General features: G+C 47.7%; 1 protein-coding gene across 1 annotated transcript; it reads left to right on the top strand.

Annotated features, from left to right (window-relative positions):
* The first annotated feature begins 27623 nt into the window (after positions 1-27623).
* LOC142656079 (guanylate-binding protein 3-like) lies at positions 27624-53892 on the top strand. Its single transcript, XM_075830948.1, has 11 exons — positions 27624-27689; positions 31724-31926; positions 32100-32227; positions 32628-32737; positions 33413-33600; positions 33733-33981; positions 48331-48611; positions 50448-50660; positions 50865-50967; positions 51232-51425; positions 53270-53892. The coding sequence occupies exons 2-11, from the start codon at positions 31749-31751 to the stop codon at positions 53477-53479; spliced, it is 1854 nt and encodes a 617-aa protein (XP_075687063.1). The 5' UTR covers positions 27624-27689; positions 31724-31748; the 3' UTR covers positions 53480-53892.
* Positions 53893-72089: the final 18197 nt, after the last annotated feature.

The raw sequence follows: 72089 nt of genomic DNA, 5'->3' as shown, positions 1-72089 counted from the left end.
GGCACTATCTACAAGGGGGCTGTGTGTGGCACACATGGGAGTGGGAGGGAGGCCCAGTCAAAAGTTTGCTATGGGGCCCAGTCTGTCCTAGTTATGCCCCTGCATCCACTACTTCCGTCACAAACCTCTCCAGTTGAACGCCTGGAAGATCAGCTCTTCTGGCGATAGTCTTTCCAGCATCAACATCAGAGACCGAAGCCATCCACGCCTCCGATCTCCAGTGCAGCAAGCTGGATCAGCAGCTCTCCACGCCAGTCCGTCAGCAAGACATGGCAGCGCTGGACCGTACACACGGCACGCCAGGGACACCGGTAAGAAGCCAGTTCACCGGTCTCCACACTGGCTAGTCGACAAGAAAATAAAAAATAGTCTAGAGAGTCGGCACTTCAGGGAGCCGGAGTTGATCAGCGTGACCACGTGTTTGACGCATAAGGAATACGAGTGGTGAGCAGCGGCATGTCACCTCTGCCACACGCGCTGAATACTCGAGGGCACCGGTAGGATCAGTACAGGACGAATAATGTCATGTAGTTTAAGTGGATATAAACTGTGAACCAGTCTTCAGAGACAAGCAGACAGTTAACCTGTTAGTGACCGCCATAGGTGTTTTTACGGTGGCCACAAATGGCCTTTATTCCGATGCAGTAGCCTTTTTACAGAATAAATCTGAGCCATTGGGAGCAGATAAATCTGCCTGAGAGCAGACCTGCTTGAACGGACGGGATCGAAATCAGTATCGATCCCACCCGTTTAACCCCTCAGATGCGGCACTCAATATCGACCACCGCATCTGAGTGGTTTTAGAGGGAGGGGGCTCCCTCTCTCACCCCACTAGCACACCCGCAATGTGATCGCGGGGTGCCGATGGCTTCTATGGCAGCCGGGGTCCTAATAAAGGCCCCCAGGTCTGCCTGTAGTCAATGCCTGTTAGGCTATGCCGGAGGCATGGACTAACAGATGCCTGTCAGTTTTACACTGACAGGCCTAATACACTGCAATACAGAAGTATTAAAGTATATTATAAAAGCGATCAAATGATCGCATAGTAAAGTCCCCTGGTGGGACTAATAAAAAAGTTAAAAAAGAGTTTAATAAAGTTAATAATAAATAAATAAATAAATAAAAACCCCAAGTAAAAACAAAATTAAATACCCACTTTTCCCCTTACAAAATGCTTTACTATAATAAAAAAAAATGACACATATTTGGTATCGCCGCGTCCGTAACGACCCCAACTATAAAGATATTACATTATTTAATATAACCAAATATATAGTAATGATCACATACCAAAGCAACATCAACTAGTAACGCTATAGTTATTTCTATGGAGTGATCAGGAGACAAAAATATATAAATTGCCCGCATCATACTAAGATATAAACCCAAAAAGGGAAAGATGCCGGAAGAAGCTGCGAAGTATCAGAAGTTTAAGAAAACTTTATTGTCAAATATTAAATACATAAACGATGGTCCACGGACACACCAAAAAGTGGACAACCTAATCTGGATGTAGATGGTTCTTGTCCGTTTTCTTTACTCCATTATATATATTCATGTCTCGTGTCACTTTCTTTCACTTTATATCTTTTCGTGCTTCTGTTTTCTATATCTGCATTTTTCTATACACCATTGTTACACCTTGTGTGTTAGAATTCTTTGTCACACATTTTTTTGCTACACATTCTTTACATCTTTACTTTTTATTTTCTGCTATTTCTTTTTTGATAACCATTGTGTAATGGCAGGAAGGAGGTGAAGGGAAAGTGAGCCCTAATCTACCCACCGCCCTGTCCCTGCCTACTTGCAACGACTCGCCCTAGGCGACGAGGTACAACTGGGCGGCGGTCCCTACGCTGGCTAAGTGCACAGGAAGACAAACAGGGGACACGCAAGGGAAGGGGCAGTAGCCACGGAACGCCACGAGGAAACGGGGCGGCGAACGAACAGTCAGGACCAGGACGAAGTGAGTACACCCGAGCGGGCACGGAGACAGAAGCAAGCCAGGGGCAAAGCAAAGCAGGTCAAGCAGAACTGCAGCAAGGCAGAAGCACGGCAGAAGCAGGCTGGAGCAAGCAGCAGTGGGGCCAGGAATCCAAAAGAATTACAAGCACTGAGGGAGAGCACAGGGCAGGTAATAAAGGGCAGGGGGCGGAGCTAACTCCGACAGACCAGGCCGCGATAGGCTCTCCCACTCCTGAGCCTGCCACCCTGGTTGGTGGGAGATGGTGTCAGTCGAACAGGTCTGGCCTCAGGTGTGGATTGATTAATCCCAGGAGAATAGCTAGATGAAGTACCTGGCAGATCCCTAACAGTACTCCCCCTTTTATGAGGGGCCACCGGACCCTTACTAAGGGGACCCGGTTTAGTGGGGAAGAGGAGGTGGAACCTCCTGATCAATACCCCAGCGTGAACATCACGGGCAGGTACCCAAGTCCTCTCCTCCGGCCCGTATCCTCTCCAATGGACCAGGTACTGGAGGGAGCCCTGGACCATCCTACTGTCCATAATCTTGGCCACCTCGAATTCCACCCCCTCAGGGGTGAGAACGGGAACAGGAGGTTTCCTCGAGGGGGACCAGGACGGGGAGCAGCGTTTAAGGAGGGAGGCATGGAAGACGTCATGTATGCGAAAGGATGGGGGGAGCTCCAGACGGAAGGATACAGGGTTGAGGACTTCAATGATCTTATAAGGTCCAATAAATCGGGGAGCAAACTTCCTGGACGGGACCTTAAGGCGCAAGTTCCTGGACGACAACCAGACCAAATCCCCGACGACAAACCGGGGGTTAGCAGAACGTCTACTATCCGCCTGAATCTTTTGTGCGCTCTGGGACGCCTCTAGGTTCTTCTGAACCTGGGCCCAGACAGTGCACAGTTCCCGATGAACCTCCTCTACCTCAGGATTATTGGAACAACCAGGGGAGACGGAGGAGAACCTTGGGTTAAACCCGAAATTACAGAAAAACGGGGAGACCCCTGACGAGTTACTGACCCGGTTATTCAGGGAAAATTCAGCAAGGGGAAGGAATGAGACCCAATCGAATTGACAGTCAGAGATGAAACACCTTAAATATTGTTCCAGGGATTGGTTGGTCCTTTCCGTTTGCCCATTAGTTTCGGGATGGAAGGCGGAGGAGAAGGACAGATCAATCTCCAACTTTTTACAAAAAGCTCTCCAAAATAAGGAAACAAATTGTACCCCTCTGTCAGAAACGATATTGACTGGGGCCCCATGGAGACGCAGGATGTGTTTCACAAACAAAGAAGCTAACGTCTTGGCGTTAGGTAGCTTCTTAAGGGGCACAAAGTGGCACATCTTGCTGAAGCGGTCGACTACCACCCACACCACCGACTTGCCCTGAGATGGAGGCAAATCGGTGATAAAATCCATGGAGATATGGGTCCAAGGTCTCTGGGGAATGGGCAAGGAACGTAGTAGGCCCGCAGGTCGGGACCTAGGGGTTTTGGACCTAGCGCAAACCTCACAAGCGGCGACGTAAGCCCTAACATCTTTAGGCAACCCAGGCCACCAATAGTTTCTGGTAATGAGGTGTTTGGTGCCCAAGATGCCAGGATGACCAGATAGAGCGGAGTCATGGTTTTCCCTGAGTACCCTCAGCCGGTATTGCAGGGGAACAAACAGTTTGTCCCCAGGGACGTTCCCGGGAGCTGCACCCTGATCAGCCGCGATATCAGAAGCTAAATCAGAATCCGTGGCAGAGACGATTATACCAGGGGGTAAAATACAAGCAGGATCCTTCTCGGAAGGAGGATTGGCCATGAAACTACGTGACAGAGCGTCAGCCTTAATATTCTTGGACCCAGCCCTATAGGTAACCAAGAAATTAAATCTGGTAAAGAATAGTGCCCACCGAGCTTGTCTAGGATTAAGCCTCCGGGCCGATTCTAGGAAAACCAGATTCTTGTGATCCGTAAGGACCGTTACCTGGTGTCTGGCCCCCTCCAGGAAGTGCCGCCACTCCTCAAAAGCCCATTTAATGGCTAGAAGTTCGCGGTTGCCAATATCATAGTTACTCTCCGTGGGCGAAAACTTCCTAGAGAAGTAAGCACAGGGGCGGAGATGGGTGAGGGAGCTGGTACCCTGGGACAAGACGGCCCCCACTCCCACCTCGGAAGCGTCAACCTCCACAATAAATGGCTCCTCTTGGTTGGGCTGAATCAGCACGGGGGCCGAGATAAAGCACTTCTTGAGAGTCTCAAAGGCCTGGACGGCCTCAGGGGACCAATGGAGGACATCGGCACCCTTGCGGGTAAGGTCCGTAAGAGGCTTAGCGACGACCGAGAAGTTGGCAATAAATCTCCTGTAATAGTTGGCGAACCCTAAAAAACACTGTAACGCCTTAAGGGAGGCAGGTTGGACCCATTCCGCCACAGCTTGAACCTTGGCAGGGTCCATGCGGAATTCATGAGGAGTGAGGATTTGCCCTAAAAATGGTATCTCCTGTACCCCAAAGACACATTTTTCAGTCTTAGCAAACAGATTATTCTCCCGAAGGACCTGGAGCACCTTCCTGACATGCTCCACGTGGGAGGACCAGTCCTTGGAAAACACCAGTATGTCATCAAGGTACACAACAAGAAAATTACCCAGGTACTCTCTCAGGATTTCATTAATAAAATTCTGGAAGACAGCAGGGGCATTACACAACCCAAAGGGCATGACCAGGTATTCGAAATGACCCTCGGGTGTGTTGAACGCAGTTTTCCACTCATCCCCCTCTTTGATGCGGATAAGGTTATATGCCCCCCGTAGATCGAACTTAGAAAACCATTGGGCTCCCTGAACCTGATTAAAAAGATCCGGAATCAAAGGAAGTGGGTACTGGTTCCTTACGGTGACCTTATTCAGGTTACGATAATCAATGCACGGCCTAAGACCACCATCCTTCTTCCCCACGAAGAAGAAGCCAGCACCTACAGGAGAAGTCGAGGGGCGAATGAAACCCTTGGCCAGGCATTCTTGGATATACACCCTCATCGCTTCACGTTCAGGACATGAAAGATTAAATATCCTACCCTTAGGAAGCTTGGCACCAGGCACCAAATCGATAGCGCAATCGTAATCTCTATGGGGGGGCAACACCTCGGAGGCCTCCTTAGAAAACACATCGGCGAAGTCCTGAACAAACTCAGGAAGCGTGTTTACCTCCTCCCGGGGAGAAATAGAGTTAACAGAAAGACATGACATAAGACATTCATTACCCCATTTGGTGAGATCCCCAGTATTCCAATCAAACGTGGGATTATGCAACTGCAACCAGGGAAGACCTAATACCAGATCAGACGATAATCCCTGCATCACCAGTACAGAGCACTGCTCCAAATGCATGGAGCCAACCAGGAGTTCAAAAACAGGAGTATGCTGAGTAAAATAACCATTAGCAAGGGGGGTTGAGTCGATTCCTACTACAGGGATAGGATAAGGTAAATCAATACAAGGCATCTTTAGAGACATAGCAAATTCCACAGACATGATATTAGCAGATGAGCCAGAATCCACGAAAGCACTGCCCGTGGCAGACCGGCCAGCAAACAAGACCTGAAAGGGAAGCAAAATTTTATTGCGTTTCACATTAACGGGAAATACCTGTGCGCCCAAGTGACCTCCCCGATGATCACTTAGGCGCGGAAGTTTTCCGGCTTCTTATTCTTGCGCCTGGGACAGGTGTTCAGTAGATGCTTGTCGTCCCCACAGTAGAAGCAGAGACCATTCATTCTGCGAAACTCCCTACGTTGTCGAGGGGACATGGAGGCCCCGAGTTGCATAGGTACCTCCGAGTCCTCCGTGGAGGGGCGAGGAGACGGGACCTCGGGGGGGATCGCAGAAAAGTCAGAGGGGAGCACACTGAAGCGTTCTAGCTGACGTTCCCTGAGACGTCGGTCAAGTCGTACTGCTAGGGCCATAACCTGGTCAAGGGAGTCAGGCGAGGGGTAGCTAACCAGCAGATCCTTCAGGGCGTCAGATAATCCTAACCTAAACTGGCACCTTAGGGCCGGATCGTTCCACTGAGAAGCTATGCACCACTTCCTAAAATCAGAACAGTATTCCTCAACCGGTCTCCTACCCTGACGTAAGGTCACCAGCTGACTCTCGGCTAAAGCAGTCCTGTCAGTCTCGTCGTAAATGAGTCCGAGGGCAGAGAAAAAACGATCAACAGAGGAAAGTTCAGGGGCGTCAGGAGCCAAGGAGAAGGCCCACTCTTGGGGCCCTTCCTGGAGTCGGGATATGATGATACCCACCCGCTGGTTCTCGGAACCTGAGGAGTGGGGCTTTAGGCGGAAATACAGTCTGCAACTCTCCCGGAAGGAGAGAAACGTCTTACGGTCCCCTGAAAACCGGTCTGGTAGCTTGAGGTCGGGTTCTAGAGGTGAGGTGAGGGGTACTACTAAAGCAGCGTCACCCTGATTGACCCTTTGGGCCAGGGCCTGGACCTGTAGGGAGAGGCCCTGCATCTGCTGGGTCAGGGTCTCAAGGGGGTCCATGATAGCGTCAGCGTAGGAGAAATGGTAGACTAGGTAAGGGCTTGTAATTATGTAATGGCAGGAAGGAGGTGAAGGGAAAGTGAGCCCTAATCTACCCACCGCCCTGTCCCTGCCTACTTGCAACGACTCGCCCTAGGCGACGAGGTACAACTGGGCGGCGGTCCCTACGCTGGCTAAGTGCACAGGAAGACAAACAGGGGACACGCAAGGGAAGGGGCAGTAGCCACGGAACGCCACGAGGAAACGGGGCGGCGAACGAACAGTCAGGACCAGGACGAAGTGAGTACACCCGAGCGGGCACGGAGACAGAAGCAAGCCAGGGGCAAAGCAAAGCAGGTCAAGCAGAACTGCAGCAAGGCAGAAGCACGGCAGAAGCAGGCTGGAGCAAGCAGCAGTGGGGCCAGGAATCCAAAAGAATTACAAGCACTGAGGGAGAGCACAGGGCAGGTAATAAAGGGCAGGGGGCGGAGCTAACTCCGACAGACCAGGCCGCGATAGGCTCTCCCACTCCTGAGCCTGCCACCCTGGTTGGTGGGAGATGGTGTCAGTCGAACAGGTCTGGCCTCAGGTGTGGATTGATTAATCCCAGGAGAATAGCTAGATGAAGTACCTGGCAGATCCCTAACACATTGGCTATAGTCTTATATACATTTTACATATTGTTCACTATGGATTGCATGTCTATATAGTTATACCTATGTAGAGCTATACAATAATTCACAGTGTACATATATATATGTGATAAGTACGACGCTGTCACCTCATCTTCATTCCTTCCTTTCTTGCATTCTCCCCTCTTTTCTCAAATCGTTCTGGCTTTTACTTTTACTATATTCATAATTTAGCACCTAAAACGGTTTTGTATGTTTTGAATCTATCCATTATTGAGACGCTAAAATGTATTCTACCTCTTTCTTTATACTCTGCATTACATGTGTTGGCCTCTAAGTGTCATATATCTCTTGATACGAATGCGCCTCCGTCGAGTGTTTAGTGCCTTCTCCGCCTCTGGGTCTCAGCCTACGTCGCACCATGGTGATGGCGCACGTGACCGTGTCATCAGGCGCTCGCGTGCCCCACACACATGTTGCGCTGGATGTGCGACTTTCGGTAGGCGGGTCGACACACCACTGCATCCATGCGCCCAGTAGCATAACGCCATATTTATTATCATTCACCCGGCCTATCCGTTCCATTATTGGCTACTTCACCTTTAAAAGGTAATACGCTCCAGTTTAGCATCACCCCCAGGCGAAGGCAAGTGCACCGAAACGCATGTCGGGTGGACGCCAATCTGTGTATGTTCCCTGTATTGTTGCATTATGGGTCAGTATTGGCATCGGCGATCATTCTCTGATTGTCCTACAGTTATTTATCTTCACTTCCATGTAATGATCGTCCTTCGTGTATTTTCATGTTTACAATCTTTATTGGGCTTATTCTCTGTACCCATTTTTACCGTAAAACATCCAGATTAGGTTGTCCACTTTTTGGTGTGTCCGTGGACCATCATTTATGTATTTAATATTTGTCAATAAAGTTTTAAACTTCTGATACTTCACAGCTTCTTCTGGCATCTTTCCCTTTTTGGGTTTATAGCTTAGTATGATGCGGGCAATTTATATATTTTTGTCTCCTGATCCATAAAAATAACTATCGTTTTTGTTTTTTTATTCATATCTATTACATTATTTAAGCCTCACGGTGAACGCCAGAAAACATAAAATCACCATTGTCCTAGCCTTATCTAACCATGATGGTGGCCTCAATACCCCATCTATTCTTCACTATCACAGAGCTGTGATTCTGGATCCAATGAGATCGCCGTGGGTGAGAGATAACACCAAGCTCTGGGCAGAGATCCAACTCCAGTTTTGAAATCATTTCTCTTTAAAACTTCACCGAAATATCTTCTCCATTTTCAACACAAATTCTTCTTCTCTCTCTCGTCTTCAGCAATGTCTCACGTGTGGAAGTCAAAGTCACCACATCCAGATCTTTACAAAACGGACTTCTCCTCGGAGCCTCTGGAGGGACCGGAGTTGGCGGTTCCGGGGTTGCGTCTTACCCTTTGGAATAGTTTGAATATTATTAAGCAGGTCCATTATAGCCGGACGGACAATTAGTTTCTTTCCAACACCTAAACACAACTTACAAGATGCCGCACACGGAAATGTCTACATTTTCACAGATCAGACATTTATTGTACGGTTTACCCCATCACCCACATCGGATGCCCCAAGTTTATTTCGTGCATAGTTATCAGCGACACAACCTGCTCAGAAAGGTATTTCCAGATGCTTCCAATGAATAAAACTGGGGGATGTTCATCCACTCTCTCAATAGAAAAGCATATAGACAAGCTATAAATATATGAAGTACGTGCCCGCAAATACTTACTAAATTCACCAGAAAAAACACAGGCACTAATCGAATATGAAACCAAAACCTGAAGCCATAGTCCCAAAAATGAAGATATCCATTGAATAACAGGAGGAAAATGACTTTATAATTCCATGTTGGAAAGAGACCGTTCACCACAACTCCAAACATACAACATATACACAAAAGACGTAGAAAATGATGAGAGCAAAGTGTGGTAGAGCCGTGGAGGACACCGCAGGCTACAATATCTACAGAAAGTACAAAGAGACTACAAATGGGAGGCATATCAACAGTATAGTATAAAGGAGTATAATGCAAGTAAACAGTAAATACTGACACTCCACCGGCTCAGTCAGTCATTTGAACAACGGCACCGTACGTATCCATGTAAATACTTCAAACTATATGGAAGGTAAGACCAAACCAAAAACATGACCATGGGATTACAGAGCTCGCCCCATTTCGAACCCTTTTGCTTAACCTTACCATCAATACTGTCCACCCCCTTTCTTGCTTCCAGGCCTTTTTCCCCTCCTCCCATGTCACTCTCCCATCCCCAGTGAGACACACGAGACAGTGGGTTGGAAATTTTCGGCCACAGCAGCCATTTTATTAACAAATTTACATGAACATAAAACATAACTTTATAAATAACATTACTAGGAAAGGGGAAGTCCTTGGAGCTCAAAAACTTTGGCGCCTAACTGCCCCCTGTATAGCTACTTACCCCCAGCCGTCTCCCTACAGGCTCAGAGGCACCTTTCTGCTCCGCAGTTGGCTTGCCAAGTATGTAAAACCACTCCCCGGGACACCACCCAGCAGGAGTCCAAAATACGCCCATCTCCATGAGCAATTATGTATTTGTTAGGGACCATACCTCTGATGAATCCCCCACTTCAAATTACCACCAACTCCAAGGACCCCCCAATCCGCCACACGAGCATACTTAGACCACCTTTAAGTATGCGAGCCCCCACCATTCATCATTGCCCGCTCGATTCCTTCCTGAATCCGCAAGGCCCATAGGTCAATGCCCACCGCATTGAGATGCACTCCATCACCTAGCCAATACTTCCCTTGGCCATCCTCGAAATCGTAGTGCCGCACAAAAAATCCCCCGTTTTTTACCACAAAGCTGGAAACCGCCCGATTGACTTTCACCCGGGCCTTGTTTACACGCTCTACCGAACGCGCATTTCTCCATACACTACGCGGCACTATTTCCGACCAAATCACCTTTACCTTCGGAAAACAGGACCAAAGCCGGAGAAGGTCATACTTCACATCCCGAATTAATTCTCTAAACGGGCGAGTACCTAAGTCGTTTCCCCCTACATGAAGGACCAACAAATCAGGAACCCGATCCAACTGCGCATACCGATGGAAATCCGGCAAAACTCGACTCCACACCATACCGTATCACCACCGCCGACCTTTGGAACCCCAGTTGCCGCCCATCTGGCCGCACATCAGCCCTTAACGCCCCCCAGTGCACATATGAGTGCCCAAGAATCCACACCAGTGCAGGTGTACCATCTGAAATAGAGGAATAACAACGATAACACCAACCAAGACAGCATGCTGATACGATAAAACAAATCACATAAAATGGAGACGCACGTAGGACTTATACCTCCCCGACTCCCAACTCCTAACTACCACATCAGGCCCCAACCCCCATGACGCAGCCTCCGTGGCTGCCCCAATACGAAAGGAGTGTGGTGAATAAATACCCTTATCCAAACCCAACACCTGCAAACATCTACGGAAGACAGCTGTAAACTGGCATCTTGACAAGAAAGCCCCATCCGTATGACATAACAGCGCCCCCCCCCTACACCCTCGCAGCGCGACGTATCGCTCATAGCATTTCACCGGGCACATCCCCGCCCTTGCCACCGTCCCCAGAACCACTCGTTTACCTTTTCCACTTTGATCCGATTTTGACCGCCTTACCCAGAATTCCACTCTCCCCCTCCTCCTGTTACATCTTCCGCTTGCAAACCCCCCGCTCTCTTCTTACTAGGGGAAATTAACTCGCCCACTCTTAAAGCTCCAAAAAACGCCCATGAAAAAGCCAACTGAAACAATGCTACCTCATAGCCCGAGAAACACACCTTCCCCAACACTTGACCTAACTGCTCCAAAAGCGCGAAAGAAACCGGGCGACGGCCATCCGGCCGCCCCGCCCCCTTTTTCCGAAACCCCTTCAATGCCTGGACAATCAAGAAATCTTTCGTCACGTCCCCCAACCCCCTTAGTTTAAAACCAAAGGCCAAAGCTGACATGAAACGATTCACTTTAGACACCGACCAGCCTTCCACTGAGACCCATCCCAAAAACCCCAACAAAGCTACCACTTGTTCCTCCATCGACCCGCACTCGGGCGAACCTGTCAACCACGACATCCAGTCCCTCCACGCCGCGTCGTACGCCAACCATGTACCAGGCGCTAGAGAAGACTTGATCAAACCTTGTGCTGCTCGTAAACCACGTCCCAAAGCCATCCCGGGAATGCAACCCCTTCCAGATCCGCCTACGGTGCCAACCGACGAAACCGCTCCCACTATAGGCGAGAGAGAGAATCTGCGATGTCATTCTGTACCCCCGGAACATGAACCGCAACAATCCACGCATTGAGTTCCAAACAACGCAACACCAGCCGCCGTAACAACCTTACCACTGGGGGTGAAGTAGCCGTTACATTATTGATTGCCAACACCACCCCCATATTATCACAGTGGAACCGCACCTTGCTATTACGGAAACGCTCCCCCCAAATCTCCACCGCCACCACAATTGGGAAGAGTTCCAGAAGTACAAGCTTACGAACCAGTCCCAACGACACCCATTCCTCCGGCCACTGCCCCACGCACCACTGTCCTCTACAATAAATACCGAAACCCGCACTACCTGCAGCATCGGTAAACAATTCCCATTGCACATTATCCACCACCGGCGAGATCAACAACGATTTTCCATTATAAAAATTCAAAAACTCTCTCCATACTGCCAAGTCATCCCGATGCTCCCACGTTAACCGCACAAAATAATGCTTGGCTCTAACCCCCGCCGTCGCTGACGCCAACCTCCTGCAAAAAACTCTGCCCATGGGCATTATCCGGCAAGCAAAATTAAGTTTTCCTAACAACGACTGCAAATCCCGCAGCTGAATCTTATGAAGCCGACCCGTCCTGCTCACTTCCAAACGCAACGCTTCCAACTTGTCCTTAGGAAGTCGACACTCCAATGCCACCGAATCCAGGGTACTGCCAAGAAAAACTATACAAGTACTGGGACCCACAGTCTTCTCTGGAGATAACGGAACCCCAAACCGCTGAGCGACCCACTGTATTGCCCCCAGCAAATTGGCGCACACCTCCGACCCCGCTGGGCCCACACACAGGAAGTCATCTAGATAATGTATGACCGACTCTAACCCTGCCACTTCCCGGATTACCCACTCTAGGAACGAACTAAACACCTCGCAAGATACTGAACAACCCATCGGGAGACACCGATCCATATAATAAGCCCCCTCCCAGTAACACCCTAACAGCCGCTGGCTGTCCGGATGAACCGGGAGAAGCCGGAAAGCCGATTCCACATCGGTCTTTGCCATAAGGGCCCCCGCCCCGTATCGCCGCACCCACTCAACTGCCGCGTCAAACGATGTATATACCACCGAACATAGCTCCGGCGCAATGCCATCATTTACAGACAACCCCGCGGATGCGACAAATGATGGATAAGCCGGAATTTATTTGGCTCCTTTTTTGGAACAACCCCTAACGGTGACACAACCATGTCCTCAACGGGCCGCACCGGGAACGGTCCCGCCATGCGCCCTAACCCCACTTCTTTACGCAACTTGTCTGACACTACCTCCGGATACTCCATTGCCGACTTTAAATTCCGTAGGGAAAGGGGGCCCGCATGAACCGGGGAAGGGATCACAAAACCAAACTGAAAACCACGCAACAACAACTCGCCTTTCTCCCTGTCCGGGAACCTATTTAGGTACGGCTCCATCTCTTCCCACCTCACCGGCGTCAGCCCCCTGACCCCCACCACTTCCCCCTTTTCCCTTCCCTTTTTTGAAACACTTGGCGGACCCGTGCGAAGTCCCGCCGCAAGAGGAGCAAGAGTGCTTAAACTTACATCCCGCCCCAAACTTGCATTGACCGTCGTTAAACTGCCAGCACAAGCCCGCCCTTCCTCCTGTTCCTCCCCCCGCTTGCCCCGATTGTCCTGAGGGGCCGGCAACCCCAGCCCCCCCCCCTTGAAAGGACTGCCCGAACTTAGCCGGGGCCATTACTTTTAACCAAAGCCCAATGTCTTTATTATCCCATCTAATGTTGGGACGAACCGCTTTCCTCTGACGAAACTGTTCGTCATACCGCAGCCAAGTCTGACCCCCATACGAGCGGTGCGCCTCCCCTATCGCATCCATGTACCCGAAAAGGGCGGAGCAATTCTCCGGCGCCTTTTCCCCTATAACACTGGCCAGTATGGCAAACGCCTGCAACCAATTCACAAACGTCTGCGGGATTAAACGATATCGACGCTTCTCTTCCTCCTCCTTTTTACTTTCCCACCTTTTATCCTTGTCTAAATTAAACTTTTCCAGAGGAAGAAGCGAAAAGATTTCTACGTACTCATCCCTCCAAACTTTTTCTTTCACTTCAGTCTTCAAATGCGACCCCAACAACCCCTCAAAACAAACGGACACCTCGCCTTTAGCTTTATCATCTAACCTCACCCTATCCACATCCTTATCTTTATCAGTCTGAACCGCAACCGTCACTCCCCCGACCTCCACCTCGGGTACCGTCCTCGGGGGTTGCACCGATTCACCACCCCACCCCCCGCTACCGGAACCCACGCCTCAACCGGGGATGCAGCCTTCACACAGCCAAGCAACAGCCAAGCAATTCCTGCACATCTCCCCCCCCTCTCCCAACAGACAACAACCCACTATTATCAACATTCCTAACTGCCTCCCCTTGAGAACCCTCCCCAAACCCCGGGGATCTAAATATCGCTGGAAATGTATGTAATGGTGACATCGACTCACCAGACTGCATGGGCGCTGAGTTCCCACCAGCCGGGGCGACGGGACCTCCACGACGATCATCCTCCATTGGCACCCCTCCGTTTTCACCCACCTCCGGACATCTGGGGCCTGAAGCCGCACTGCAGGCTCTGCAGCCGTGCGCACCATCCTGAACCGCATAAGTGTCGCCAGACGTCAGGGGCCGTTCCGGCCTCCGCTCTCTCTCCACCGCTGCCCCCTCCCTCCGTCTCTGCAGCACCACCGATTGTGGCCTGCGTGACCGTCCGGGGACATCTTCCTGCTGACAGGCGGGCCGCCCGACTGGTGCATCGCCAGATCGGCCCGCCGCAAATCCTCGTGGTGCTGACCTGGAGACGGGAGGCTGTCCCACTGGCCTGGGACCCTGCCCTCCACTCTCCGGAGGGCCCGACCGGCGACCGGGATTCCTCCCGGATCGGGACCTCCGCCCCCTAGCGGTGGAAGCGGAAACCCGGCCCGGAGCGTCCCTCGAGGGGCTCCCAAGCCTGCGTCGAGCCCTAGGCAATTCGTCCGGGCTAAGACGTTCTAGCGGCCGCACCCGCCGCGACCGCCGGAGGGGGGATGTCATCACCTCAGGCGCTGCCTGCGTCCCGGCCGCACTCGAACCCGCTGCCTCCTCCAGCCCTGCCGACAACTCCGTCCCCGATGCCACCGGACCCGTCCTCCCGAGCTCCTCCTCAAGCCAGGCCATGTCCCGTTCCGCCACAGCCTGCCGCACTTGCTCCATCAGGGCCTGCATCGTTCTTAAGATCAGTACAAGGCTAACTGCTTTCCTGGGGCCTGAATGGCACGAAACTGTCTCTCACCCTTCCTATATGCCCTCTGTTAACCTCGCCCCCTCCCCTCCCCCTTCCTCCCCCTCCTCCCCTTGAACATTTCAACTCATTCCTTCTCCCCTGCAACCCTGGTCATGTTTGCCTCCACCAATCATTGCATGATGTGTCCGGCTATTTCTTTACTGATGATCCCATATATGCATAATCCCATGTAGGGGGAAGGATGATATTAGTCCCAAATGTATAAGCACGACAATATAAAATACAAGCGCTGCAGATATGAATTGATTATGCCGCAGACAAGCCTCCTGCCGTGTCCTCTCACCGCACCCTCCAACACGCGTTTCGCAATCTTTCTTCAGGACTCCGTTCCAACGGAAAGCTCAGACGGAACGGGACCCTGGCGCAGACGTGAACGAAGCCTTAGAAGTAAAAATGTCTGACGAACAATGGAGATGATCTTTTAGCTACCTCTCGAAAACTTCTAAATGTATTTCACACCTGGAAAACTCTGGGACAATCTTCTACCGCTGGTTCCTCACTCCCCAGAAATGACAGCAAATCTCCCCTAGATGTTCTAGTCTCTGCTGGAAATGTAAATCTGCTGAACATTTCTCCCCCTCTGGTGGGAACGTCCTGCGGTGAATAATTTATGGAACGAGGTGTTTCACCTGTTATCTGGCCTTTGCGAGACACGGCGTCCACCAGATCCGGCCTTGGCATTACTGGGAATAGGTCTTGACATGTTACCAAGTGATCACACCACGATCATCTCTCATGCCTTAATAACCACACGACTACAAATTTCCCATCACTGGGAAGATAATTGTCATCCAAATCTACAAATGGTTATTAGAGGTGTCAATAAGAATTGTTGGCATGAATTGACCTTTCCAGGAGCCGATTGTGGACGCTCTTGACGCTGGGATTGTAGAGTTCGTTCAGTTAGGGACAAGAACCATAGCATATCTTTTCTACCCCCCTTTATAGGCCAAACACCCCAGAATTTACCCATCCCATAAAACACGGACACATTGGTTTGGATAAATCTTGGCCACAGCAGCCATTTTATTAACAAACATAAATAACAATAAACAAATTAGCATAGAAAAATTAACGTGGAAAGGGGAGTCCTTGGACCTACAAAAATCTGGCGCCAAAAATTTGCCCATCTGCATAATATTTACCCCCTGCCATCTCCCACAGGCTCAGGGGCACCGTCATAACTGCAGTTGGTTGTCCTTAAGTGCCACCACTCCCCGGGACACCACCCAGCAGGAGCCCAAATTGAGCCAGACCACCGATCAATTATATAATTCGGGAGGGACCGTACTCGCAATGAATCCCCCCCACACAATTTACCACCAACTCCAAAGACCCCCGTTCCGTCAACATTGCTGCGACTCTGCTTCAACTGCCCCCACAGCGTCCCTGAATCTGTGAAAAAAGAAAAGATAGAAACGAGCAACGCAGCGAAAAAAGGAAAAAACACCAACAAACATTTAAGGTTGAACAGGCCGGACAGTTGTAAGATCTTGATTTTCTTCTAATGGTAAAAATCATCCAAAATAACAGAAGCCTCATCATACATAAAGATGCTTCGAGCCGGTGCTAGACATAAGATCGCCGCTGGCTCCTCCATCGCCTGGCATGTGGGGGGAGATAAGGGGCTGCCATTATTTCAGGGATAATAGTAGGGCGGGTACATCCTCTCTATTCTTGGTTTCACGCAAAGGATTGTGGGTCAGCACCTATAGACATGGTCAGCTAAACGATCTGTGGCATTTGGAAAGGAGCTGGTGGTATCATCAGAGATCAGTCACGGCCTTGTCCTCTGCCGGGGACACTCTCCAGACACATGAACATTGCTCCCTAATATCAGGTCTATCCATAACAACGGTTTTCAGAGATGAAGTCACATTAACTCGGCGCGGTCATAAAAATATGTCCACATTACATGTCCTCAACAGGCCAAGGACAGAGTCGGAGAACTTTTTGGATTTTTTCACCCCCTTATCTTGGCTTCTTGGCATAATCCAAAAAGTCTAATTTGTCTTTCCTTCTTTCCATAAGTCTGCACCCCCCGTACCGAGGCGTCATCACTATTACCATGTCCTGCAAGAAAATGTTCAATATTACAAAACCCCCCGGTGTCGCGTATCTTACAGGATCTGCCGAGCCCAGGAAACATCATGAGAAGTTCACACCTGAGTCGTTCACTTTAGTGGTTGTGATCACCAGGTCGTGACTAAACCTTCTGTAAGAACGAGCTGTGGACATGTCACGAACCATAAGAAGGGGACACATCGCGGCCCGGGATCTCATCCGCACAGGTCCTGCCCAGGAACATCTCCAGCCCAAAGTCTTCTCCTGATCGATACATTATTACTCCCGTATGTTCAAAATAGTTCTCTACAAGAAGAAATAAATTCTCTCCTCTGGAGGGGAGAAATCTTGTAGACTTTTTCCAGGGGATCATTGTCCTAAAGGGTTACCTACTAGCGGGATCTCCGAAAGGCGGATCAATAAGGTTCCCCCATATAGAGAGCTCCACTGATGACATCATCAGACAATGTGACTCTACAGTAAACCTTCACTTCAAACAGGTGTAATGTCTCAGCGCAAATACCAACGGGACAAGAAGAGAAACGGAGGAGGTCAGCTGCTCCACCGATACCGTGCCCGGAACGCTGTATAGATACCCACATAAATACATATATATATACACACAACCGAATGACCCCTATATCAGAGACACCGACCCCTTCACGATCAGAGCTTCTCTGTATGGATATTAGACACGTGACCCCGGAGTGAGAACGTTTTCCGTGTATTAGTTTCAGTGGAATTCACACTAGAGGAGCGACTTGGAGAGCGGCGTGGTCATCGGTGCTAGAATATTAGTATTTCACAAACTGACAACCTTATGGGGTTTCTCGTGCAGCGGTGTGGAGAGTACACCGAGAATGATGTGATCGAGGAAAAACACCCAGGAAAGGGGAACCTGTGGACGTCAACAACTGGTCAATGAAAGAGTCAGAGGAGGATGTGAAGAATCGTTCTGAAAAACAGACGGGGAACAGTCAATACCTATACACACAAACACACACACACAAACACCCATATATAATACACATACAGACATATACATGTACACAAACCCACACATATATACCTATAAACACACACACACGCACACGCACACACAGACATATGCATAAACCCACACGTGTATATATATATATATACACACACACACACATATATATACACATACAGACATATACATGTACACAAACCCACACATATATACCTATACACACACACACACACACCCATATATAATACACATACAGACATATACATGTACACAAACCCACACATATATACCTATAAACACACACACACACGCACACGCACACACAGACATATGCATAAACCCACACGTGTATATATATATACACACACACACACACATATATATACACATACAGACATATACATGTACACAAACCCACACATATATACCTATACACACACACACACACCCATATATAATACACATACAGACATATACATGTACACAAACCCACACATATATACCTATAAACACACACACACACGCACACGCACACACAGACATATGCATAAACCCACACGTGTATATATATATACACACACACACATATATATACACATACAGACATATACATGTACACAAACCCACACATATATACCTATACACACACACACACACCCATATATAATACACATACAGACATATACATGTACACAAACCCACACATATATACCTATACACACACACACACACACATATATATACACATACAGACATATACATGTACACAAACCCACACATATATACCTATAAACACACACACACACACGCACACACAGACATATACATAAACCCACACGTGTATATATATATACACACACACACACACACACATATATATACACAGAGATATACAATATCATTTTTGCTCCTGGGCACATAACAGCGAGTGCTTTGTGGCATTACACATGGGTGCGTTCGTGTTACTTCTCGCTATTTTGGGACAGTGTTTATCAGTTACAGCCGTCACCTCTTGCTCAGTATTTAGTTATTAGTCATTTATCTGCAGCCTGTGAGTTCCGGTCACGATCTTTCACACCGTTATTATCTGCAGCTCAGCTGTATTCATATCTAATATCCCCAGATATCAGCGTGTGCCGCGGAGCCACGTACAGGTGACACTCATGGAGACTCGGGTGCTGGATTTGCTCCGGACATGTCTGACCGTTTTTGCCTCCTCACATTGCGGCACGTTACATATATCGGCAGTGTATAAAGCTACGCTCACATAGCGGCTGTGGTGCGGGTGAATAGACCTTTAAAGGCGTCCTCCGGGCACTTTATATTGATGGTCTATCCTTAGATGAACGCCGCGGCCTCTTCAATGTTTACCAGGCTCATCGCTGTATCCCTCGCGGTTGCGCCTGGGATTGCAGCTCAGTCCTATTTATTTGAATGGGACCGGAACTGCAATCCCAGGCGCAGATCCCCAGAGTTCTTCATGAGTCCCATCGCCACCGGTGTTTTGTTTTTTTTTATAAACCCGGCATGCCCAGCAGTGACTGGCGTAGCCTCCAGTCTTTGTCAGAGCTTTAAGGCCACTAATATTCATCCAACAGTGTAATAACTGACCAAAGCCTAAGACTCTGTTCACACGTTGCGGTCAAGTTTTATTTTTTTGCAGTGATTTTCGGAAAATTCGGGTTTAGCGAAAATCGCTGAAAAAATGCGTATTGGCTTTGACATGTGATCACAACAGTGAATTCACACGCTGCAGAACTGCAGCCATTTACAGAACAATACATGTGGATGAAGTTTACAAAGAATGGAGGACATGCTGCGTAGCGCTCATGACGCTTATTTTGCCGCTTCTGCCTTGAAATTGCTGCAAAATGCTGTGGTTTTGTCGCAATTTCCAATATTTTTGCCTTCTTTTTGCAGGACAGATGAGATTTTAATATCCCACCAGAACACAACCAGTGTGAACAATGGGAACAAATGCAAATTTTCTTCTTCTTTTCTTCTCCTTTTTAGAATCACTTTAACATCTGGTCCAAATGGAGGAAAATAAACTCTTCCATTCAGGTCCCAGTGCTCTGGACTTTACAACACTTGACCGTATATTGTGATTAGATTATTCTATGCTATTATATTGTTTAGGATGGTGCGGGCGTTACACCTGTCATTGAACTCAATTAGAATCTTGTATTCAGTGAGCTCCCCCTAGTGGTGGCAGAAAGAATTTCACCTAATAACTAGATCATTATAACCAGTCTATTTTCTACTTGAATAGGTTATTATAAACAAACCTCACAAAGAGGGACAACCGATGCGGCGCGCGTAGCTGGTCGCAGCAATTTTTTTTTCTGTTAATCCACACATCTAATCCCACCTAACCCCGGCCATACACACCTGGTTCAGGCAACACAGTATAATACCAAATAACTGCCCCCACACAGTATAATGCCCCCATAGCTGCCACCATACAGTATAATGTTCCCATAGCTGCCTCCACACAGTATAATGCCCTCATAGCTGCCACCACACAGTATAATGCCCCCATAGCTGCCTCCACACAGTATAATGCCCCCATAGCTGCCACCATACAGTATAATGCCCCCATAGCTGCCCCCACACAGTATAATGTCCCCATAGCTGCCCCCACACAGTATAATGCCCCCATAGCTGCCTCCACACAGTATAATGCCCCCATAGCTGCCACCATACAGTATAATGTTCCCATAGCTGCCTCCACACAGTATAATGCCCCCATAACTGCCTCCACACAGTATAATGCCCCCATAACTGCCTCCACACAGTATAATGCCCCCATAACTGCCTCCACACAGTATAATGCCCCCATAACTGCCTCCACACAGTATAATGCCCCCATAACTGAACCCCACACAGTATAATGCCCCCATAACTGCCACCACACAGTATCCACAGTCCAGCCCCTCCCTATATAAGGACATCCAGCCCCTCCCTACATAAGGACATCCAGTCCCTCCCTACATAAGGACATCCAGCCCCTCCCTACATAAGGACATCCAGTCCCTCCCTACATAAGGACATCCAGCCCCTCCCTACATAAGGACATCCAGTCCCTCCCTACATAAGGACATCCAGTCCCTCCCTACATAAAGACGTCCAGCCCCTCCCTACATAAGGACGTCCAGCCCCTCCCTACATAAGGACATCCAGCCCCTCCCTACATAAGGACATCCAGTCCCTCCCTACATAAGGACGTCCAGCCCCTCCCTACATAAGGACGTCCAGCCCCTCCCTACATAAGGACGTCTAGCCCCTCCCTACATAAGGACGTCCAGCCCCTCCCTACATAAGGACATCCAGTCCCTCCCTACATAAGGACGTCCAGCCCCTCGCTACATAAGGACATCCAGTCCCTCCCTACATAAGGACGTCCAGCCCCTCCCTACATAAGGACATCCAGCCCCTCCCTACATAAGGACGTCCAGCCCCTCCCTACATAAGGACGTCCAGCCCCTCCCTACATAAGGACGTCCAGCCCCTCCCTACATAAGGACGTCCAGCCCCTCCCTACATAAGGACATCCAGCCCCTCCCTACATAAGGACATCCAGCCCCTCCCTACATAAGGACGTCCAGCCCCTCCCTACATAAGGACATCCAGCCCCTCCCTACATAAGGACGTCCAGCCCCTCCCTACATAAGGACATCCAGTCCCTCCCTACATAAAGACGTCCAGCCCCTCCCTACATAAGGACGTCCAGCCCCTCCCTACATAAGGACATCCAGCCCCTCCCTACATAAGGACATCCAGTCCCTCCCTACATAAGGACGTCCAGCCCCTCCCTACATAAGGACGTCCAGCCCCTCCCTACATAAGGACGTCTAGCCCCTCCCTACATAAGGACGTCCAGCCCCTCCCTACATAAGGACATCCAGTCCCTCCCTACATAAGGACGTCCAGCCCTTCGCTACATAAGGACATCCAGTCCCTCCCTACATAAGGACGTCCAGCCCCTCCCTACATAAGGACGTCCAGCCCCTCCCTACATAAGGACATCCAGCCCCTCCCTACATAAGGACATCCAGTCCCTCCCTACATAAAGACGTCCAGCCCCTCCCTACATAAGGACGTCCAGCCCCTCCCTACATAAGGACATCCAGCCCCTCCCTACATAAGGACGTCCAGCCCCTCCCTACATAAGGACGTCCAGCCCCTCCCTACATAAGGACGTCCAGCCCCTCCCTACATAAGGACGTCCAGCCCCTCCCTACATAAGGACATCCAGCCCCTCCCTACATAAGGACATCCAGCCCCTCCCTACATAAGGACGTCCAGCCCCTCCCTACATAAGGACATCCAGCCCCTCCCTACATAAGGACGTCCAGCCCCTCCCTACATAAGGACATCCAGTCCCTCCCTACATAAGGACGTCCAGCCCCCCCCCCTACATAAGGACGTCCAGCCCCTCCCTACATAAGGACGTCCAGCCCCTCCCCCTACATAAGGACATCCAGTCCCTGCCTACATAAGGACATCCAGTCCCTCCCTACATAAGGACATCCAGTCCCTCCCTACATAAGGACATCCAGTCCCTCCCTACTTAAGGACATCCAGCCCCTCCCCTACATAAAGACGTCCAGCCCCTCCCTACATAAGGACGTCCAGCCCCTCCCTACATAAGGACATCCAGTCCCTCCCTACATAAGGACGTCCAGCCCCTCCCTACATACGGACGTCCAGCCCCTCCACCTTGTGTTTTCTTCTGTCCTCTGGACTTGGATCGATGCTTTGCTGCTTGTTGCTTTGCATTGTGTTACTGGTTTCATTTGTTCTGCTGAACGTCCTAGATTCCTGGGCGATGTACGAAGGGCGTTGTGACCCTCCACAATCCTGAAGCTGCTGCATCCGGCTATTAATGTTTAGCTGTTTGTTGCAGTGGATGAAGCTTTTAAAAAATGTGATGATGGCAGAAGAGGAAACATCCGGAGTCCGGTCCATGTTTCCTATGGATGGGGCACTGAAGCATTGGGTTCCTCCTCCAAAAAAGGAACTGTCTATCGCCAAGACTGCCCAGGCTTTTGCACCTACTGAGGTCAGGGCCTTCTCTGCTGAGCGGGGCCAGTGGCTTCATTTATTACACGTCTGGCTACGAATAACAAGGACGTCCTCTGAACATCCTAGGATGGGGGTCAGCAACCTTTGGCACTCCAGCTGTTGTGAAACTACAACTCCCAGCATTCCCTGACAGCCGAAGGCTTTATTATTTAAATTAAGAAAACGACCTCATCCTACATCTAAGCTAAATGTTCCTACATCCCCCTGTAGATAGTACCATACAGCCCACTGTAGATAGTACCATACATCCCCCTGTAGATAGTGCCATACAGCCCCCTGTAGACAGTGCCATACATCCCCCTGTAGATAGTGCCATACATCCCCCTGTAGATAGTGCCATACAGCCCCCTGTAGATAGTGCCATACATCCCCCTGTAGATAGTGCCATACATCCCCCTGTAGATAGTGCCATACATCCCCCTGTAGATAGTGCCATACATCCCCCTGTAGATAGTGCCATACATCCCCCTGTAGATAGTACCATACATCCCCCTGTAGACAGTGCCATACATCCCCCTATAGATAGTACCATACATCCCCCTGTAGACAGTGCCATAGATTCCCCTGTAGATAGTGCCATACATCCCGCTGTAGATAGTGCCATACATCCCGCTGTAGATAGTGCCATACATCCCGCTGTAGATAGTGCCATACATCCCCCTGTAGATAGTGCCATAAATCCCCCTGTAGATAGTGCCATACTTCCCCCTGTAGATAGTGCCATACATCCCCCTGTAGATAGTACCATACATCCCCCTGTAGACAGTGCCATACATCCCCCTGTAGATAGTGCCATACATCCCCCTGTAGATAGTGCCATACATCCCCCTGTAGATAGTACCATACATCCCCCTGTAGACAGTGCCATACATCCCCCTGTAGATAGTACCATACATCCCCCTGTAGACAGTGCCATAGATTCCCCTGTAGATAGTGCCATACATCCCCCTGTAGACAGTGCCATACATCCCCCTGTAGATAGTGCCATACATCCCGCTGTAGACAGTGTCATACATCCCCCTGTAGACAGTGCCATCCATCCCCCTGTAGATAGTGCCATACATCCCCCTGTAGATAGTGCCATACATCCCCCTGTAGATAGTACCATACATCCCCCTGTAGACAGTGACATACATCCCCCTGTAGACAGTGCCATACATCCCGCTGTAGATAGTGCCATACATCCCGCTGTAGATAGTGCCATACATCCCGCTGTAGATAGTGCCATACATCCCGCTGTAGATAGTGCCATACATCCCCCTGTAGATAGTGCCATAAATCCCCCTGTAGATAGTGCCATACTTCCCCCTGTAGATAGTGCCATACATCCCCCTGTAGATAGTACCATACATCCCCCTGTAGACAGTGCCATACATCCCCCTGTAGATAGTGCCATACATCCCGCTGTAGACAGTGCAATACATCCCCCTGTAGATAGTGCCATACATCCCCCTCTAGATAGTGCCATACTTCCCCCTGTAGATAGTGCCATACATCCCCCTGTAGATAGTACCATACATCCCCCTGTAGACAGTGCCATACATCCCCCTGTAGATAGTGCCATACATCCCGCTGTAGACAGTGTCATACATCCCCCTGTAGACAGTGCCATCCATCCCCCTGTAGATAGTGCCATACATCCCCCTGTAGATAGTGCCATACATCCCCCTGTAGATAGTACCATACATCCCCCTGTAGACAGTGACATACATCCCCCTGTAGATAGTGCCATACATCCCGCTGTAGACAGTGCCATACATCCCGCTGTATATAGTGCCATCCATCCCCCTGTAGATAGTGCCATACATCCCCCTGTAGATAGTGCCATGCATCCCCCTGTAGATAGTGCCATACATCCCCCCTGTAGATAGTGCCATACATCCCCCTGTAGATAGTGCCATACATCCCACTGTAGATAGTGCCATACATCCCCCTGTAGATAGTGCCATACATCCCCCTGTAGACAGTGCCATACATCCCGCTGTAGATAGTACCATACAGCCCCCCTGTAGATAGTGCCATACAGCCCCCCTGTAGATAGTGCCATACAGCCCCCCTGTAGATAGTGCCATACAGCCCCCCTGTAGATAGTGCCATACAGCCCCCCTGTAGACAGTGCCATACATCCCGCTGTAGATAGTGCCATACATCGCCCTGTAGATAGTGCCATACAGCCCCCCTGTAGATAGTGCCATACAGCCCCCCTGTAGATAGTGCCATACAGCCCCCCTGTAGATAGCACCATACAGCCCCCCTGTAGATAGCACCATACAGCCCCCCTGTAGATAGTGCCATACAACCCCACCTGTAGATAGTGCCATACAGCCCGCTCCCTGTAGATAGAACCATACAGCCCCCCTGTAGATAGCACCATACAGCCCCCCTGTAGATAGCACCATACAGCCCCCCTGTAGATAGCACCATACAGTCCCCCCTGTAGATAACGCCATACAGTCCCCCCTGTAGATAGCGCCATACAGCCCCCTGTAGATAGTGCCATACAGCCCCCCTGTAGATAGTGCCATGCAGCCCCCCTGTAGATAGCACCATACAGCCCCCCTGTAGATAGTGCCATACATCCCCCTGTAGATAGTGCCATACAGCCCCCCTGTAGATAACGCCATACAGCCCTCCCCCTGTAGATAACGCCATACAGCCCCCCTGTAGATAGTGCCATACATCCCCCTGTAGATAGGGTTAACAGTGTATGTCAATTGTATGAGAGAAATATGCAATTTGTTTACGTTTTGTGTCTTCTTCTAATGTATTAGTGTGTGTGTTGTTTTCAGTGTGAGTGGTATGTGGGGTATAGGTCTAGTGTGTAAGTTTTGTGAGGTATGTGTTTAGCATTTGTGTGGTGTGTGCGGTATGTGTCTAGTGTAAGTAGTGTGTGCGGTATGTGTCTAGTGTGTGGTACGTGTCTAGTGTGTGAGTGGTATGTCTCTAGTATGTGAGTGATGTGTGCAGCATCTGTGCCAGGTGTGATTAATGTGTGTTCAACATGTGTCCTTGGTGTGGGTAGAAAACGTGCGGCATATGTCTTAAGTGTGAGTGGCAAAAGTCAAGGATATATCCTAGGTGTGAGTGGTGTGCATGCGCATGTGTCCTAGGTGTGAGTGGTGCATGTGTGGCATATGTCCTAGGTGTGAGTGGTGTGCATGCGCATGTGTCCTAGGTGTGAGTGGTGCATGTGTGGCATATGTCCTAGGTGTGAGTGGTGTGCATGCGCATGTGTCCTAGGTGTGAGTGGGGGATGTGTGCTAGGTGTAAGTGGTGTGCGTGTGCATGTGTCCTTAGGTGTAAGGGTATGTTCACACGAAGTCATTACGTCCGTAATTGACGGACGTATTTCGGCTGCAAGTACCGGACCGAACACAGTGCAGGGAGCCGGGCTCCTAGCATCATAGTTATGTACGACGCTAGGACTCCCTGCCTCGCTGCAGGACAACTGTCCCGTACTGAAAACATGATTACAGTACGGGACAGTTGTCCGGCAGCGAGGCAGGGACTCCTAGCGTCGTACATAACTATGATGCTAGGAGCCCGGCTCCCGCCCGGCACTGTGTTCGGTCCAGGACTTGCTGCCGAAATACGTCCGTCAATTACGGATGTAATGACCTCGTGTGAATCCAGCCTAAGTGCGCATGTGTCCTAGGTGTAATTGATGTGCGTGCGCATGTGTCCTAGGTGTGAGTGGTGTGCGTGCACATGTGTCCTAGGTGTGAGTGGTGTGCGTGCGCATGTATCCTGGGTGTGATTGGTGTGCGTGCGCATGTTTCCTAGGTGTGAGTGGTGTGCTTGCGCATGTGTCCTAGGTGTGAGTGGTGTGCGTGCGCATGTGTCCAGCTTGTGGGTTGCACCTGTGATGTTCTGAAGCTGCTGAGGTGTGCATCATGATGTTCTGCAGCAGCTGCGGTGTGTATTATGAGATTCTGCCGCAGCTGAGGTGTGTAGTATGATGTTCTGCCGCAGCCATCTGAGGTGTGTAGTATGAGGTTTTGCAGCAGCTGAGGTGTGTATTATGATGTTCTGCAGCAGCTGAGGTGTGTATTATGATGTTCTGCAGAAGCTGAGGTGTGTATTATGATGTTCTGCAGCAGCTGAGGTGTGTATTATGATGTTCTGCAGCAGCTGAGGTGTGTATTATGATGTTCTGCAGAAGCTGAGGTGTGTAGTATGATGTTCTGCAGCAGCTGGGGTGTGTATTATGATGTTCTGCAGCAGCTGAGGTGTGTATTATGATGTTCTGCAGAAGCTGAGGTGTGTAGTATGATGTTCTGCAGCAGCTGGGGTGTGTATTATGATGTTCTGCAGCAGCTGGGGTGTGTAGTATGATGTTCTGTAGCAGCTGGGGTGTGTAGTATGATGTTCTGCAGCAGCTGAGGTGTGTATTATGATGTTCTGCAGCAGCTGAGGTGTGTATTATGAGGTTCTGCAGCAGTCTCCAGTTTTGAATGATTTTTGATTGAGTCTCGAATAAAGTTGTTCTCATGATTGAATTTACAGGTGATGTAGCAGAGGTGATGGACACACGTCAGACTGAGATCTTTATATGAATATTATTTCCAGACTCATCAGCGGAAATAATATAATAATGAGGAGGCGACTTTTCTTGTGTTGTTCTTGGTTCTCCTTTCACTTTCGCTCCTTCTCCGCCCTGCATGCAATATATATAATCATCCGGCGATCGGGAGCGCTCAGTCTTCACACCTGGACTCTGCCGTCGTCTTCAGTTTCCGGTAACCGTTCTTATTATCACAATGTACCGTTTATTGTCAGTATTCTTTGATATAGGAGAACCTCGTCTGCTCTGATGAACAGATATAGCAGAGCTGAATTTGTCATTTAACAGTTTCTTTTGTGCCCAGTAGATTTGCCTGCAGTCCTATGTAACACCACATTTATTACATGCTGAATCATATTACAAGTAGAACCAAATGACAAACCCAGCTCTGCTCCATCTGCATTTATATTGAATTAGGGCTGCGCACGGTGATACTTGCACTATGTATGGGTGTGGTTGTGGGTAACAAGACATTTATGAGTGAGAAAACACAGAGAACATGAAGCCTCTGCAGCAGAAGGTGATGGATACGGCGTACGGGGCCCGGGAGCCGCCTATGTATAAATACAGGGCTCGAGAAGCAGCCATCAGCTCTGATGGGGGTTGTAGTCCTCCTCTGACTTTTCACGACGTTTGATTAGTCTCCTTTCACTTTCTCTTCAGTAACGGCACAGGGATCAGGGTTCATTAACTCTTTATGCCCTAAGCTGAACGATGAATAATGAAGATTTCTCCTCCTCCTATTGAAATATTTGTTTTAACCCTTTTTTAAAGTGAAAGTCCAGGACACCATTGATTGACCTCTTAATAATACATCTTCATAGCGGTAGGAGCTCAATTATTCTGACAGCAAAACTCTGCTGCCTGAAATCACCACTAGGGGGAGCTCACTGCAGACTGATTGTTCAAAGCACACAATAAGAAACAGTCTGCAGGGAGCTCCCCCTAGTGGTGACTGCAGGCAGAACGTTATCATCTAACTATGTCTTAGCAGGGGATTTGGAGCTCTGTGTCAGAAAAACAAGGCGTTTGGCCGCATGGCTTGTACAGGTGAATCCCCTGCGTTAAATGTGTTTTACCTGGACGAGCTTCACTACCAAAAAAGCATTGAAAAACAGCGGCGACTTGCGTGCAGATTTTCTAGTGCCATTTGGCACATGAGAAGATGCTTTTATTTGACTATCTCTGAAAAATGAGGCATCGACTAAACTATTTGTCCTCCATTTATGAGCCAGAACAGAAAGCTCTGGTGGTCTTGAGCCTTCAATGTAAGACATGGACGACCCTTTATCTGAATAATACGACATTTCGGAAGCAGCATTCTTAAAGGGGCTGTCTATGATGACAGAATCCCGTTAAACCATATGATGCAATGAGAAAGTCCCACAGCCGGCACACAAATGGTTAATTTAGGCGCCGCTCACATCCGCGTCCGTAAAGCTGGACGGACACATTGGACTTTGCTGGGCCAGAATGCGGTTGATCGATCATCTATAGGATTGTTCATACGAAAGAATCCACCAACAACATCACAGAGTAGACTGGCCGATCGGGGAGTCCATGTTTTTAAAAACGAACTCCCTGGGTCCATCGCAAAGTGGCAAATGATCGGCCAAGGTCTGAGGATCGCGACACACACTTCAAATTTTCCATCGTTGCCAATCACATTTTTGTCAGACACAAGTTTTTTGCAAACGATCCTTCTTTATAAACAATGGTCAGACGACATGACCAAAACCGCCCATTTTGGATGACTTAATCTCGTGTGCGGCCGGTCACGGCGCCTCCATCGCAGGTCCATATTTTTATTTTTTTTGCAGATTTCCATTATTTTCTTCAATTCTTTTTTGACGTGGGAGGATTACAAATAAGGAGAGATTCACTTTATTTTGAATCATTAATAATTTACCGACCTCCCCAAACAAACAAAAATTCATTACCGTATTTTTCGGACTATAAGATGCAGTTTTTAGCAAGAATAAATCTTGCTAAAAAGTCCCTACGTCTTACAGTCGGCAGTGCCGGGCCCCCTGACCGCTCCTTACTTAACCCCTTCCCGACCCGTGATGTGCCGGCATATCATGGAGCGGGGAGGGGATGATGTATGGAGCGGAGCCGGCTCACACACTGAACTCGTTCCATACACTGCAGGTGTCAGCCATGTTTTACAGCTGACACGCTGCTCTAACGGCCAGGAAGAACGATGGCGCTGTTCCTGGCCGTTTAACCAGTTGAATGCCGCAGTCCCTATTTTAACCAGTTCAATGGTCAATAGCGACCGCGGCATTTATAGGGGTTTTCCCATGAAGGACCTTTATGACATATCCACAAGATATCCAAAGAAGTAGTAGGACAACAGCACACGTCTTCAAATCATCAAAGTGGTTTTATTGTCAAGACATCCACAAACGACAAGCAACGTTTCGACCCATAGTGAGTGAAGGGTCTTTGTCAAGGCTTGACAAAGACCCTTCACTCACTATGGGTCGAAACGTTGCTTGTCGTTTGTGGATGTCTTGACAATAAAACCACTTTGATGATTTGAAGACGTGTGCTGTTGTCCTACTACTTCTTTGGATATACATCGTGCTGGAGTGGGTTTGCCTGGCTTGACAGCGTGCACCGCACCATACTCGGGACTAGTGCTGCTTCAAAAATCTCCTTTTTTCTGATATCCACAAGATATGTCATAAAAGTCAGATAGATGCGGGTCCCACCTCTGGGACCCGCACCTATCTCTAGATCGGGGCCCCCTAAACCCCGTTCTATCTAACCCGGCTCCGCTGTCTTCCGGCCCCTTCCTGGTTACATGGTCGAGTTACGGAAACAGCGCAGCTCAGCGATTTACACTGTTTCTGTAACTCATTCATGTATTGCAGTGTATTGTACCGGCGATCTAATGATCGCTGGTTCAAGTCCCCGAGGGGAACTAATAAAATGTGTAAAAAAAAAGTGTCAAAAAAAAAGTGTCAAAAAAATATTAAAAGTTAAAAAAAAAACGGTTCCAATTTTCCCCCAAGCACAATGTAAAAATAAAAAAATAATAAAAAAATAGGTATCTCTGCGTCCGTAAAAGTCCGAAACTATTACAATATCGCATTATTTGACTCACACAGTGAACGACGCAAAAAAAATGTAAAAATTAAAACCCCAGAATCGTTGTCTTTTGGTCACCATAGCGACAAAAAGAATGAAATAAAAAGTGATAAAAATAAATTGTATGTACTAAAAAAATGGTGCTAATAAAAACTACAGCTCGTCCTGCAAAACGTAATCCCTCACACCGCTCAAACGATGGAAAAAATATAAGTTATGGCGCTCAGAATGTGGTGAAAATGAACAAATTGTCTTTTTTAACCAATAGTTTTTTCTTTCTAAAAGAAGTAAAATATGAAATTTTTTCCCATTTTCTGTTGTCTAAAAGCCGGGTGCCTCTAATAGTCCGAAAAATACGGTACATTATATCCCTTATTCAATACTCTGAGTTTAATTCTGCATGATGTTTTTGGCCTAATTCTAATATTTTAGGAGCAATAATGCAGCAGAACGTCCCATATCATGTCCGGGCAGTGGGATAAACACCAGCGAGGCGTCCTCTAACTCGGGGGCAGTTGTGGATTATATATATATATATACTGTGATCGCCAACAGTGGAATTCTGAGACAAATTACCGGCAACTAAACCCCAAGTGGCAAAACACATTTATTATTTTTGTGTCCTAAAAATTAGAGCAAATTTACGTCAAAAATAGTTCAATACTAAAATCCAAGAAAATTCTTTGTATGGAACTTCTGATTTTCATTGAGATAGAGTGATACCAATAAGACCTCAGTATAAGAAGGAGCAGAACACTTGAGATATATATATATACTGTAGCAGCGGATATCGGGGCCATTTATAGTCAAATATTGGGTCCCTGCATTCAGGAGAAATCGCGGAAGATATTATAAAACCAAAAATTAGCAGTAATACAAATAATCCTTAAAATATTTTGCCAAAATTGAAAAAAAACAAAGTGGCTCGGACATTACGGCCCCAAATGACCTTGGACCTTTGGATGTATAATTATGAGGCGATAGCAGTGGGTTCTCAGTTATAAGATGTCTGTAGAGGTAAAGGGCGACTCTGAACATTTTTACAAAAACTAGCTGCAGTGTAATAATAGAATTCATCACCACCGTGTTTAACTCTTTGTTTCCTGCATGCAGCACCGCTCACTTCACCACGGCAGCGATGATGGACCGCCCGGTGTGTCTCATTGGGAACACGAAGGACAGTAAGCTGGCTGTGAATGAGGAAGCCCTAAAAATCCTGACGAGAATCAGCCAGCCGGTGGTGGTGGTGTCAATAGTCGGCTTGTACCGAACGGGAAAGTCCTACCTGATGAACAAGTTAGCCGGAGCTAAGAAAGGTGCGAAATTGGTCAGAAGAAGTGGATGATGCTATCGAAATGATCAATCCTACTATAATATCCAGGCTTACGCCATTATTTCGCCCAAAAATTCTTCCAATCATATAGATAAAGAGTTCGATTTTTGTGACTGCCAGAAAATAAAACGGATTGTCAATATTTAATGTCCACAGGTTTTAACCTGGGCTACAACGTCCAAGCTGAGACCAAAGGCATCTGGATGTGGTGCGTTCCTCATCCCACTAAGCCAAACCACACGCTGGTTCTGCTGGACACGGAAGGTCTGGGGGATGTGGAGAAGGTGAGGTAGATATATGGGGCTGCCATGTACAGTTCTTGGGTAATGGAGATCCCATCAGAACAATAGGACTCAAACATGACCTCAAAGGGATTCTAAGATTGGTGGATGTTCAGATCTTGACTGGTCCCATCACTCTCGGCCTTCTGCCTCCATCTAGTGTTAGAGTTTACTCAAATCTTCTGTAAGTTATTGAAGGAAAAATGAAAGCAAGAGGGATGTAAGGAGTATATGGTTCTAAGATCAGCAAAGTATCTGACTCCTGTATGATCAGGTTTTTCCATTGGTTGTTTGAGAGCTTCAAATGTCAAAGGAGGAAAGGTCTCAGCGATTCTTGAGTCAGAAGGAACATGATTTATCAATCATCGTGGAGAACATTAAGAACATTTTTTTTCTTTTACAGGGGGACAATAAAAATGACGTCTGGATCTTCTGCCTTGCCGTCCTCCTGAGCAGTGCCCTGGTGTATAATAGCAAGGGTACAATTGACCAAGATGCCATAGACAAGTTGAAGTATCCTTCTAAGAAGTTACATAAAAGTTGACCTAATTACCATCATATAAAAATCTATGTGTTATTATTGATGCAGACGGTGAAAATAAAAATGCAGCCACTTCTACCTCTTTGTCCGCCAGGTCAGTTTCCCAGATTGTCTTCCTTTTGTAGTTGGGTCCAGTTGTTGGTGACAGCAGCCATTTTTAGCAGCTCTGCAACATTATCTGGTCACTAGGTCATAGAAATGTCGATTCTCTACTCTGCATCTATCTGGAGCTCCTCTTATTAGGTTTTACCCTGAGGTTAATACAGAGTCATACCTAAAGTAGCCTGCAAGAAAAGCAAAATAAAATAAAGAAAGACTTGAGATGTTTACAACAGAACCCCGATATTTAATAGCGTGACTTGAGGGACACTTCCGCATGAAGATTTACAGCAATAACTGTAAACCTCCTAAACTATGGATATAGCCCAGATGCTGAGAGGGGACGTCTCCTCCTCATAATGAATCTCATGTCCATACCTTCATCACTCATCTCTAGAGGTAGGGATCTTCCTAGAAGCACAGTCCAAAAGTTGCCCATCAAATTGTCTTACAGTAAATTCAGGACCAAACCATTATGACTTCTAGATCCGTTAGACTTTTTGGAAAATAAGAACATTTGGCTGCATTTCCTTATCCACTCCGAACAGATTTGTGGGAGATATTGCAGAACTAATCAAGGTGAAATCTCAGGACAATGAGGACGAGGAGGCGGAATTCTGCATGCATTTTCCCATATTCATTTGGGCTGTGAGAGATTTCCATTTGAAGCTTAATGTTGATGGGAAACCAGTTACGGAGGATGAATATCTGGAGAACGCTCTAAAGCTGAGAAACCGTAAGTGTTGAGAAGACACCTAGAGAAACGAATGATCTAAAACTCCTGGCGTAAAGACACTGCTTACAGGTAACGCGAGGTGACATGGAAGGTAAAGTTCTCTCTCATTCATATTTCTTTTCTTCAAACCAGCGGAGAAAACAACCAGGGATGAGGATTTTAATAGACCAAGGAAACGCCTCCGCATGTACTTCAGTAACCGCAAGTGCTTTGCCTTTGATCAACCATCTGCAAATAAAGAAGATCTTCAGAACATGGACAATATTTCCGATAATAAACTAAATCCTGAATTTTTGGAGCAGACAAAGAGGTTCTGTGACTATGTATTCCGGGAAGCTGGAGTGAAAAAAGTCATTGGCGCCATCCCAGTTACAGGAAGCCGTGAGTTGATTCAATGCTACAGAGAGACCATTTGTAAAGTGAACAAAGATGGAGAGTAGACTACTATCCCCACCTGAGAGTAGACTACTATCCCCACCTGAGAGTAGACTACTATCCCCACCTGAGAGTAGACTACTATCCCCACCTGAGAGAAGACTACTATCCCCACCTGAGAGTAGACTACTATCTCCACCTGAGAGAAGACTACTATCCCCACCTGAGAGAAGACTACTATCCCCACCTGAGAGTAGACTACTATCCCCACCTGAGAGTAGACTACTATCCCCACCTGAGAGTAGACTACTATCCCCACCTGAGAGTAGACTACTATCCCCACCTGAGAGAAGACTACTATCCCCACCTGAGAGTAGACTACTATCTCCACCTGAGAGAAGACTACTATCCCCACCTGAGAGAAGACTACTATCCCCACCTGAGAGTAGACTACTATCCCCACCTGAGAGAAGACTACTATCCCCACCTGAGAGAAGACTACTATCCCCACCTGAGAGTAGACTACTATCCCCACCTGAGAGAAGACTACTATCCCCACCTGAGAGTAGACTACTATCTCCACCTGAGAGAAGACTACTATCCCCACCTGAGAGAAGACTACTATCCCCACCTGAGAGTAGACTACTATCCCCACCTGAGAGAAGACTACTATCCCTACCTGAGAGTAGACTACTATCCCCACCTGAGAGTAGACTACTATCTCCACCTGAGAGAAGACTACTATCCCCACCTGAGAGTAGACTACTATCTCCACCTGAGAGTAGACTACTATCTCCACCTAAGAGTAGACTACTATTCCCACCTGAGAGTAGACTACTATCCCCACCTGAGAGTACACTACTATCTCCACCTGAGAGTAGACTACTATCCCCACCTGAGAGTAGACTACTATCCCCACCTGAGAGTAGACTACTATCCTCACCTGAGAGTAGACTACTATCTCCACCTGAGAGAAGACTACTATCTCCACCTGAGAGTAGACTACTATCTCCACCTAAGAGTAGACTACTATCCCCACCTGAGAGTAGACTACTATCCCCACCTGAGAGTAGACTACTATCTCCACCTGAGAGTACACTACTATCTCCACCTGAGAGTAGACTACTATCCCCACCTGAGAGTAGACTACTATCCCCACCTGAGAGTAGACTACTATCCCCACCTGAGAGTAGACTACTATCCCCACCTGAGAGAAGACTACTATCTCCACCTGAGAGAAGACTACTATCCCCACCTGAGAGAAGACTACTATCCCCACCTGAGAGTAGACTACTATCCCCACCTGAGAGAAGACTACAATCCCCACCTGAGAGTAGACTACTATCCCCACCTGAGAGAAGACTACTATCCCCACCTGAGAGTAGACTACTATCCCCACCTGAGAGAAGACTACTATCCCCACCTGAGAGTAGACTACTATCCCCACCTGAGAGAAGACTACTATCCCCACCTGAGAGAAGACTACTATCCCCACCTGAGAGAAGACTACTATCCCCACCTGAGAGTAGACTACTATCCCCACCTGAGAGAAGACTACTATCCCCACCTGAGAGTAGACTACTATCCCCACCTGAGAGTAGACTACTATCCCCACCTGAGAGTAGACTACTATCCCCACCTGAGAGTACACTACTATCTCCACCTGAGAGTAGACTACTATCCCCACCTGAGAGTAGACTACTATCCCCACCTGAGAGTAGACTACTATCCCCACCTGAGAGTAGACTACTATCCCCACCTGAGAGTAGACTACTATCTCCACCTGAGAGAAGACTACTATCTCCACCTGAGAGTAGACTACTATCCCCACCTGAGAGTAGACTACTATCTCCACCTGAGAGTAGACTACTATCCCCACCTGAGAGTAGACTACTATCCCCACCTGAGAGTAGACTACTATCCCCACCTTAGAGTACACTACTATCCCCACCTGAGAGTAGACTACTATCCCCACCTGAGAGTACACTACTATCCCCACCTGAGAGTAGACTACTATCCCCACCTGAGAGTAGACTAATATCCCCACCTGAGAGTAGACTACTATCCCCACCTTAGAGTAGACTACTATCTCCACCTGAGAGAAGACTACTATCCCCACCTGAGAGAAGACTACTATCCCCACCTGAGAGAAGACTACTATCTCCACCTAAGAGTAGACTACTATCCCCACCTGAGAGAAGACTACTATCCCTACCTGAGAGAAGACTACTATCCCCACCTGAGAGAAGACTACTATCTCCACCTGAGAGAAGACTACTATCCCCACCTGAGAGAAGACTACTATCCCCACCTGAGAGTAGACTACTATCCCCACCTGAGAGAAGACTACTATCTCCACCTTAGAGTAGACTACTATCTCCACCTGAGAGAAGACTACTATCCCCACCTGAGAGTAGACTACTATCCCCACCTGAGAGTAGACTACTATCCCCACCTTAGAGTAGACTACTATCCCCACCTGAGAGTAGACTACTATCCCCACCTGAGAGTAGACTACTATCTCCACCTGAGAGTAGACTACTATCCCTACCTAAGAGTAGACTACTATCCCCACCTGAGAGTAGACTACTATCCCCACCTGAGAGAAGACTACTATCCCCACCTGAGAGAAGACTACTATCCCCACCTGAGAGAAGACTACTATCCCCACCTGAGAGTAGACTACTATCCCCACCTGAGAGTAGACTACTATCCCCACCTGAGAGAAGACTACTATCCCCATCTGAGAGTAGACTACTATCCCCACCTGAGAGAAGACTACTATCCCCACCTGAGAGTAGACTACTATCCCCACCTGAGAGTAGACTACTATCCCCACCTGAGAGTAGACTACTATCCCCACCTGAGAGTAGACTACTATCCCCACCTGAGAGTAGACTACTATCCCCACCTGAGAGTAGACTACTATCCCCACCTGAGAGAAGACTACTATCCCCACCTGAGAGAAGACTACTATCCCCACCTGAGAGTAGACTACTATCCCCACCTGAGAGTAGACTACTATCTCCACCTGAGAGTAGACTACTATCCCCACCTGAGAGTAGACTACTATCTCCACCTGAGAGTAGACTACTATCTCCACCTGAGAGTAGATTACTACCCCCACCTGAGAGTAGACTACTATCCCCACCTGAGAGTAGACTATTATCTCCCCCTGAGAGTAGACTACTATCCCCACCTGAGAGTAGACTACTATCTCCACCTAAGAGTAGACTACTATTCCCACCTGAGAGTAGACTACTATCCCCACCTGAGAGTAGACTACTATCTCCACCTAAGTGTAGACTACTATCCCCACCTGAGAGAAGACTACTATCCCCACCTGAGAGAAGACTACTATCCCCACCTGAGAGTAGACTACTATCCCCACCTGAGAGAAGACTACTATCCCCACCTGAGAGTAGACTACTATCTCCACCTTAGAGTAGACTACTATCTCCACCTGAGAGTACACTACTATCCCCACCTGAGAGTAGACTACTATCTCCACCTGAGAGTACACTACTATCCCCACCTGAGAGTAGACTACAATCTCCACCTGAGAGAAGACTACTATCCCCACCTGAGAGTAGACTACTATCCCCACCTGAGAGTAGACTACTATCTCCACCTGAGAGTACACTACTATCCCCACCTGAGAGAAGACTACTATCCCCACCTGAGAGTAGACTACTATCCCCACCTGAGAGAAGACTACTATCCCCACCTGAGAGAAGACTACTATCCCCACCTGAGAGTAGACTACTATCTCCACCTGAGAGAAGACTACTATCCCCACCTGAGAGTAGACTACTATCCCCACCTGAGAGTAGACTACTATCCCCACCTGAGAGTAGACTACTATCTCCACCTAAGAGTAGACTACTATCCCCACCTGAGAGAAGACTACTATCTCCACCTAAGAGTAGACTACTATCCCCACCTGAGAGAAGACTACTATCTCCACCTTAGAGTAGACTACTATCCCCACCTGAGAGTAGACTACTATCCCCACCTGAGAGAAGACTACTATCCCCACCTGAGAGTAGACTACTATCCCCACCTGAGAGTAGACTACTATCCCCACCTGAGAGAATACTACTATCCCCACCTGAGAGTAGACTACTATCCCCACCTGAGAGTAGACTACTATCCCCACCTGAGAGTAGACTACTATCTCCACCTGAGAGAAGACTACTATCTCCACCTAAGAGTAGACTACTATCCCCACCTGAGAGAAGACTACTATCTCCACCTAAGAGTAGACTACTATCCCCACCTGAGAGAAGACTACTATCTCCACCTAAGAGTAGACTACTATCCCCACCTGAGAGTAGACTACTATCCCCACCTGAGAGTAGACTACTATCCCCACCTGAGAGTAGACTACTATCCCCACCTGAGAGAAGACTACTATCCCCACCTGAGAGAAGACTACTATCTCCACCTGAGAGTAGACTACTACCCCCACCTGAGAGTAGACTACTATCCACACCTGAGAGTAGACTATTATCTCCACCTGAGAGTAGACTACTATCCCCACCTGAGAGTAGACTACTATCTCCACCTAAGAGTAGACTACTATTCCCACCTGAGAGTAGACTACTATCCCCACCTGAGAGAAGACTACTATCCCCACCTGAGATAAGACTACTATCCCCACCTGAGAGAAGACTACTATCCCCACCTGAGAGTAGACTACTATACCCACCTGAGAGTAGACTACTATCCCCACCTGAGAGAAGACTACTATCCCCACCTGAGAGTAGACTACTATCCCCACCTGAGAGAAGACTACTATCTCCACCTGAGAGAAGACTACTATCCCCACCTGAGAGTAGACTACTATCTCCACCTGAGAGAAGACTACTATCCCCACCTGAGAGTAGACTACTATCTCCACCTGAGAGTAGACTACTATCCCCACCTGAGAGAAGACTACTATCCCCACCTGAGAGTAGACTACTATCCCCACCTGAGAGTAGACTACTATACCCACCTGAGAGTAGACTACTATCCCCACTTGAGAGTACACTACTATCTCCACCTAAGAGTAGACTACTATCCCCACCTGAGAGTAGACTACTATCCCCACCTGAGAGTAGACTACTATCCCCACCTGAGAGTAGACTACTATCTCCACCTGAGAGTACACTACTATCTCCACCTGAGAGTACACTACTATCCCCACCTGAGAGAAGACTACTATCCCCACCTGAGAGAAGACTACTATCCCCACCTGAGAGTAGACTACTATCCCCACCTGAGAGTAGACTACTATCCCCACCTGAGAGTAGACTACTATCCCCACCTGAGAGAAGACTACTATCCCCACCTGAGAGAAGACTACTGTCCCCACCTGAGAGTAGACTACTATCCCCACCTGAGAGTAGACTACTATCCCCACCTGAGAGTAGACTACTATCCCCACCTGAGAGTAGACTACTATCCCCACCTGAGAGTAGACTACTATCTCCACCTGAGAGAAGACTACTATCCCCACCTGAGAGTAGACTACTATCTCCACCTGAGAGTAGACTACTATCTCCACCTGAGAGTAGACTACTACCCCCACCTGAGAGTAGACTACTATCCCCACCTGACAGTAGACTATTATCTCCACCTGAGAGTAGACTACTATCCCCACCTGACAGTAGACTACTATCCCCACCTGACAGTAGACTACTATCCCCACCTGAGAGTAGACTACTATCCCCACCTGAGAGTAGACTACTATCTCCACCTCAGAGTAGACTACTATCCCCACCTAAGAGTAGACTACTATCCCCACCTGAGAGTAGACTACTATCCCCACCTGAGAGTAGACTACTATCTCCACCTAAGTGTAGACTACTATCCCCACCTGAGAGTAGACTACTATCCCCACCTGAGAGAAGACTACTATCCCCACCTGAGAGTAGACTACTATCTCCACCTGAGAGTAGACTACTATCCCCACCTGAGAGTAGACTACTACCCCCACCTGAGAGTAGACTACTATCCCCACCTGAGAGTAGACTATTATCTCCACCTGAGAGTAGACTACTATCCCCACCTGAGAGTAGACTACTATTCCCACCTGAGAGTAGACTACTATCCCCACCTGAGAGTAGACTACTATTCCCACCTGAGAGTAGACTACTATCCCCACCTGAGAGTAGACTACTATCTCCACCTAAGTGTAGACTACTATCCCCACCTGAGAGAAGACTACTATCCCCACCTGAGAGAAGACTACTATCCCCACCTGAGAGTAGACTACTATCCCCACCTGAGAGTAGACTACTATCCCCACCTGAGAGAAGACTACTATCCCCACCTGAGAGTAGACTACTATCCCCACCTGAGAGAAGACTACTATCCCCACCTGAGAGAAGACTACTATCCCCACCTGAGAGTAGACTACTATCCCCACCTGAGAGTAGACTACTATCTCCACCTGAGAGTAGACTACTATCCCCACCTGAGAGAAGACTACTATCCCCACCTGAGAGTAGACTACTATCCCCACCTGAGAGTAGACTACTATCCCCACCTGAGAGAAGACTACTATCCCCACCTGAGAGTAGACTACTATCCCCACCTGAGAGAAGACTACTATCCCCACCTGAGAGAAGACTACTATCCCCACCTGAGAGTAGACTACTATCCCCACCTGAGAGTAGACTACTATCCCCACCTGAGAGTAGACTACTATCTCCACCTAAGAGTAGACTACTATTCCCACCTGAGAGTAGACTACTATCCCCACCTGAGAGTAGACTACTATCTCCACCTAAGTGTAGACTACTATCCCCACCTGAGAGAAGACTACTATCCCCACCTGAGAGTAGACTACTATCCCCACCTGAGAGTAGACTACTATCCCCACCTGAGAGTAGACTACTATCTCCACCTAAGTGTAGACTACTATCCCCACCTGAGAGTAGACTACTATCCCCACCTGAGAGAAGACTACTATCCCCACCTGAGAGAAGACTACTATCCCCACCTGAGAGTAGACTACTATCCCCACCTGAGAGTAGACTACTATCTCCACCTAAGAGTAGACTACTATTCCCACCTGAGAGTAGACTACAATCCCCACCTGAGAGTAGACTACTATCTCCACCTAAGTGTAGACTACTATCCCCACCTGAGAGTAGACTACTATCCCCACCTGAGAGAAGACTACTATCCCCACCTGAGAGAAGACTACTATCCCCACCTGAGAGTAGACTACTATCCCCACCTGAGAGTAGACTACTATCCCCACCTGAGAGAAGACTACTATCCCCACCTGAGAGTAGACTACTATCCCCACCTGAGAGTAGACTACTATCTCCACCTGAGAGTAGACTACTATCTCCACCTAAGTGTAGACTAATATCCCCACCTGAGAGAAGACTACTATCCCCACCTGAGAGAAGACTACTATCCCCACCTGAGAGAAGACTACTATCCCCACCTGAGAGAAGACTACTATCCCCACCTGAGAGAAGACTACTATCCCCACCTGAGAGAAGACTACTATCCCCACCTGAGAGTAGACTACTATCTCCACCTGAGAGAAGACTACTATCCCCACCTGAGAGTAGACTACTATCCCCACCTGAGAGTAGACTACTATCCCCACCTGAGAGTAGACTACTATCCCCACCTGAGAGTAGACTACTATCCCCACCTGAGAGAAGACTACTATCCCCACCTGAGAGAAGACTACTATCCCCACCTGAGAGTAGACTACTATCCCCACCTGAGAGAAGACTACTATCCCCACCTGAGAGTAGACTACTATCCCCACCTGAGAGTAGACTACTATCCCTACCTGAGAGTAGACTACTATCCCCATCTGAGAGTAGACTACTATCCCCACCTGAGAGAAGACTACTATCCACACCTGAGAGTAGACTACTATCCCCGCCTGAGAGTATACTACTATCCCCACCTGAGAGTATACTACTATCCCCACCTGAGAGTATACTACTATCCCCACCTAAGAGTAGACTACTATCCCCACCTGAGAGTAGACTACTATCCCCACCTGAGAGTAGACTACGATCCCCACCTGAGAGTAGACTACTATCCCCATCTGAGAGTAGACTACTATCCCCACCTAAGAGTAGACTACTATCTCCACCTGAGAGTAGACTACTATCTCCACCTGAGAGTAGACTACTATCTCCACCTGAGAGTAGACTACTATCCCCACCTAAGAGTAGACTACTATCTCCACCTGAGAGTAGACTACTATCTCCACCTGAGAGTACACTACTATCCCCACCTGAGAGTAGACTACTATCCCCACCTGAGAGTACACTACTATCTCCACCTGAGAAAAGACTACTATCCCCACCTGAGAGAAGACTACTATCCCCACCTGAGAGTAGACTACTATCCCCACCTGAGAGAAGACTACTATCCCCACCTGAGAGTAGACTACTATCCCCACCTGAGAGAAGACTACTATCCCCACCTGAGAGAAGACTACTATCCCCACCTGAGAGTAGACTACTATCTCCACCTGAGAGTAGACTACTATCCCCACCTGAGAGAAGACTACTATCCCTACCTGAGAGTAGACTACTATCCCCACCTGAGAGAAGACTACTATCCCTACCTGAGAGTAGACTACTATCCCCACCTGAGAGAAGACTACTATCCCCACCTGAGAGTAGACTACTATCCCCACCTGAGAGTAGACTACTATCCCCACCTGAGAGAAGACTACTATCCCCACCTGAGAGTAGACTACTATCCCCACCTGAGAGTAGACTACTATCCCCACCTGAGCGTAGACTACTATCTCCACCTGAGAGAAGACTACTATCCCCACCTGAGAGTAGACTACTATCTCCACCTGAGAGTAGACTACTATCCCCACCTGAGAGAAGACTACTATACCCACCTGAGAGTAGACTACTATCCCCACCTGAGAGTACACTACTATCTCCACCTAAGAGTAGACTACTATCCCCACCTGAGAGTAGACTACTATCCCCACCTGAGAGTAGACTACTATCCCCACCTGAGAGTAGACTACTATCCCCACCTGAGAGTAGACTACTATCTCCACCTGAGAGTACCCTACTATCTCCAACTGAGAGTAGACTACTATCCCCACCTGAGAGTAGACTACTATCCCCACCTGAGAGTAGACTACTATCCCCACCTGAGAGTAGACTACTATCCCCACCTGAGAGCAGACTACTATCCCCACCTGAGAGTAGACTACTATCTCCACCTGAGAGAAGACTACTATCCCCACCTGAGAGTAGACTACTATCCCCACCTGAGAAAAGACTACTATCCCCACCTGAGAGAAGACTACTATCCCCACCTGAGAGTAGACTACTATCTCCACCTGAGAGAAGACTACTATTCCCACCTGAGAGTAGACTACTATCCCCACCTGAGAGAAGACTACTATCCCCACCTGAGAGTAGACTACTATCCCCACCTGAGAGAAGACTACTATCTCCACCTGAGAAAAGACTACTATCCCCACCTGAGAGAAGACTACTATCCCCACCTGAGAGAAGACTACTATCCCCACCTGAGAGAAGACTACTATACCCACCTGAGAGTAGACTACTATCTCCACCTGAGAGTAGACTACTATCTCCACCTAAGAGTAGACTACTACCCCCACCTGAGAGAAGACTACTATCCCCACCTGAGAGAAGACTACTATCCCCACCTGAGAGAAGACTACTATCCCCACCTGAGAGTAGACTACTATCCCAACCTGAGAGAAGACTACTATCCCCACCTGAGAGTAGACTACTATCCCCACCTTAGAGTAGACTACTATCTCCACCTGAGAGAAGACTACTATCCCCACCTGAGAGTAGACTACTATCCCCACCTGAGAGTAGACTACTATCTCCACCTGAGAGTAGACTACTATCTCCACCTAAGAGTAGACTACTATCCCCACCTGAGAGAAGACTACTATCCCCACCTGAGAGTAGACTACTATCCCCACCTGAGAGTAGACTACTATCCCCACCTGAGAGTAGACTACTATCCCCACCTGAGAGTAGACTACTATCTCCACCTGAGAGTAGACTACTATCTCCACCTGAGAGTAGACTACTATCCCCATCTAAGAGAAGACTACTATCCCCACCTGAGAGAAGACTACTATCCCCACCTGAGAGTAGACTACTATCCCCACCTAAGAGTAGACTACTATCCCCACCTGAGAGTAGACTACTATCCCCACCTGAGAGTAGACTACTATCCCCACCTGAGAGTAGACTACTATCCCCACCTGAGAGTAGACTACTATCCCCACCTGAGAGAAGACTACTATCCCCACCTGAGAGTAGACTACTATCCCCACCTAAGAGTAGACTACTATCCCCACCTGAGAGTAGACTACTATCCCCACCTGAGAGTAGACTACTATCTCCACCTGAGAGTAGACTACTATCTCCACCTGAGAGTAGACTACTATCCCCACCTGAGAGAAGACTACTATCCCCACCTGAGAGTAGACTACTATCTCCACCTGAGAGTAGACTACTATCCCCACCTGAGAGAAGACTACTATCCCCACCTGAGAGAAGAATACTATCCCCACCTGAGAGTAGACTACTATCCCCACCTGAGAGAAGACTACTATCCCCACCTGAGAGAAGACTACTATCTCCACCTGAGAGTAGACTACTATCCCCACCTGAGAGTAGACTACTATCTCCACCTGAGAGTAGACTACTATCCCCACCTGAGAGAAGACTACTATCCCCACCTGAGAGTAGAATACTATCCCCACCTGAGAGAAGACTACTATCCCCACCTGAGAGTAGACTACTATCCCCACCTGAGAGTAGACTACTATCCCCACCTGAGAGTAGACTACTATCCCCACCTGAGAGTAGACTACTATCCCCACCTGAGAAGACTACTATCCCCACCTGAGAGTAGACTACTATCCCCACCTGAGAGTAGACTACTATCCCCACCTGAGAGTAGACTACTATCCCCACCTGAGAGTAAACTACTATCCCCACCTGAGAGTAGACTACTATCCCCACCTGAGAGAAGACTACTATCCCCACCTGAGAGTAGACTACTATCCCCACCTGAGAGTAGACTACTATCCCCACCTGAGAGTAGACTACTATCCCCACCTGAGAGAAGACTACTATCCCCACCTGAGAGAAGACTACTATCCCCACCTGAGAGTAGACTACTATCCCCACCTGAGAGTAGACTACTATCCCCACCTGAGAGAAGACTACTATCCCCACCTGAGAGTAGACTACTATCCCCACCTGAGAGTAGACTACTATCCCCACCTGAGAGTAGACTACTATCCCCACCTAAGAGAAGACTACTATCCCCACCTGAGAGTAGACTACTATCCCCACCTGAGAGTAGACTACTATCCCCACCTGAGAGTAGACTACTATCCCCACCTGAGAGTAAACTACTATCCCCACCAGAGAGAAGAATACTATCCCCACCTGAGAGTAGACTACTATCCCCACCTGAGAGAAGACTACTATCCCCACCTGAGAGAAGACTACTATCTCCACCTGAGAGTAGACTACTATCCCCACCTGAGAGTAGACTACTATCTCCACCTGAGAGTAGACTACTATCCCCACCTGAGAGAAGACTACTATCCCCACCTGAGAGTAGAATACTATCCCCACCTGAGAGAAGACTACTATCCCCACCTGAGAGTAGACTACTATCCCCACCTGAGAGTAGACTACTATCCCCACCTGAGAGTAGACTACTATCCCCACCTGAGAGTAGACTACTATCCCCACCTGAGAAGACTACTATCCCCACCTGAGAGTAGACTACTATCCCCACCTGAGAGTAGACTACTATCCCCACCTGAGAGTAGACTACTATCCCCACCTGAGAGTAAACTACTATCCCCACCTGAGAGTAGACTACTATCCCCACCTGAGAGAAGACTACTATCCCCACCTGAGAGTAGACTACTATCCCCACCTGAGAGTAGACTACTATCCCCACCTGAGAGTAGACTACTATCCCCACCTGAGAGAAGACTACTATCCCCACCTGAGAGAAGACTACTATCCCCACCTGAGAGTAGACTACTATCCCCACCTGAGAGTAGACTACTATCCCCACCTGAGAGAAGACTACTATCCCCACCTGAGAGTAGACTACTATCCCCACCTGAGAGTAGACTACTATCCCCACCTGAGAGTAGACTACTATCCCCACCTAAGAGAAGACTACTATCCCCACCTGAGAGTAGACTACTATCCCCACCTGAGAGTAGACTACTATCCCCACCTGAGAGTAGACTACTATCCCCACCTGAGAGTAAACTACTATCCCCACCTGAGAGAAGACTACTATCCCCACCTGAGAGTAGACTACTATCCCCACCTGAGAGTAGACTACTATCTCCACCTGAGAGTAGACTACTACCCCCACCTGAGAGTAGACTACTATCCCCACCTGAGAGTAGACTATTATCTCCACCTAAGAGTAGACTACTATCCCCACCTGAGAGTAGACTACTATCCCCACCTGAGAGTAGACTACTATCCCCACCTGAGAGTAGAATACTATCTCCACCTGAGAGTAGACTACTACCCCCACCTGAGAGTAGACTACTATCCCCACCTGAGAGTAGACTATTATCTCCACCTGAGAGTACACTACTATCCCCACCTGAGAGTAGACTACTATCCCCACCTGAGAGTAGACTACTATCCCCACCTGAGAGTAGACTACTATCCCCACCTAAGAGTAGACTACTATCCCCACCTGAGAGTAGACTACTATCCCCACCTGAGAGCAGACTACTATCCCCACCTGAGAGCAGACTACTATCCCCACCTGAGAGTAGACTACTATCCCCACCTGAGAGTACACTACTATCCCCACCTGAGAGAAGACTACTATTCCCACCTGAGAGTAGACTACTATCCCCACCTGAGAGAAGACTACTATCTCCACCTGAGAGAAGACTACTATCCCCACCTGAGCGTAGACTACTATCCCCACCTGAGAGTAGACTACTATCCCCACCTGAGAGACTACTATCCCCACCTGAGAGTAGACTACTATCCCCACCTGAGAGTAGACTACTATCCCCACCTGAGAGTAGACTACTATCTCCACCTGAGAGTAGACTACTATCCCCACCTGAGAGAAGACTACTATCCCCACCTGAGAGAAGACTACTATCCCCACCTGAGAGACGACTACTATCCCCACCTGAGAGTAGACTACTATCCCCACCTGAGAGTAGACTACTATCCCCACCTGAGAGTAGACTACTATCCCCACCTGAGAGTAGACTACTATCCTCACCTAAGTGTAGACTACTATCCCCACCTGAGAGACTACTATCCCCACCTGAGAGTAGACTACTATCCCCACCTGAGAGTAGACTACTATCTCCACCTAAGAGTAGACTACTATCCCCACCTGAGAGAAGACTACTATCCCCACCTGAGAGTAGACTACTATCCCCACCTGAGAGTAGACTACTATCCCCACCTGAGAGTAGACTACTATCCCCACCTGAGAGTAGACTACTATCCCCACCTGAGAGTAGACTACTATCCCCACCTGAGAGAAGACTACTATCCCCACCTGAGAGTAGACTACTATCCCCACCTGAGAGTATACTACTATCCCCACCTGAGAGTAGACTACTATCCTCACCTAAGTGTAGACTACTATCCCCACCTGAGAGTAGACTACTATCCCCACCTGAGAGTAGACTACTATCCCCACCTGAGAGTAGACTACTATCCCCACCTGAGAGAAGACTACTATCCCCACCTGAGAGTAGACTACTATCCCCACCTGAGAGTATACTACTATCCCCACCTGAGAGTAGACTACTATCCTCACCTAAGTGTAGACTACTATCCCCACCTGAGAGACTACTATCCCCACCTGAGAGTAGACTACTATCTCCACCTAAGAGTAGACTACTATCCCCACCTGAGAGAAGACTACTATCCCCACCTGAGAGTAGACTACTATCCCCACCTAAGAGTAGACTACTATCCCCACCTGAGAGAAGACTACTATCCCCACCTGAGAGTAGACTACTATCCCCACCTAAGAGTAGACTACTATCCCCACCTGAGAGTAGACTACTATCCCCACCTGAGAGTAGACTACTATCCCCACCTGAGAGTAGACTACTATCTCCACCTAAGAGTAGACTACTATCCCCACCTGAGAGTAGACTACTATCTCCACCTGAGAGTAGACTACTATCCCCACCTGAGAGTAGACTACTATCCTCACCTAAGAGTAGACTACTATCCCCACCTGTGCAGTGAAGATGTGACCCCCTCTATGAAGGACACTTAAAGAATTTATCCATTCAAACAATACGTTTGCTTTTTTCAGAACTTGGTCAATTGGCAAAAATGTACACTGAAGCTATAACGACCTCCAATATTACCTGCATGGAGGATGTGGTCCATTCATTGTCTGACACAGAAAACAAAGTGGCCGTCCAGGAGGCTGCGCAACATTATGAGAACAAGATGAAGGAAAACGTTCTCTTCCCCACGGACACTCTGAACCAGTTCCTCGAGATGAACAAAAAGTGTGAGGATGAAGCTCGTCAGATATTCTTGAAAAGGTCATTTAAAGACAAAGACCAGAAATTCCTACAAGAATATATGGTGAGTCCAATATACATGCATGGTCCTCGACAGAAGGACAAAACATAGTTAAAAGCAGCAAGTAAACAAGGGGTTAACAGTACAAGGCACAATCTTCTACCATAAACCACCCCAACCACTGGACAGGTGTGACATTTTTGTTCTGTCCCCTGAGGACATGTAGGTCGGGGAAGGTGTGACCTTATCTGACCAGGTAAGCAGCAGGGTCGTGATCCCGGTAGGGGTTTTCTGTCCGTTATTCTGAACATAGAGCGTTTTTCTATATTGTGTATCTGCTCACCAGATGAGTCTGGTGGGGTACTGAGCTCGAGCAATCCCGGGGGATCTCCTGCCCCTTTGTCTGTATTCTGCGTCCTTAGCGAGAGCTCACAGGGTTTTCCAAATTGGTGTTTGACCTTGTGGTGCGTGGCTGCTGGTTGCTAAGAAAGGAAGGATGTGCAGACCTCCGGTGAAGAAGTCAGGCAGACGAGGGGCTTCCAAGAGGGACGCTGCCTCACACCATAAGGAAGAGGAAAGCTTGCTGACCTGAAATTTTCGATTTCTTGAGTCCGAGGCAGCAGACGACCACCCAGTTAAAATGTCTTGCAGTTATCAGCTTGTTTTTATCCCACACCTGTTTAGTGGTTGGGGTGGTTTATGGTAGAGGGTTGTGCCTTGCACTGTTAACCCCTTGTTTACTTGCAGTTTTTAGTATGTTCTGTCCTAGATCGGGTTGGTACTAAAACCCATGGATGATGCCTCGGATTTCAAGTCAGCAAATTTTCCTCATTTCTCTTCCTGAAGCTGACTTATGGCATTCTACATTACTTCAGGTTTCCTAGCAACCAGTTTACTCCATGCCTAGGTGACTACCATTTGAATACATGAAAATGGTCAAAGCAAGTTTGTCAGGGATCATTACCATGTATATTGTTTGAAAAATATTATCCTCACATATATATATATATATATATATATATATATATATATATATTCAGTATATTACACAAAGAGATTGTATTCATGGAGCACAAAGAGCCTGCATAACACGCCTATGGAAGACACCGCCCCCTGGAATGCAAAGAGGAGTGTGCAGAAGAATGTACAGGAGAACTTACAGCTGAGGAGCCAATGGGACTTAAGCAAGTCCCACATCTCTAGGGAGGGGCATGTGTCTTTTCTCTGTGTGTTTCTTTGTTCTGAATATAGGGCAGTTCTCCTCTTGTCTGATGGAGGGAAAGCTGTGTACCAACACCTTTGGCTGGTTTACTTCTTTCCAGGCATGCCTTCAGCTTTCAATTTACAGAGGTGGTTATTCGGTGTGAAATACGGACCTGACAAGTTCTTCTCCGTGTTACGCAACTTGTTTTATATACAGTATAGGACAGCGCGAAAGAACAGGTGAGAGCACTTCATAGTTAGTTCTGCTCAACTTGTACCATTGTTCTCCGAGCACGACATCTACAGAAGCTTGTAATGTGCCAGCTGCTGCCATCTCAACCCTCCGCACACTGGCAGCCACGGCCAATGGATCCATGTAACAAGTACAGAAAGACAATTGGAGTTTCTGCAATTGCTCCAACCACTTGTCTCACTACTCGATCATCAGGATTAATGAGAAGCTTGCACAAGAAATACTATAAGGGAAGTTTAGAGGAATCTCGGTGTAGAAAATGAAGATAGGCTCCAATACCGTACATCTCTCAAGTATGACCCATATCTACCATAGGGCCGCCATATAGAATGTTTCCATACATAACTAGACCTGAAATACCCCAAATCCTACATATATTGAGTCTGGGGCTTATCTCGAAATAAATCAGCAAATAATTGAAGTCCGTGTGTTTCTTCCTTCAGGAACTGGTACAACAGAAGAAGAATGGGTTCTGTAATATGAATGAGGCAAAGTCTCGGGAAGTGTGTGAAGCTCTGATTAAGAAGCATTCCCGGGAGCACGAAGAAGCTTTAGCTAAAGGATCCTACACCATTCATGGTGGCCATGAAAAGTTCAAGCAAGATTTAAAAGCAATAGAGGACAAATATCACATGGGACCCGGGAAAGGTGTTCAGGTCGGTAGAAGAGACTCCATGTCCATGTTGTTTTTCAGTTTGTCTATTTAACCATTGAAGATTTTCTCCGACCATTTGTGCTTCATGATATGGTTGACTTGTCCTTCAATATTCCACAGGAGACCTGGGGTTATGTAATTCATGGCACAGTATTCCTACTTTTTCTAACAATTGCCATATTTTCTAAATCCTTAACTTGTGTAGGCTGAAAGAGTTCTTCAGGAATACCTGGCGTCTAAGGAAACCATTGGAATCAACATTCTGAAAAGTGATGAGGCCTTGACTGAGATAGAGAAGAAGATAGAAGGTGAGGGGTCGCTTATTTGTTCATTTTGTTGTTGGTCGCCCTCTTCCAGTGATCTGGGTCTTCACATATGTCCAGAATAAGGGCTTATGTACGAGACGAGGGGTCTTACGGCTCCATACAACCTCGATCAATAGAAGTTTCTGTGCAGAGTATCCTCGATATGTACATGTTGTCTAGAAACGTAATAGGAGGAACATAAGTGTCGGACAATATTTCACTCTTCTTCAGGTAAAACCAACTTATTCACAATTCTTCCCTTTGCAGAGGAGAAGGCAAAGAAACAAGCGCAAGAGATGGAAGAAAAAGTGCGAGAACTGGAAGAATCTAAGAAGAAGCAGAAGTTTAAAGACGAGCAGACATCCATGGAGGAGAACATGAAGGGTGTGCTGGAAAAAATTGCTGAAGAAAGAAGACTGATGAGGGGTGAAATACAACGGGTGATTGCCGACAAGGAGAGGGTAAGTCCTGGAAGTCGTGAGCTTTCTCCATCAAAGCGTAGGAATGAACTCCCCAAAGAAGCCAACGTGGCACGGGGTGGGGGTTAATCTTAGAGATTTGTTTTCCTTTACTACTTTGCCTCATTAATGACCTACCTATATATATAAGAGGAAGGAGATACGAGTGTGGATGTCAGGCCTTGAACACTAAATCCAACTCTCTATCTGACCATACACATGAGATGAAAGGTGAGATTTAATGGGTTTTAACTGACCCCCCCCCCCCCCCCATGGCCGATGTCGGGGCAAAGATAGATTGGGCATGTTGGATTTCCATCATTCTTCCATGTCTTTAGTGTAGTATATCGGCAAACCGAGCAGAAAACATGAAATATTCTGATACATAATTTAGGAAGAACGATTGCTCTGTATATAAGACCAGGATGGATATCCTCCAAGGTCTGCAGAGTAACATGGTAGAACACAACTGGTGAAATCTCTGGTGTTGAGCTGCGTCATATCCAGGTTAAGAAGTGTCTTATAGGAATAGAAAAAAATTAGCACCATGAGTCATGTTTTTCTGTAGATGACCCCTTAACGGTCTCCAGGACCTTCTACCGACCTTATCCAAGGAGTTGTGTAGCTTTGGTGATGCTCTTCACTTATAATGGCTTCAAGATTTTAGGGTAGAGCAAGAATCCTATAAGACCCTGTTCACACCACGTTCCTCCAATACCCTGTTTACACTACATTCCTATAAGACCCTGTGCACACCATGTTCCTCCAAGACCCTATTCACACTACGTTCCTATAAGACCCTGTTCACACCACATTCCTCCAATACCCTGTTTACACTACATTCCTATAAGACCCTGTTCACACCACATTCCTCCAATACCCTGTTTACACTACATTCCTATAAGACCCTGTGCACACCATGTTCCTCCAAGACCCTATTCACACTACGTTCCTATAAGACCCTGTTCACACCCCTTTCCTCCAAGACCCCGTTCCCACCATGTTCCTCCGAGACCCTGTTCACACTACATTGTTATAAAACCCTGTTCACACCACGTTCCTCCAAGACCCTATTTACACTATGTTCCTATAAGACCCTATTCACGCCACGTTCCTCCAAGATTCTGTTTACACTACGTTCCAATAAGACCCTGTTTACACTACGTTCCTATAAGACCCTGTTTACACTACGTTCCAATAAGACCCTGTTTACACTACGTTCCAATAAGACCCTGTTTACACTACGTTCCAATAAGACCCTGTTTACACTATGTTCCTATAAGACCCTGTTCAGGCCATGTTCCTCCAAGACCATGTTTACACTACGTTCCTATAAGACCCTGTTTACACTACGTTCCTATAAGACCCTGTTTACACTACGTTCCTATAAGACCCTGTTCAGGCCATGTTCCTCCAAGACCCTGTTTACACTACGTTCCTATAAGACCCTGTTTACACTACGTTCCTATAAGACCCTGTTTACACTACGTTCCTATAAGACCCTGTTTACACTACGTTCCTATAAGACCCTGTTTACACTATGTTCCTATAAGACCCTCTTCAGGCCATGTTCCTCCAAGACCCTGTTTACACTACGTTCCTATAAGACCCTGTTCACGCCATGTTCCTCCAAAACCCTGTTCACACCACGTTCCTATAAGACCCTGTTCACACTACATTCGTGTAAGACCCCGTTCAGACCATGTTTATGTAAGACCCTGTTCACGTCGCGTTCAGAGAGACATTCAGAGTTTTCTGTTTTTTAAATGAATGTATATATATAATGTTAAATACAAGGTAACACGCCATCCCCATAACTGCAGACTTACACATTCTTGTATGCTCAGGAACGGGAATCCTACGAGAAACAGGGATTTCAAAGACAAGCCAACATGTACAAAGCGCAGATCGAAGACTGTCAGAAGGAGAAGGAGCAGCTGCAGGAGCCGGAATGGTATAAGCCCATCACTGACAAACTAAAAGCCGTGTTCTCTGCTGTGGCCCCCGGAGTTATCGCATTTCTGGGAGAGACGATCCAGGCCAAACTCACCCAATAATGGAAAACAAAAGAAAATTCTCAATAAATCCTGTAGATGCGGAGAAGAAAATGCTTTACTCTAGAAGACGCGAACAGTAAGTCCTTTCAGTGACTCCTGTCTCCATACGAGTTCCTGAGTCCAGACTTATTCCTACCGATAAATTCTACCCCTCCCCATAATCCATAACGACCCTACAGCAACCCGCACAACATCTGATGCCCCAGGAATTATTTTAAAGACGCCAGGAGGCAAAAAATAATCCACTGTAACCGCTTTATGGTACAGATTTCTGCGCCCGCTCCTCATCTTTCATCTGAAATTGTCGTATTTCGATTTTCTCATTTAAAGTTTGTCGGTTTTTGTAACAAATATTAATTTTTGCTCTAACTCATTTCAAATAAAAAAATAAAGTAAACTGTCTTGATTAAAAATGTCCCGCCGTTTTGTGTCTACAGCTCCTATGCCAAGCTATGTGGATACAGATTACAAACAAACCGCGTGTCCCTGCGCTCCACCTGCCGCCTTTACTTGCTATTGATCACCTATAGAGAATAGTAGGGGGGGCTGATAGAAATGGACGTTCATCAGATGATCTTTGCAGCATTTCCACCGCCCTATATCACTAATATATGACATTTAGCTCCGTTAACCGTGTGCGCCGTGTGTACCCCATTGTGAACCCCACAGAGTTTAATCATTGTCAGGAATTGCAGTTCATGGGGAGCACGATCGAGACCCTACAATGTGTTCACATTTATGACCGACTGTCAACTGACGAACCCAAAGTAATCTGGTCAGAGCTCCGAAAATGTCATCTAAAGAGAAGCCCGAGATTCAAAATGTCCGAACATGTAATAACTCGGAGGCTCTACAAACACTGGGGGTCCAAAGTAACGTGACACCAAAGACCCCACAGATTCCCCCAGACCCCACAGACATCCGCAGACCCCACAGGCTGATTCATTACTTCTGATTCCTGTTTATTATTTTGTTTTTGAACTTGGAGGAAATTAGAGGCTGCGGTTACCTGACGCAGCAGCGGAACAGGAAACTGCGAGCTCAGAACATCCCAGCAGCACAAAGAGAAATCTACAGAAACAGCAGAGAAGTAAGCCCAGCGTAATGTAGGCGCAGCCGTAATGAAGGAAGCGCATGACTAGGTGTTTGGGAGTTCTAGGCTATTATGTTCTAGGTATTATGTTTTAGGCTATATTTATAGGGATTGGAGGGTTATGTGAAAGGGGCATGGGGCAAAATGTATCTATATGTGGTGGGTGGAGAATAAAGTATATAAGTCCATGCGGGGAAGAGGCAGCCCTCTTTCCCGCTGGACAACAGGAGAAAGTTTTGTCCTGTTATTATAGTAAAAGATAAATATACAGATAAATATTTTCTACTTACCTGATGGAAGCGGCGATGGAGTCAACGATGGCCAGGATCCGGGATGCAGCGATGCAGCACGGCGTGGGATGGCTGGATGCGCTGATTGCCGGGGCTCTCCCTCCGGTTCCAGCGGCTGGAGAGGAGAGTGAGGGACGCAGCAGCAGGCGTTCCGGGCCTCAGGAGAGGCCTTCTTCTGCAGAGGCACCTCGGTCTGGTCGGCGCCGAGGGAGCCCCTCCAGGGACCCTCCTCCTCCTGCTGGTCTGGAGCTACACCCTGGCGACGGTCCGCGGAGGTCTGGGAGGAATCCCATCAGGCGGGCCAGATCGGAGGTGACAGGAGGGGGGGGGCCGCGGCGGCCATCTTCCTCCCTCCTGTCTCAAACAACGACGCCGGAAGTGGAGGCGGGACCGGATGCGCGCGCAAGACCGGATGCGCGCACAAGGCCGGAAGTGCGTGCGGGACCGGATGCGCGCGCATCACAGGAAGTGACGGCTTTCTCCGGCGCCGATGCTCCAGGTGCCGGAGGAGCTCTACACACGGATGTCCGGACTGCAAGACCGACACGAAGGAAGAGGCGAGCGGCCTCTGGATGGGGAGTGAGATCGCCTCCTGCAGGAGCAGGGAGGCGTGTGACAGCGACAGCGACCGGAAGGACCCGGGCAGCTGCGGTGAGTGACGCCGGGCCCCATCCGGACGAGGGGGGGCAGCGGTCTGCAAGACAAGCGGCGACAAGACGTTTTGTGTTTGACAGCCCTGCAGAAGGACTGGATCGGCAGGGCTGTCAGGCTGAAGTCGCGCCACCAGCGGGTGGCAGGATCGTGGCTGGATATGTCGCGCCACCAGCGGGTGGCAGGATCGTGGACGGGCCGCGTTCCGCTGGGCCTAGAGCTTCCTCAACAAGAAGTGTGCGGAGTTACGGGGAGCATGGGGTGCAGGAGCACCACTCCCCAGGATCGTCACGACCGACGCCTGGATTATCTGGAGTGATGGACGCGTCCGCTGGGAGGTCACCTCAGGGACGTACGGGTGAGTTTACCACGGATGTGGTGCCGGGGATGTGTGGGGGGGATGTGGGGGGGATGTTGTCAATGTCACAGATGCAATTGTTGTTTAGAGGGATGCAGGAGTATTTTATGAGAAATGTGCCAGGCGTAGAGCAGTCGCCAGCGAGGGTATGGGGCGCTGCTAGTGAGGCGTCTGCTAGTGCGGCAGGGAGTGCAGTTGCTAACGAGGCGATTTCTGGTGCAGTTGCGGCAGGGATTGCGGGTGTTAGTGAAGTGGCGCCGGTTGTGGGTGCCGTAGTGGCGGTGGAAAAAGCGGTTGACGCGGCGGCGAGTGCGGCTAAGAAAGTGGTGGAGGATGTGCGTTTGGCGGATGCAGCAAAAGGTGAGGTTTATGTGTGCTTTGAGGGCCCGCTGGGGGCACATTTGAAGGTGGAAATTAGGGAAAAGATCTGGAAAGATGAATATGTTGAGATTTTTTCTTTGCTGCCATTAGAAAAGTTTAATTTGGACCGGTGGAAACCGGACGAAAGTAAGAAGGAGGAGGAGGAGCGGCGGCGGTATCGCTTGATTCCTCGGACTTTTGCGAATTGGCTGCAGGCCTTCGCTATATTGGCTAGTGTGGTGGGTGAGAAGGCGCCGGAGAACTGTTCGGCGTTGTTTTGTTATATGGATTCGGTAGGGGAGGCGTATCGTGTATACGGCGGTAACGCTTGGTTGCGGTATGACGAACAGTTTCGTCAACGGAAGTCGGTGCGCCCGTCATTGCGATGGGACCACAAAGATATCAGTTTGTGGATGCGGCTGATGTCTGCGCCAAAACAGGGTCAGCAGCCCTTTCGGGATGCGGCCGGCGGTCAGGGGTCAGCAGCGGGTCGGTCAGGATCCTCAGGAAAGGGGTGTTGCTGGCAGTACAACGAGGGGCATTGCAAGTTCGGCCCAGACTGCAGATATAAGCACGAGTGCTCCGGTTGCGGAGGCGCCCATGGTTTGTCCAGATGCTTCAAGAAGCATAGGGGCAGGCAGGGAGATGCTGAGCAGGAGAGGGGCGACGCCGGTGAGGGTGGAAAGGATGCTCCCGTTTTTAAGGGGCTATCCAAATAAGAAAGTGGCGGAGTTGTTGTGGTTAGGTTTTTCAGTAGGTTTTCGGATTCCTTGTACGTCAGCTGGACGTGAAGGGGTAGTCCGTAATTTGTCGTCTGCTTTGGCGCGGCCTGATCTGGTTACGGATAAGCTGCTGAAGGAGGTGGCGTTGGGCCGCATGGCGGGTCCGTTTTCCTGCCCGCCTGTTCAGAATTTGCGTGTTTCCCCGTTAGGTTTGGTTCCAAAAAAGGAGGCGAATAAATTCCGCCTTATTCATCACTTGTCTTATCCGGAAGGCGAGTCGGTGAATGACGGCATTGATCCGGCCCTGTGCGCGGTCAGTTACACTAACTTTGATGCGGCGGTTGTTTGGGTTCGGAAATACGGGAAGGGCTCTCTGTTAGCAAAAACTGACATTGAGGCCGCTTTTCGTTTATTGCCGGTGCATCCGGATAGTTTTTGTTTGCTGGGATGTTATTGGCAGGAGGAATATTTTGTAGATTGTTGCCTCCCGATGGGCTGCTCCATTTCATGCGCTTATTTTGAGATGTTTAGCACGTTTTTGGAGTGGGTGGTCCGTCGGGAGGCGCAGGTGCAATCTGCGCTGCATTATCTGGATGATTTCCTGTTTATCGGGCCGCCGGGTACCTATGTGTGTGCAGGATTGCTACACACTATGGAGAGAGTGGCAATGGATTTTGGGGTACCTTTGGCGCCTGAAAAAACTGAGGGACCCACGACGGTCATTAAGTTTTTGGGAATCATGATTGATTCAGATAACATGGAGTGTCGCTTGCCTGATGATAAGTTGCTGGAGATGAGAGGGTTGGTGGCGAGTGCGCTGCGCAGGAAGAAGATGCAGTTGCGGGACTTGCAATCCTTGTTGGGGCATTTGAATTTTGCTTGTAGGATTATGCCCATGGGGCGAGTGTTTTGCAGGCGATTGGCGAGTGCTACCGCAGGGGTGCATTCCCCCCATCATTTTATTAGGTTGTCGGCGGAGTTGAAAGCTGACTTGTTGGTGTGGGGGGAGTTTTTGCAGACCTATAATGGGCGGTCGGTGCTCATGTATCAGCCGGTGTCTAGTGTGGACTTGGAGCTGTATACTGATGCATCAGGTGCTTGTGGATTTGGGGCTTATTTCCAGGGGCAGTGGTGTGCAGGAGTTTGGCCTGATACATGGCATGAATGTGGTTTTGTCCGTAACTTGGCTCTGCTGGAACTGTTCCCGATTGTGGTGGCGGCGGAGTTGTGGGGGGATTGTCTGCGGGACCGGAGAGTGCGTTTCGTATGTGACAATCTGGGTGTCGTTCAGGCTGTTAATGCGCAGACAGCTAATTCTCCGCCAGTCGTGCGGCTATTGCGACATTTAGTTTTGAGAGGTCTGATGTTGAATGCGCATTTTGTGGCAGTGCATATTCCTGGGGTGCTGAATTCTGTGGCTGATTCCCTTTCTCGTCAACAGTGGGACAGGTTTCGTCTGCTGGCGCCGGGGGCGGAGTCTCATGGCCTGCCTTGTCCAGAGCATCTGTGGAAGGTGGTGTGACAATGGCGATGTCGCTTGTAGAAAGGTCGGTTAGTGCGGTCACGTGGCAGAGGTACAGTGCGGTGTGGCAAGTATGGGAGACGTTGTTGGAAAATGCGCAGGCAGGTATTGCAGATCGGCAGGCGTGTTTGTTGTATTATATAGGAAATGCGTACAGTGAGGGGGCGTCTGCAGCAATGGTCGCTCACAGTTTGTCGGCCTTGGCTTTTTGGTTTAAGAAGAAAGGTGAGGAGGACGTGACTAAGTCCTTTCTGGTCCGGCAGGCAATGAAGGGTTTCAGGAGGGGTTCCGCAGTTAGGGATCTCAGGAAGCCGGTGTCATTTGAGCTGTTGGTAGCAATTTGTGATTTGTTGAGGGAGGTTTGTGTTTCAGCATTTGAAGTGCGGCTATTTACACTGGCCTTTTCTTTGGCTTTCTTTGGGGCGTTCCGGATATCGGAGTTGGTGTCGGCCAGTAAGAGTGTGGCAGGGGGTTTATTGTACGCGGATGTGGATTTGGATGGCTCCTGCCTTTCTTGTTTGCTTCGTAGATCTAAGACAGATCAGGAAGGGAGAGGTTTTGTGGTGCGTTTGTATGAGTTACCAGGGTCGCGGGTGTGCCCGGTCCGCTGTTTTCGGGAGTTTGTTGCGGTGAGGCCTGAGGGCCCGGCATCCTTGTTGGTTCATGCAGACGGGCTGTCTCTGTCAAAATTCCAGTTTTCACAGGTGTTCAAAAAATGTATCCTGTTGTCTGGCAGAGGTGGAGCAGGTTTTAGCTCTCATTCCTTTAGAATTGGCGCAGCTACGGAAGCAGCTCGGTAGGGTTTATCCCCGGCGATGGTTAAGAAGATCGGTAGGTGGGAGTCAGACAGATATAGGTTGTATGTGCGGCCTCACTTGCTTTGAGGCGGTGGAGATAAGATGTGCTGGAGGTGGATATGGAGTAGTTACTTTGTTGTTTTGTGTTGTTTTAGGTGCAGGTCCCTGCTTGATTTGGATCATGGGGCACTCCTACGTGCACTGGGGAGGTGTGCGTGCTGATGTTCGTCCGGCCGGACGGCAGTTGGGCATGGATCACGCAGAGGTGCAGGTCAGATGGTTGGGCCTGCGGGGCATGCTGTGGTGTAGGCTGTTACCAGAGGTACAATTTTATGCGGGTTTGGACAGGGCGCCGGATATCTTAGTGGTGCACCTTGGCGGCAATGATTTGGGCATTCGGTCGTCCAGGGATTTAGTGAGGGATGTGAAGATTGACCTTTTGCGGTTGTGGTCGGCGTTCCCAGGAGTGGTGATTGTCTGGTCTGATATTGTGGCTCGCAAGGTGTGGCGGCAGGCACGTTCCGTACATAGCTTAAATAAAGCGCGAGCAAAGGTCAACAAGGTAGTTGGCAGGTTTGTGGCACGCAATGGCGGTGTTGTGGTGAGGCATAAGGAGTTGGAGGGTAGAGAGGTCGGTTTCCTCAGGGCGGATGGTGTTCATCTAAACGAGGTGGGTCTGGATATGTGGACCCTGGACATCAAGGAGGGCATGGAGAAAGCCCTGCAGTTGTGGAGGGACAATCATGTGTAAGGGGTCACACATGATTGTCGTGGCGGTAGGAGGAGGGGTCTTTGGAGGCACGGAATGGTAAGAAGGAGAAGCAACAATGGAGATTGTTGCAAGAGAACTCGGGGCGTTTAACCCGGGATAGTATTGGAGGGGCTGGGGAGTGGTTACCCAGCTCATATATATTCCTGATGGGCAGGGTCCCCAGGAAGGGAGAGAGAGGTCTTGGACATGGTTGGTGCCCTCGGGTCAGGTGCAGAACGGCTGTAGGGTAAGGGGTCCAGACCTAATAAGGAAACGATGGAGTTTAATGATTGAAGTGCCTTCAAGGATCCTTTATCTGGAGTTGGGAAATAGAGCAGGATGTTATCATGGAGTTATGATGTGTTTATGGTTATGCTATTTTTCAGAAAAAAAGGTGTGTTAATAAATGGCTGCTGTGGCCTTTACACCAAAATTCATGTGTGGTCTCTTATTGGGGTTTGGGGTGTAAGGTCGTAGATAGCGGAAGCATCAAACATACCTTAAGTCAAGTCACATCTACATATCCCTGACATCCCCTCACAATATCTATCTATCTATCTATCTATCTATCTATCTATCTATCTATCTATCTATCTATCTATCTATCTCATATCTATCTATCTATCTATCTATCTATCTATCTATCTATCTCTCTATCTATCTATCTATCTATCTATCTATCTATCTATCTATCTATCTATCTATCTATCTATCTATCTATCTATCTATCTATCTATCTATCTATCTATCTATCATCTATCTATCTATCTCATATCTATCTATCTCATATCTATCTATCTATCTATCTATCTATCTCATATCTATCTATCTCATATCTATCTATCTATCTATCTATCTATCTATCTATCTATCTATCTATCTATCTATCTATCTATCTATCTATCTATCTATCTATCTATCTATCTATCTCATATCTATCTATCTATCTATCTATCTATCTATCTATCTATCTATCTATCTATCTATCTATCTCATATCTATCTATCTATCTATCTATCTATCTATCTATCTATCTATCTATCTATCTATCTATCTATCTATCTCATATCTATCTATCTCATATCTATCTATCTCATATCTATCTATCTATCTATCTATCTATCTATCTATCTATCTATCTATCTATCTATCTATCTATCTATCTATCTATCTATCTATCTATCTATCTATCTATCATCTATCTATCTATCTATCTATCTATCTATCTATCTATCTATCTATCTATCTATCTCATATCTATCTATCTATCTATCTATCTATCTATCTATCTATCTATCTATCTATCTATCTATCTATCTATCTATCTATCTATCTATCTATCTATCTATCTATCTCTCATATCTATCTATCTATCTATCTATCTATCTATCTATCTATCTATCTATCTATCTATCTATCTATCTATCTATCTCATATCTATCTATCTATCTATCTATCTATCTATCTATCTCATATCTATCTATCTCATATCTATCTATCTATCTATCTATCTATCTATCTATCTATCTATCTATCTATCTATCTATCTATCTATCTATCTATCTCATATCTATCTATCTATCTATCTATCTCCTATCTATCTATCTATCTTTCGGGATGCGGCCGGCGGTCAGGGGTCAGCAGCGGGTCGGTCAGGATCCTCAGGAAAGGGGTGTTGCTGGCAGTACAACGAGGGGCATTGCAAGTTCGGCCCAGACTGCAGATATAAGCACGAGTGCTCCGGTTGCGGAGGCGCCCATGGTTTGTCCAGATGCTTCAAGAAGCATAGGGGCAGGCAGGGAGATGCTGAGCAGGAGAGGGGCGACGCCGGTGAGGGTGGAAAGGATGCTCCCGTTTTTAAGGGGCTATCCAAATAAGAAAGTGGCGGAGTTGTTGTGGTTAGGTTTTTCAGTAGGTTTTCGGATTCCTTGTACGTCAGCTGGACGTGAAGGGGTAGTCCGTAATTTGTCGTCTGCTTTGGCGCGGCCTGATCTGGTTACGGATAAGCTGCTGAAGGAGGTGGCGTTGGGCCGCATGGCGGGTCCGTTTTCCTGCCCGCCTGTTCAGAATTTGCGTGTTTCCCCGTTAGGTTTGGTTCCAAAAAAGGAGGCGAATAAATTCCGCCTTATTCATCACTTGTCTTATCCGGAAGGCGAGTCGGTGAATGACGGCATTGATCCGGCCCTGTGCGCGGTCAGTTACACTAACTTTGATGCGGCGGTTGTTTGGGTTCGGAAATACGGGAAGGGCTCTCTGTTAGCGAAAACTGACATTGAGGCCGCTTTTCGTTTATTGCCGGTGCATCCGGATAGTTTTTGTTTGCTGGGATGTTATTGGCAGGAGGAATATTTTGTAGATTGTTGCCTCCCGATGGGCTGCTCCATTTCATGCGCTTATTTTGAGATGTTTAGCACGTTTTTGGAGTGGGTGGTCCGTCGGGAGGCGCAGGTGCAATCTGCGCTGCATTATCTGGATGATTTCCTGTTTATCGGGCCGCCGGGTACCTATGTGTGTGCAGGATTGCTACACACTATGGAGAGAGTGGCAATGGATTTTGGGGTACCTTTGGCGCCTGAAAAAACTGAGGGACCCACGACGGTCATTAAGTTTTTGGGAATCATGATTGATTCAGATAACATGGAGTGTCGCTTGCCTGATGATAAGTTGCTGGAGATGAGAGGGTTGGTGGCGAGTGCGCTGCGCAGGAAGAAGATGCAGTTGCGGGACTTGCAATCCTTGTTGGGGCATTTGAATTTTGCTTGTAGGATTATGCCCATGGGGCGAGTGTTTTGCAGGCGGTTGGCGAATGCTACCGCAGGGGTGCATTCCCCCCATCATTTTATTAGGTTGTCGGCGGAGTTGAAAGCTGACTTGTTGGTGTGGGGGGAGTTTTTGCAGACCTATAATGGGCGGTCGGTGCTCATGTATCAGCCGGTGTCTAGTGTGGACTTGGAGCTGTATACTGATGCATCAGGTGCTTGTGGATTTGGGGCTTATTTCCAGGGGCAGTGGTGTGCAGGAGTTTGGCCTGATACATGGCATGAATGTGGTTTTGTCCGTAACTTGGCTCTGCTGGAACTGTTCCCGATTGTGGTGGCGGCGGAGTTGTGGGGGGATTGTCTGCGGGACCGGAGAGTGCGTTTCGTATGTGACAATCTGGGTGTCGTTCAGGCTGTTAATGCGCAGACAGCTAATTCTCCGCCAGTCGTGCGGCTATTGCGACATTTAGTTTTGAGAGGTCTGATGTTGAATGCGCATTTTGTGGCAGTGCATATTCCTGGGGTGCTGAATTCTGTGGCTGATTCCCTTTCTCGTCAACAGTGGGACAGGTTTCGTCTGCTGGCGCCGGGGGCGGAGTCTCATGGCCTGCCTTGTCCAGAGCATCTGTGGAAGGTGGTGTGACAATGGCGATGTCGCTTGTAGAAAGGTCGGTTACTGCGGTCACGTGGCAGAGGTACAGTGCGGTGTGGCAGGTATGGGAGGCGTTGTTGGAAAATGCGCAGGCAGGTATTGCAGATCGGCAGGCGTGTTTGTTGTATTATATAGGAAATGCGTACAGTGAGGGGGCGTCTGCAGCAATGGTCGCTCACAGTTTGTCGGCCTTGGCTTTTTGGTTTAAGAAGAAAGGTGAGGAGGACGTGACTAAGTCCTTTCTGGTCCGGCAGGCAATGAAGGGTTTCAGGAGGGGTTCCGCAGTTAGGGATCTCAGGAAGCCGGTGTCATTTGAGCTGTTGGTAGCAATTTGTGATTTGTTGAGGGAGGTTTGTGTTTCAGCATTTGAAGTGCGGCTATTTACACTGGCCTTTTCTTTGGCTTTCTTTGGGGCGTTCCGGATATCGGAGTTGGTGTCGGCCAGTAAGAGTGTGGCAGGGGGTTTATTGTACGCGGATGTGGATTTGGATGGCTCCTGCCTTTCTTGTTTGCTTCGTAGATCTAAGACAGATCAGGAAGGGAGAGGTTTTGTGGTGCGTTTGTATGAGTTACCAGGGTCGCGGGTGTGCCCGGTCCGCTGTTTTCGGGAGTTTGTTGCGGTGAGGCCTGAGGGCCCGGCATCCTTGTTGGTTCATGCAGACGGGCTGTCTCTGTCAAAATTCCAGTTTTCACAGGTGTTCAAAAAATGTATCCTGTTGTCTGGCAGAGGTGGAGCAGGTTTTAGCTCTCATTCCTTTAGAATTGGCGCAGCTACGGAAGCAGCTCGGTAGGGTTTATCCCCGGCGATGGTTAAGAAGATCGGTAGGTGGGAGTCAGACAGATATAGGTTGTATGTGCGGCCTCACTTGCTTTGAGGCGGTGGAGATAAGATGTGCTGGAGGTGGATATGGAGTAGTTACTTTGTTGTTTTGTGTTGTTTTAGGTGCAGGTCCCTGCTTGATTTGGATCATGGGGCACTCCTACGTGCACTGGGGAGGTGTGCGTGCTGATGTTCGTCCGGCCGGACGGCAGTTGGGCATGGATCACGCAGAGGTGCAGGTCAGATGGTTGGGCCTGCGGGGCATGCTGTGGTGTAGGCTGTTACCAGAGGTACAATTTTATGCGGGTTTGGACAGGGCGCCGGATATCTTAGTGGTGCACCTTGGCGGCAATGATTTGGGCATTCGGTCGTCCAGGGATTTAGTGAGGGATGTGAAGATTGACCTTTTGCGGTTGTGGTCGGCGTTCCCAGGAGTGGTGATTGTCTGGTCTGATATTGTGGCTCGCAAGGTGTGGCGGCAGGCACGTTCCGTACATAGCTTAAATAAAGCGCGAGCAAAGGTCAACAAGGTAGTTGGCAGGTTTGTGGCACGCAATGGCGGTGTTGTGGTGAGGCATAAGGAGTTGGAGGGTAGAGAGGTCGGTTTCCTCAGGGCGGATGGTGTTCATCTAAACGAGGTGGGTCTGGATATGTGGACCCTGGACATCAAGGAGGGCATGGAGAAAGCCCTGCAGTTGTGGAGGGACAATCATGTGTAAGGGGTCACACATGATTGTCGTGGCGGTAGGAGGAGGGGTCTTTGGAGGCACGGAATGGTAAGAAGGAGAAGCAACAATGGAGATTGTTGCAAGAGAACTCGGGGCGTTTAACCCGGGATAGTATTGGAGGGGCTGGGGAGTGGTTACCCAGCTCATATATATTCCTGATGGGCAGGGTCCCCAGGAAGGGAGAGAGAGGTCTTGGACATGGTTGGTGCCCTCGGGTCAGGTGCAGAACGGCTGTAGGGTAAGGGGTCCAGACCTAATAAGGAAACGATGGAGTTTAATGATTGAAGTGCCTTCAAGGATCCTTTATCTGGAGTTGGGAAATAGAGCAGGATGTTATCATGGAGTTATGATGTGTTTATGGTTATGCTATTTTTCAGAAAAAAAGGTGTGTTAATAAATGGCTGCTGTGGCCTTTACACCAAAATTCATGTGTGGTCTCTTATTGGGGTTTGGGGTGTAAGGTCGTAGATAGCGGAAGCATCAAACATACCTTAAGTCAAGTCACATCTACATATCCCTGACATCCCCTCACAATATCTATCTATCTATCTATCTATCTATCTATCTATCTATCTATCTATCTATCTATCTATCTATCTATCTATCTATCTATCTCATATCTATCTATCTATCTATCTATCTATCTATCTATCTATCTATCTATCTATCTATCTATCTATCTATCTATCTATCTATCTATCTATCTATCTATCTATCTATCTATCTATCTATCATCTATCTATCTATCTCATATCTATCTATCTCATATCTATCTATCTATCTATCTATCTATCTCATATCTATCTATCTCATATCTATCTATCTATCTATCTATCTATCTATCTATCTATCTATCTATCTATCTATCTATCTATCTATCTATCTATCTATCTATCTCATATCTATCTATCTATCTATCTATCTATCTATCTATCTATCTATCTATCTATCTATCTATCTATCTATCTATCTATCTATCTCATATCTATCTATCTATCTATCATCTATCTATCTATCTATCTATCTATCTATCTATCTATCTATCTATCTATCTCATATCTATCTATCTCATATCTATCTATCTCATATCTATCTATCTATCTATCTATCTATCTATCTATCTATCTATCTATCTATCTATCTATCTATCTATCTATCTATCATCTATCTATCTATCTATCTATCTATCTATCTATCTATCTATCTATCTATCTATCTCATATCTATCTATCTATCTATCTATCTATCTATCTATCTATCTATCTATCTATCTATCTATCTATCTATCTATCTATCTATCTATCTATCTATCTATCTATCTATCTATCTATCTCTCATATCTATCTATCTATCTATCTATCTATCTATCTATCTATCTATCTATCTATCTATCTATCTATCTATCTATCTATCTATCTATCTCATATCTATCTATCTATCTATCTATCTATCTATCTATCTCATATCTATCTATCTCATATCTATCTATCTATCTATCTATCTATCTATCTATCTATCTATCTATCTATCTATCTATCTATCTCATATCTATCTATCTATCTATCTATCTCCTATCTATCTATCTATCTTTCGGGATGCGGCCGGCGGTCAGGGGTCAGCAGCGGGTCGGTCAGGATCCTCAGGAAAGGGGTGTTGCTGGCAGTACAACGAGGGGCATTGCAAGTTCGGCCCAGACTGCAGATATAAGCACGAGTGCTCCGGTTGCGGAGGCGCCCATGGTTTGTCCAGATGCTTCAAGAAGCATAGGGGCAGGCAGGGAGATGCTGAGCAGGAGAGGGGCGACGCCGGTGAGGGTGGAAAGGATGCTCCCGTTTTTAAGGGGCTATCCAAATAAGAAAGTGGCGGAGTTGTTGTGGTTAGGTTTTTCAGTAGGTTTTCGGATTCCTTGTACGTCAGCTGGACGTGAAGGGGTAGTCCGTAATTTGTCGTCTGCTTTGGCGCGGCCTGATCTGGTTACGGATAAGCTGCTGAAGGAGGTGGCGTTGGGCCGCATGGCGGGTCCGTTTTCCTGCCCGCCTGTTCAGAATTTGCGTGTTTCCCCGTTAGGTTTGGTTCCAAAAAAGGAGGCGAATAAATTCCGCCTTATTCATCACTTGTCTTATCCGGAAGGCGAGTCGGTGAATGACGGCATTGATCCGGCCCTGTGCGCGGTCAGTTACACTAACTTTGATGCGGCGGTTGTTTGGGTTCGGAAATACGGGAAGGGCTCTCTGTTAGCGAAAACTGACATTGAGGCCGCTTTTCGTTTATTGCCGGTGCATCCGGATAGTTTTTGTTTGCTGGGATGTTATTGGCAGGAGGAATATTTTGTAGATTGTTGCCTCCCGATGGGCTGCTCCATTTCATGCGCTTATTTTGAGATGTTTAGCACGTTTATGGTTATGCTATTTTTCAGAAAAAAAGGTGTGTTAATAAATGGCTGCTGTGGCCTTTACACCAAAATTCATGTGTGGTCTCTTATTGGGGTTTGGGGTGGAAGGTCGTAGATAGCGGAAGCATCAAACATACCTTAAGTCAAGTCACATCTACATATCCCTGACATCCCCTCACAATATCTATCTATCTATCTATCTATCTATCTATCTATCTATCTATCTATCTATCTATCTATCTATCTATCTATCTATCTATCTATCTATCTATCTATCTATCTATCTATCTATCTAATATCTATCTATCTATCTCATATCTATCCATCTATCTATCCATCTATCTATCTATCTATCCCATATCTATCTATCTATCTATCTATCTATCTATCTATCTATCTATCTATCTATCTATCTATCTATCTATCTATCTCATATCTATCTATCTATCTATCTCATATCTATCTATCTATCTATCTATCTATCTATCTATCTATCTATCTATCTATCTATCTATCTATCTCATATCTATCTATCTATCTATCTATCTATCTATCTATCTATCTATCTATCTATCTATCTCATATCTATCTATCTATCTATCTATCTATCTATCTATCTATCTATCTATCTATCTATCTATCTATCTATCTATCTATCTATCTCATATCTATCTATCTATCTATCTATCTATCTATCTATCTATCTATCTATCTATCTATCTATCATCTATCTATCTATCTATCTATCTATCTATCTATCTATCTATCTATCTATCTATCTATCTATCTATCTATCTATCTATCTATCTATCTATCCAGTGAGTCCACCACCTCCAGCCCAGTTCTTCATCCTTGTATACCTCTTCCTGTCTCTACTATGTCTCAGGTGTCTGCAGCCGACTCTACCTTCAGGGACTTTCTGCAGATATGGCAGCAGACACGATCTTCTATTCTGCTGGCGGTGGACCGCATGAAGAGAAAAGCAGACACTAGAAGACGAGAACCTCCCCAGTTTCTTCCAGGTACCAAGGTCTGGCTGTCTTCCAGGAATATACGGCTGAAGGTGCTATCTTGCAATTTGCCCCCAGGTTCCTCGGACCCTTTGAGATTCTGCTGTAAATAAATCCTGTCTCTTACAGGCTTCAGCTGCCTCCCACTCTCAAGATCCCAAATTCCTTCCATGTCTCCTTGCTGATGCCTGTGGTCCTGAAACGCTACTCCAGGACTCCTAGTTCCGCAGTGGCTCCTGGCGGCTCGTCAGGGACATTCGAGATGAGGGAGATCCTGGCCACCAAGAAAGTAGAAGGAAGGACATTTTATTTGGTGGATTGGAGGGGATTTGGTCCAGAGCAGAGGTCTTGGGAGCCAGAGAAGAACATCAATGCTCCTGCCCTTGTGAAGACGTTTCTCTCCCGCTCTGGTCCCAAGAAGAAAGGGGACACTGTAACGTCTATGGCCGCGGACCGTCGTCCTGACTTACCTCTAACGGCCCCGGCCATGGACGAGTGAGTTCCCGGTGGCATCTCCCTCCTGAGAGAGGCCGGCACTCACTTTCTGGTCGGGACACTGTCTTCCGCAGGGCGCGCCCGCCCGGGCGTGCACGGCCTTAAAGGGCCAGTACGCGCATAGTTGCAGAATACTGCAATTAGCCCAGAATGCTTCGGGACTATAAAAGGGGCTCTACCCTCTCGATCCTTGCCTGAGCATTGTTGTGTACCTAAAGTTTGCAAATGGTCTCCTAGTGTTTTCCAGTTCCCAGTGTTACCCGTTCCTGCTGCCTGTACCCTGTATCTTTTGCTACTGTGCCTCTGTGTCATCAAGAATTGGAGTCGTGTTGTGCCCTCCGCTGCATCTATTTTGTCGCACCCGCCGGGTGTCTGTCCACTGTCGGAGCCTCATCTTAGCCTGAATCTACCGCTAATGTCTACATTGCCTCAGGTACCCTTTCTGAACTATAGCCATTGCATAGAACCTGTTTGGCCAGCTGATATCCCGCTTTGCATCCACACCCCGCACCGTGACATCTATCGATCTCATATCTATCTATCTATTTCTTTTCTCCTGATATCCCCCCCCCCCCCTCCGTGCCGGCAGGGCTAGACTGAACTTTGAGAAACTTTCACTTTCACTTTTAGATAAAAAAGGAAGTTTCCATGACCTCAAGAGATAAGTATCAGTGTCTGTGTGCGTCAGCGTTGTCCCAGAGCGATCACTGTACTAGATCCTCTCCAGACCTGAGTATGACCCCCATCCTCCTTGAGATGTTAGAGATTATCCTCCATGCTGACATCACACAATTGCTGAAGATTTGTCGGTCCAGTCCCAGCTGGTCAGGGGCTCCTCTTGTGGGGTCCGGTTACTTCTGCGCTCATAAAGCGATAAACGTGAACGGGACAATTTTTTAATTTTTCTTATTAAAGTCGATGTAAAAATAAATGCCGCAACCCACCAGGGACATGGCGCAGTAAAGGTTACTACGTGCAGAGTGAATGACATATCACTACATACACCCATCTGCTGTCCTCTGACCCGTATAGGACTTTGTGACTTGTAGAAGAGTCTTAGCTCACGTCACCCCCTGCTGAACCTGACAGGACACACAGCTTAGTATTGAGGTCTCTGGATTCTTCTGTATGCAGTGAGCGCCCCCTAGTGGCCATCATCATTTATATAATCTAGTCTAAGTGTTTACCCAGTTTTATGCAAAACTTAATCTCTGTATAGCTGAGAAGTTCTACAAATTTCTAATAGACTTTGTGCTTTAATTCTACAAGATATGATGCTGTCAGTGAATAAAAACACCCTTGTTTACATTTAGAGGCAGTAAAGGTGTAGCAGGTCCTGCTCTCACAGCTGAGGGGTGGATACAATTGTATCAGTCCCGGAAATGCTCTGTGATCAACATCCTGGACTTGAGACTGATACATTGTAACAACTACCAGAGAGATTCTGCAGCTGCCGATGTGTTCTAAGGCGAGAGTCGGATTAGGTATTTGACAGTTTTCTGCCTCTGACTGTAAACAAGAATGCTCTCATTCACTGAAAGCAAGCAGAGATCTTGGAAATGCAGAGGAATTGAAAAATAATCTATTAGAAAGTTGTAGAACTTTTCATGTATACAGAGATTAAGATTAATTTACATAAACCCAGAAAATCTCTTTTATCATTGCAGAATATTGTAATCTTAAAGGCGATGTAAACCATTGAAAGTGATTTATTATATTAAATGTCAGTCCGTGTGTTTGGTGTAACTTTATAATTCGTTTTTATTAACAATTAGTTTTACATTTTGAGATACAGCTGCTTTGTATTCTGTTTATAGAACAGCTGTATCTTGCACTAAGACCTGAATCCGTCAGGTGCGCCGGACAGACGGGTTCAGTATTAGCGGGTCCTGTGTCTCTGACAGTTCATAACTTAGATGTGATCGATTACAGGTGGATCCTGCGTGTCAGAGACACAGGACCCACTGACAGTGAAACCGTCAGTTCCACGGACCTGACGGATTCAGGTCTTAGCGATCGATGCTGCTGTTCTATAAACAGAATACAAAGCAGCTGTATCTCAAAAAGTAAAATAAAATAAATAAAATAATTTTTTAATAAAAACTGATTATAAAGCTGCACCAAACACACTGAAAGACCTGCACCTAGAAGACTAGTCCAAGGAAAACCAGCACCTAGAAGACTAGTCCAAGGAAAACCAGCACCTAGAAGACTAGTCCAAGGAAAACCAGCACCTAGAAGACTAGTCCAAGGAAGACCTGCACCTAGAAGACTAGTCCAAGGAAGACCTGCACCTAGAAGACTAGTCCAAGGAAAACCAGCACCTAGAAGACTAGTCCAAGGAAGACCTGCACCTAGAAGACTAGTCCAAGGAAGACCTGCACCTAGAAGACTAGTCCAAGGAAGACCTGCACCTAGAAGACTAGTCCAAGGAAAACCAGCACCTAGAAGACTAGTCCAAGGAAGACCTGCACCTAGAAGACTAGTCCAAGGAAGACCTGCACCTAGAAGACTAGTCCAAGGAAGACCTGCACCTAGAAGACTAGTCCAAGGAAGACCTGCACCTAGAAGACTAGTCCAAGGAAGACCTGAACCTAGAAGACTAGTCCAAGGAAAACCTGCACCTAGAAGACTAGTCCAAGGAAGACCTGCACCTAGAAGACTAGTCCAAGGAAGACCTGCACCTAGAAGACTAGTCCAAGGAAAACCTGCACCTAGAAGACTAGTCCAAGGAAGACCTGCAGCTAGAAGGCGACTCCATGGAAGACCTGCACCTGGAGGATGACTCCAAGGAAGATTGGCACCTAGAAGACTAGTCCAAGGAAGACCTGCACCTAGAAGACTAGTCCAAGGAAGACCTGCACCTAGAAGACTAGTCCAAGGAAAACCTGCAGCTAGAAGGCGACTCCATGGAAGACCTGCACCTGGAGGATGACTCCAAGGAAGATTGGCAGATAATGTAGTTGTTTTACCTGCAGTCCTATGTAATACCACCGATAACACAGTGATAAATCTCTGAGTACAGATATTGTAATAGATGTTACCTGCAGTCTTATGTAACACCACAGATAACACAGTGATAACTCTCTGATTACAGATAATGTAGATGTTACCTGCAGTCCTATGTAACACCACAGATAACACAGTGATAACTCTCGGAGTACAGATAATGTAGTAGCTTTTACCTGCAGTCCTATGTAACACCACAGA

This window comes from Rhinoderma darwinii, chromosome 6, assembly GCF_050947455.1.
Source record: "Rhinoderma darwinii isolate aRhiDar2 chromosome 6, aRhiDar2.hap1, whole genome shotgun sequence".
Lineage (NCBI taxonomy): Eukaryota > Metazoa > Chordata > Amphibia > Anura > Rhinodermatidae > Rhinoderma > Rhinoderma darwinii.
Note: the sequence above shows the minus strand (reverse complement) of the source record. Positions and strands in the feature narration are given on the sequence as shown.

Coding starts and splice junctions, on each gene's coding strand:
- LOC142656079 (XM_075830948.1), top strand. CDS start 31,749: ATGATGGACCGCCCGGTGTGTCTCATTGGGAACACGAAGGACAGTAAG. Junction 32,738..33,412: donor GATGCCATAGACAAGTTGAA/GTATCCTTCTAA, acceptor CACTCCGAACAG/ATTTGTGGGAGATATTGCAG. Junction 33,601..33,732: donor CGCTCTAAAGCTGAGAAACC/GTAAGTGTTGAG, acceptor TCTTCAAACCAG/CGGAGAAAACAACCAGGGAT.